This window comes from Molothrus aeneus, chromosome 6, assembly GCF_037042795.1.
Source record: "Molothrus aeneus isolate 106 chromosome 6, BPBGC_Maene_1.0, whole genome shotgun sequence".
NCBI lineage: Eukaryota > Metazoa > Chordata > Aves > Passeriformes > Icteridae > Molothrus > Molothrus aeneus.
Genome location: NC_089651.1, coordinates 45,533,264 through 45,605,352, shown reverse-complemented (window position 1 = coordinate 45,605,352; position 72,089 = coordinate 45,533,264). Strand labels below are relative to the sequence as shown.

At 39.2% G+C, this 72,089-nt stretch overlaps 1 protein-coding gene across 1 annotated transcript; it reads right to left on the bottom strand.

Annotated features, from left to right (window-relative positions):
- Window positions 1–27,585: 27,585 nt before the first annotated feature.
- Window positions 27,586–68,324, bottom strand: TTC8 (tetratricopeptide repeat domain 8). Its single transcript, XM_066552618.1, has 15 exons — window positions 68,134–68,324; window positions 62,219–62,248; window positions 59,187–59,307; window positions 54,914–54,977; window positions 54,611–54,770; window positions 53,136–53,225; window positions 49,381–49,425; window positions 42,968–43,053; window positions 40,836–40,923; window positions 37,208–37,318; window positions 34,486–34,625; window positions 33,114–33,288; window positions 31,709–31,831; window positions 29,813–29,896; window positions 27,586–28,190 (listed from the first exon to the last, which is right to left on the bottom strand). Exons 1-15 carry the CDS (start codon window positions 68,239–68,241, stop codon window positions 28,074–28,076), a joined length of 1,542 nt encoding a protein of 513 aa, XP_066408715.1. The 5' UTR covers window positions 68,242–68,324; the 3' UTR covers window positions 27,586–28,073.
- Window positions 68,325–72,089: the final 3,765 nt, after the last annotated feature.

Genomic DNA, 72,089 nt, shown 5'->3' with positions numbered 1-72,089 from the left:
TGAGTTCTGCTGGCAAGGGATGAATTCTACCAGGTATCAGGCTTCACCCTGAAAACTGAAGAGGCTGAACTCATGTCTTTGATCTTGCTTTGCCTACCATCCTTGCAACACTGAATAAACTGGTATGTCATGGTTATCTGTAGGATGAGACCAACAAGACTGCACGAGTGGCTGGGTTTTTCTAAGCACTGTATTTCTGAAAACCAAGAAGAGAAGCAAATACCTTCTCTCTGTACTGTGCACACTCCTGCCTTTGAGGAAAGGAAGAAAGAAGAGTCAACACAGCACCCACTTGATTAGATAAGCTTATTTTACTATCAAAATTATTCAAGTCATGATAATGTTATACAATCACATTAAGGAAAATATTGTTCCTATTTCAAAGACTGTCTCATGAGGATGATCAGTTGTAAAATCCTCCCTGTGCTTTTTTAAGGGAAGCTACCCATGAAAGAAGGAAGAAGCAAGGAGTTAGCTGCACTAGTGGCTGGCTGCAGCACTGTTGTTCTCCAGGAGGTGAAGAGGTTGGCAGTGGGGACTATTGTTTTCTGTGCTCTAAAGGGACACTGAGCATGATGTGCTAACCTGGAGAAGCTATACCTGCTTTCACATATACTTTATCAGCAGAAAATTTTGAACAATTTTCCTGATGTTTGAAATTATGGAGAAAATGTCTTGCTCATTCTGAATCTGTGGAACGTGCACAGTACTGTGCCTATGTTGGGCAGCTCATGGCTGCTACACAAAAGCTTCCTCTTCCCTTTGCAGCACAGTTGAAGCATGATGCTATGGTGGAAAAAGGCACTGGTGTAGATGGAAGTTCCAGCAATAAATATTGGATATTCTTTTTACCTTGCCCAGAAGAGAAGGTGAGTTTAGGTGTACTTCTTGAGGCATGTGGAAAGCACTTCATTACAGCACCAGTACCCATCATCATGAAGTTGCAGCTTTAGGCAGCACTTTTTTCTTGACGCTCATAATTCAAAGCTACCAAGAGTTTTTTTAGGCTATCTGACAACAGTAGCAAAAGCTTAGCAGGGGCAGGAGCCCTTAGATGCCCTAGAGCTTTCTTTTGAGAAGGAAATAAGAAAGGCGTCATGTCCCGAGCTCCTTGTGTTTGGTGATTTCCCTGACCTTTCAACACAGTCCAAGAGAAGAAATATCAGCTGTGTCCATCTGCAAGATAGCATTAAAAGAAACAACATTTTTTGACATATATAGGATGCAAATTATTTTGATACTTGTCAGTAGTAATGCTGTGTCCCTGTGATTCCACAGTCACTCTTCTTTCCAGGTAAACAGGCACAATCTCTGCACGTGTCTGCAGACAGGAACTGATTTTCAGAATGTGGGATAGGCCTTGTACCTTCTATAAACAGATATGTATTTTGCTAGAGTTGATTTGATGGGATTTGCATCAGGGCTTGTGCTGTTGGGTCAGTACTGAAGCAGCACTGTCCACTTTGATGTCCTCCTACTCTGGCCTCTGGGGTTTCAGAACAAATTAATGCATCTCGTCAGCTGGGAGAGATGTTGGGCCAGAGTTCTGTGGGTGGATTTCCTCCCAGCTGCTCTGGAGCTGATATCTTGTGAAATTTGCTGAGTCTCTGAACTGTGCTTGAATAGCTGTGCTAAGAATGACTAGTAAATTCTAGGCAAAAAGTACAAGTGAGGAATCCCCCCCAGTCCCCAGAGTTACAGGGCTGACAGCAATGAGTTCGTCATGTCAATGCACTTCATCTAAGCAGAATTTATTCTTTTTTTCTCATCTGGTCATGAGACAGGCTCAGGTTTTTTCTGTTTGTGTAAAAACTGTGTCAAAGCCAAAAGAAATGAAGACTGCACTGCACATTAAGTGTGTTGGGCTGCATGTGGTTGCATTTGGAATGTGACCACACGTGCATTCATGCTCTGAATACTGCCCAGCGTGCTCCTTCTTCTGCCAAGAAGCAGCTAGAAACAAATTTTTTCTTGGGTATTGTTTTTTTTAATCATACTGAAGGCATGTGAATGGCTTCTGAAAATATTTATTAAATCCCATTGCAGTGGGACAATGAAGTTTTTCAATGCCAGTGGGACACTGCATGAACAAAGCAGCTGTGGTGGAGCAGAGGATCAACATCTCCAAAAGCTGGAAGCCCAGGCATTCTGTCCTCTCCAGAATTAAACTGTACTCCAGACTGGTAATGTACAATTAGGACATAATTCCACATTTTCATAATTTCCCTTTTCTAGCATGTTACATGTGCTTGTTCTGCAGTCCTTGCTCAAAAGCAACATATGTGCAAAACAGATTCAAAGAGCAAGAGTTTCCATCTCCTAACTGTACTGTAGCAGATGGCTCCTTTGGGATTTTCATGCACAAAATGCAACTGAATACACTGGGGTCCTATCTCATGTCCCCTGCACATCCACAGGCTAGGAACAAAGAAGGAAGATGGAATGTGATTGCTCACTGCAGCACTTGTGATGATTCATGAGGTCTCTCTTGGTGGTGCAGTTCTAATCTAGGGGTTCCAGACAAAACCATAAATACAGGCATTTGGACAGCTGACCCCATAAGGAGAGGTGATAATCTCCAGTGCCATGGCAGAAATTGCCAACTGCTTCTTTTTTTTTTTTTTTTTTGGTGGAGAAACCATGCATATAAACAATGCTTTGTTTGATGACAAAAGCATTTAGAAACATGCCCAACATGACAACAGTGTTCAGCATGTTAAAATAATCTCCTTCTATTCAGTAGCTTGGCACAGATCTCCTTACCTGCTGCATCAGGTCACATCAGAGTGTGCTGCCTGACATGGTGTGGCACAGGGTGAAAGCACCTGACACAGCACTGCCTCTCTCCAGCACAGAGACGTGCACTGGATGCTCAGGCAACAACTGGTGCAGTTATTAAATCCTCTCTGTTACCTGCAGTTAGGCAAATGACCAAATTCTCTGAAGAAACTTCATTTAATAATAAATTGTTATTTTTGTGCTGACTTGAGGACAGGGTTTTCTTACAGGGCGTCTTCCCTGCCATTGCATCAGAAACTCACATTGGGCTGTTGAGGGCTGATGCAGAGCTGAGTGCTGCAGAGACAGCCCAGCAGTGAGTGTGGGAAGCACACACACACTGCAGGGTGTGCAAGGCCATTCCCATTGATTTAGGTATAGTCCCCCACAAAAATATTAACATGGCAGGTATAAAACTTAAAGCTTCATGGCTATCCACAGATATTGAGAGATTTGCACTTACTTCTTAAACCATAATGTTAAACCATTGCAGAAAATAAATTTTCTGAAAAGTGGGCTAAGAGGACACCTTTCAAAAATAAAAAGCTTGGGAAACTCATTGAGATAATGAGCTGTAGGTGATTAACCCAATCACTCTTGAGGTCACCAGAAGTATTAGAGCCATAATCCCATTGATTTAGATTATTGTATAGTTTTGTATTTCAGTAACTTCGAGGTTGTATGTTTTTATGTTATGTCTTACTCTTGCTTAATGGTGTGTAAGCCCTTGCCGGAAATCAAGGGTGAATATTGCTCAAACAAAGAAGATTGTATCTGCCCTTATCACATGAAGTTATTTGCAGACTCTGTAAAATTTCAAAGTCTAGAAACTCTGGGGAAATTGTAGTGAGATTGGAAAATACAAAAAAGGGTGCTCCTGCTGTCCTGAGGCCCCGTGTATTTGCCTCTCCTGGCAGCGTGTGTGAATCGCTGCACAGCTCCTGCTGCCAGCCCTTGTTCTGTGCTCTGGAGGTCATGAAAGGAAGTTGTTATTTTTCTAATCATGACCACCATGTTCAGAGCAGGGGAAGAACAAAGATGAGGAGCCATTGCAGAGCTAATGTTGGGCATAGAGCAATGGCTCTGATGACTATTTTACATTGAAGAATGAATTGAGGCTTCATAGCTGGAAGCTGGAAGAGGGTTGTGGCAGAATTGTTCTGAAAGCCTGAGGAGACCTAGTGACTGAATGCACATGTAAAGCAGAGTAATGATGCAGTCTCCATGGCAGCATCTCAGAACTGTACAGTAATATTTTGAAATGTAATATAGATTCTAATTTTTCAGTCTTAACCCATCAAATCAGTTTTACTATAAATACCCACGCTATCCAGTCTCCCAAAGAACTAAGGCTGACAGTTATTTTAAGCCTGCCCAACCAAAGACAAAAATGCAATTTACATTCCCTGCCAAAATACACTCACTCCTTCAGTTAGGAGAACAGAAGGAATTTGATTTTAGGCAGGCAAAATCAAGGAAATATTGAGATTACAGGAGGAACACGATCTCTACTTCCTCATACATCTGGATTACGGCAACCTTCAATTGCCAATACCTGAAAACACTGAAACTCTGTGGACAGGTAGACAGGAAAGCTTCTTACCATGACTGGCTACACTACCAATCAGCTCAGGGCACAGAAGGGCTGAATCTCTCTGAAGCCACCAGTGTTCACCATGGTGTATAACTCAGAACACATCTGAAAAGAGAGTGGCTGCTATTTGCAGACAAAAACTACAGGCTTAAATAGACACCTAGTGAAATAAGCCCCAAGCACTCTGCTGAACCCACTAGTGTCTCAGTATGTGCCTTTGTGTCTGAGGAAGCAGATGCTGCTCCCAGGTAGCTGGGAGCAAGTGTGAACACCCAAGGGAGCTAGTGAATGTCCTCAGTGATGGTTGTCTGGTCTCCATAATAACAGCTGGATTCCATTCAGCATAACAGCTTGATTGAGAAAAGATGCTCTAATGAATACCAGTTGTGATCTATGTCTCCACCTGACTTCATCCTCTGTTGAGGCAATTCACAATGATTTTATGAGAGCTGCTGAAAAGTTGTCAAAGTTGTTGATTATCAAAGAATGGCAAGGGTGGGGATGGTTAATGAGTTTGTATTGAACATTGTCGGACCTGAGTAGGATGTGAATGGTATGGGGCAGAATAAGGGGTGGAATGTGCAGGTTTTGGCTGGGGTAGAGTTAATGTTCTTCACAGTAGCTAATATGGAGCTATGTTTTGGATTTGGCTGAACAGAGTGCTAATAATACAGAGATGTTTTGGTTATTGTTGAGCAAGGTTTACACAGAGCCAAGGCCTTTTCTGCTTTCCTACTACAACTCTGGCAAGGAAGCTGGGGTTACATGGGATGTTGGGAGGAGACACAGCCAGGACAGGTGACCCAAAACTGACTGAAGGGATATTCCAGAGCATGTGGCAACACTCTCAGAACATAAAGTGAGGGGAAGAAGGAGGGTGGGGAGGACATTTGGAGTGATGGTGTTTTCTTCCCAAGTCACCATTACACTGACAGGGCCCTGCTCTCCTGGAGATGGGTGAGCACCTGCCTGTCCCTGGGAAGCAGTGAATGAATTCCGTGGTGTGCTTTGCTTGTGTGTGTGGCTTCTGCTTTCCCTATTAAACTGTCTTTATCTCAACCCATGAGTTTTCCAGCTTTTCTCCTTCTAATTCTCTCCCCAGTCCTGCTGCTGTGGTAGTGAGTGAGTGTCTCTGTGGGGCTTGGTTGCCAGCTGGGGTAAAACCATGAAAAAAGTTATCATTGCAAAACATGCCTTTATTCATCACTGTGCAAATGTAATTATTATGCAAAGAGCTATAACTCATTTTGAAGTTATTTGAATTTGTGGTATAGCTCTATATGCACATGCTGCTGGGTCTGAAATATTTGCTTGATCATCCCAGACTAGATTTTCTAACCTCACTCCCATTTTTCACCTAGTGTGCAGAGCACTTGGATATCTTAATCCTGGACTGCTCTTACAGACTGGCTGCTTTGAAGACCAGATATGAAAAGGTTTGGACAGACATAAAGTAGTGTCCCCTATAAACATCAGAAACTCAGTCTTATCCTCTGATGGAAAGCAATGGGCTACAATCTGCCAGTCAGGCATGACAGCTCAGACCCATGCTAGAATTACTAATTTAAAAAAATGAAGTTACTCGTGCTCTTGGCAAGTTACATATATTGCCATCTGTAGTAGCAGTTACATAAGTGGTGCCAGGATTTCTTTAGGAATTTAGAGCATTTTATTCTTTCCAATACCCAGAGAAACATTAAGGTGTTGCTAGCAGCTTTGTTGCTAATTACATTTACAACTAAAGAAAAAAAAAGTATATATAAGTATATATGAGATAATTGCAAGGACTGTCAGATAAATAAGAGAACAATCAATAAACAAGTATTTCTAACAGTTGTCTCTGTGGAAGCTGGAAACTCTGATTTTCAAATGGAGATACCAACTCGGGGATGCAGGTGCTCTGCTAGCTTGCAGATAAATGAGAAAGAAGGGTTTGGCAGATACTTATCTGTGTGAGGTGCTGGGATTCAGTCTGCCCAGAACCAAGCTGCAGCCATCTCTGGATAAAACATGGCATCTGGGTAAGAAAGAGCAGGAAATTGCACAGCGGTTTCAAGACAGCGTGGCAATCATTGCCAAAATTCAGGGACCCAGTGTTGGCCATGATGCTTTAGAGGATGTCCCTTGTCTCCAAGTTCTGTCTGCTGGCCCTGTGCAGGTGCTCCAGCCCACTGGCACCCTGTCCCAAGCCCAGGTAAGGAGGCAGGAGGGGTGAAATGCAAGTGCAGGGTGAAAAGTGAAGACAGCCTGATCCTATGGAGGTCACTGACTGGGATGTGGGGGCAGCACAGATAACCAGAAGCACCAGGTGACAGCTTTTACCTGAGGGGAAAGAAGAGAGGAGGAAGAGGAGGAAGAAAGCTCATGGTACTGCATTTAAACGTGAGCCAAATGCTCACCCACGGTCATTTTCAGGCAGAAAATTTAGATGTGGTCTTCAGTCTTTTCTATTTGTACCACAGATGGTGAATATATTACCCAGCTTGTCCTATTTTTCAGCTGTAAAGTAGAAAAATAGTGACTGTAACTTTTCTGCACATATTCCTGCTTTTGCAGAGGCTCCTGGTGCAGGTGTTGATTCTCCCCAAAATCTGAGCTGATTGGGAGCTACAGTCACACCCTTAGGGATGGAAAAAGTGAGGCATATTGGAAAGTGGGAAGGTCACCATTTCAAAAACAACTCCATGTCCCTCCTGCTTCATAATAAGCCTAATTTTTAAAATCTTCTTTCTCTACAGGGGTTGATTCTACCTTGTTATTTGAACAGATTCTGGTATCATCAAGTACAAATGTGGAACCCTTGGCATTACCATTCTATAAATTCTTTTAAAAAGTGTTCTTAAATAAAGACAAAAAAGATTTTTTTCTGTTTATATCTTAAGATCATATCTCTGACATGTTTTGTAATTAAATTATATATAGCAGAAACAATGAATAATTAGAAAAAAATTACAGGTTTATGCCTTTCTGTATAAAATATTAAAAACTCTGCAGTGAGCAAAGATGTTTCATAGTTCCAGAAATATGATTATATATTATTTCTTACTCTTCAGGTCAGTCTAGAGAATTAATATGTTCAGTCAGAAAAGTCAGTCAATCAAAGCAAACCTTAGCTCCCACCTTAACATTAAAACCTAAAAAAGAGTTGAGTTAAAATAAGCAGGCACACCCTAGAGGTAAGTATGAAATGCCACAGTTTCATATGGGATTGAGTTTAATATGATAATATCATATGAAGTACAATGCAGAAAATACCACTAATAATAATTTTTTAAAAAACCCTTTTCCAAAAAGTGCTGCCCATTTTGTGTCTATACATATATTAGGAAGGGATTTATTCATGAAAGAAAAGCAGTAAAAATTTTTTCTGGGTTTTAGTTGTTGAAAGAATTCAAGAGAGACAAATATGTGCTTTTTTGGTTGGCAGGGGCTTTTCTAATGTGTGATATGTGAGCCTCAGAGAACTGTTTATTTTAGGACAAGTCAAGGACTGTTTCACAGGGAGTCACTTTTTATTTTGTTTTATTCACTTCTCTCTGGATAGATGTCAGGCCAGGCAGGACTCCCGTTCTGTGGCTGCTGCTGCCTCACTGCAAACTGGCTCCCAGCCCACAGCACCAGGCACCATGGCTGTGCCATTGACCAGCCTGTGCCATTGGGCCCCCTCATTAATTCATGGAGCTTAAAAGTCTCTTTTCCAGACACCAGCTGTTTCAGGCAACCCCTCTGGGCCCCTTTGGGGATGGTGTTGGGCACTTCCCCGTGCGTGTCCCTCTGCCCTCCCTGCCAAGAGAGGAGGTGATGTTGCAGTGTGTCGCCATTTCCTGTCTCACCTATCCCATCCCCCTCAAGGATGCCAACCTTTCCCCCTCCCCCTTTGCCCTCCTGCCTGGCACCTTCCAGCAAGGCGTTGTGTGATTGGCAGATGCCCCCCAGGCCTGGGCTCATTGGTTTGTCCCAGCGTCCACATCCCCTGACCCTTCCCCTGCTCACACCTGGTTGGCCCTCACCTGTCCATCCCCTCCCCCTGTCCCTGGGGCTTAAAAAGGACACGAGACCATGCGGTCGGGGTCTCTGCTGTGTCTCTGCCGTGGTTCGGTCTCTGCCTGTCTGGCTGGAGCTGTTGCCACATTCAGAGGTCTACCATGCTTCAATAAACTCTGGATCTAAGCTACACGGCAGAACCCGCTCCCTTTCTCTTCACCGTCTGAACCTTTTCCACCAAAGGTAAACTGAGTTCCTGTTTTGCCTGGACTTGTTCTGAGCGCCCAGCTGCAGCACCCAGCCAGCCAAAGGCATCTCTGGGGTGAAAGACACCACAGCTGCCGCCTTTGGTCCAGCAGCGAAGCCAGACAAAGCCAGGCAGAACACACCCCGAAACATTCGGGGCTTAATATTTAATAAGGTGAGGTGCTCCAGCCCTCTCCATCCCTCCTGCAACCACCCTCTGCCCTTCGCACAAACCTCTGACACCCCACGTGGGCCCATCTCTGCTGCCCTGTAGCTACAGCCAAGCACCCTTTGGCCATAGCACTGTGGGCAGCACAAGAAATTCCTCTTGCTTCCAGATGCATACAGGCTTTCCTGGTGAAATCAGTCAGTGCTCATTGTCCACAAGTTTCCTACAGACCCAGGGTGCCTGGCTCAAGTGTGATTTGCATTTATGGTTTGTGTATTCCTGCTTTGGGCTTTGGGAACAGCCCAGGGAGAATTGGCTGTGTTTGGAATTCCATGTCTCTGGTGGAGATGCAGCATTCAGGCATTAATTTGTTCTGCATGAATTTGCACAGGAGGCAAGCACAGAGGTCAGATTCTGCCACGTTGAATCATGAGGGCCTCTTAGTTCTGCCTGCCTGCCTGCCTGCTGATCAAGGTTAATAAGAGCTGGCAAGCTCCAGAGGCCCAGTTACTCTGCTTTAAAATCTTTCAAAGGCAACACAGAATACCAAGAGTAAAATCGTCTGTGTTGGTCTCACTGGAGCTACATTTGCTTGCCTCAGTTGTCAGTTTATCTATTAACAAACAGATAAACCTGTTGCTGAAATAAACCACCTTTTGTATATCAACATTAATTTAGGCTGAAACTGCATTTAAATAGGGATCAAAAGCATTTTACTAACAGACTGCTGGCTTGTGTTGCACTTTCTATATTTCACCTTCAAATCTGCAGTGCAAAGTTTTAGAATTTAATAAAATCTCATTCTGCTGTTGCTGATAGCAGACATCCTTGCGACATGAGGTCTTCAGAGATCAGTCTTCCCTTCACAATAATGCTGCAAAAAAATCTGTAATTAAACAGAATTCTTGCTCCATCAAATAAGTTTACACAGCAACATCTGCGATTTCGTATGGCTCAAAAAGACAACCCTGTGCTTCACACCTGAGCTGAGCTCCTCAGAGCCTGCATTGCTGAGCTGCAGCCCAGTGACCCAGCCCATATTCTCACCATGACAGCAGTATCCAAGTTCAAGAGCCCCATATCCATTCCCTGTGTCCTGCTCAAGCCCCTAAGCTCTTGCTACTGAGGTTTTTGGTGTTCAGCTACTGCCCATGCCTAAAATACCTTCCTTGGTACATGGCTGTACATCTCCATGCTTATCTCACTTCTGCACTTGGATTAGAAATCAGAATCTCTCCAGTTTAATCTCCATGAACTATGCATCCACTGCCTGGCAGAGCTAGTACAGATAACTGCTGCCCTGAGGGCAGGATAAAATTTAGGTTGATTAAATTTCAAATCAGTAGCAGTTTTGTTGAGTGAAGAATAGGGAGGAATCATCCACATTTTCTAGAGACTGTAACAACAATTTTAGTATTGTCTGTGCTTTAAAAGAACAAGTCCATTGCCTGCTCTGAAAAGGATGGCTCAGATGTTAAAGTCCAAAGTGCGTGCTGAGCTTTGAATACTGGGTTTGCATTGAAATGCCTTTCAAGGGTGAAAATTAGATTTCTGTCACCCCTTCTCAACATTTCTGCCTAGGAGAATTCTCCTCCTCAGCCTACTGTCTAGCAGGAATGCTGCTGGGAGGTGTTTCAGAGTCCCAGTGCACTGCAGCAGAGTCCACCCAGTAAAGCCAGCCAGGTCTTGCATCCAGAGGATGGAGAAGATAGCAGCAAAAATACCATGTGGGAATTCCCAACAGAGTACCTAAGGGCCAGCTGCCCTCACCCTGACACCAAGACAGGGCAAGAGGATAATCCTCTGTGCTTCATGAGGCTGCAAGGTGTATTTTCACCTGCTGGGCAGAAATAGCAGCAGCAAGTGATTGCAGCAATGATGCTCTGGGGAGGGGATTCGTGCTGCTGGGTCAGCTGCTCGTCACTGACCAGCTGCTCCGCCAGTGGGCTGCCTGTTGGCTCTCAGATGCTGATCTAAAAGCAGGCATTTGAACCCCAAACTGTTTCATGTTGCAGCATTCCCAGGCACTGCCATCACAGCAGAGGCTCTGCAGCAATGTCAGTCTGTGTGGGAGGGAGCAGGGGGCTGCTTTGCACTCGATGTTAATGCTTTTGCTTAAGCATAATCCAGCTGAAGGTCTTTTCAGTACAGCAGAGTTCAGTGGAGGACTAGCTGAGTGTGCTGGTTCAGAGGGCACTAATGCAATTGTGTGATTAATTCAGGTCTGCTCTCAGTGGAGATGGGCAGCAGGCACAGCCACTCCTGCAGTGCTCCCTGTGTCTCACCAGGATGACTGCTGGCCTCTGAGAGAGCCTTCAGAGCAGGCAGGAGTCACTGCCCAAGGGTAAACAGTGAATGCTATGATGACACTCAGGTTTGAAAGACAGTCACAGTGGAACAAATGAGGTAATTTCTTAATAAATATTTATTTCAAGGAAACATATTTGGCTTAATCCTTTTTCCACTAATGCTAATAAAAGTTATGCATTGACAAAAGGCACTGCAGCATTTGTAACGGATTTTGACATCTGTGGATGAAAGGTTCTAAATAATAGCTAAGGATTATGTATTCCTCAGTGGGAACATGAGTTAGCCTGCTGGATAAATTAATAAACACATTGTTATGTAAGTATGGTAAAATGTTGCTGATGCTTCATGATTAAACTTGACATGCTGACAAAAGGAAGCTGAGGATTTGGTTCATTTTACTTTATTTTATTTTAAATTTTTAAAAAAATATGAATTTTCAAAATTTTGATACTTGTAAGCCTTGCTTGAAAAATCTTCAAGTAAGTTCAGTTAAAAGGCATTAAATTTCCGAATGGACACAACTATATTCAGCTCTATTTCACAGGTAGAGAAATTGAGGCATGCAGGAGATCACTGAGACTTCAATGTCGTGGGATCTGTGAACTATAGGCTGCACCCCTGGTCATTAAAAAGTACAGAAAGATATTTCATTGTTTTAATCATGCAAAAATCTCAAAATTATCTCACAAAAAGAAAGGGGCCTACCTGGTGTAAAAATGTCAGAAAGCAGATATTCTTCAGGTTTTGATGTTTAATAATTGCCAAGATTTACCATGCACTCATCGTGGTGTATCTTATATTTTACCCTAGATATCACCATGAATGCTGCAAGCATGGGAGATCCCAGGGGGCTTTTTTGGCTGTGTGGGTGGGACACAGGTCCCTGGCTCAGGGGGTTTCACCATTGATCCCACCCAGCTGTGTTTGCCCTTGGACACACTGTGCAGCATTGCTGGCAGGTGCTAAAGCCTGTGCTTGCACTCCAGCCCCAGCACTGCAGCTCTGCTTAGTGCTGCTGTGATTAAGCCAAAGACCTTTCTTTCTCTCTTCTTTCATTGAGATCCCTGACCTGATCACAAGTATTTGTACAGTGGTCCTCATACTGGCACTTGAGAATCATTTAAATACCCCTCATGATCCCAACACTGAATTCTCTAGCACCTAAAAGTGATAACTGTTGATAACACATTTACCAGCATTAGATTGTGGTACATAAGAGATTGATGTTTGCTACTAAATGCTGGAGAGTCTAGTATTGAGTATTTATAACAAATCATGTTTTTCTATATTTGTAAATATTATGATATATTTATAAAAAATAAAATTAAAATTTTCATGGAAGTAGTTCTTTTACTGGGTGCAGCCTACACCACTTCAGCAAAGGAAGCCCATAGCAATGACTAAGTGAAATTAGTTATCACCAACTTCCTGTGCTTTTGTCTGAGTCTGTATTGTATTTTCTGCACTTTCAGCAACTCCAATTATTCTCCTGGACTTGGACAAAGTAAAGATTAAAAGATCAGTTTTCAGTGAGTGATAGTTCCCTTCAGAGCTGAAGGGGATTTGGAGTTTGTGTTTTGTCTTTTTTTTCCTTCATTTTTCCTTCAAATTTAATGATCTGTAACTGAAAGAGTTTAGCACTCTACCTTCTGTTCTGTCCTGCTCTGCAAAGACTACCTTTGGTGTCCATGCAGTAAGCTGTCAGCCTTTTCAAAGGGTTTTTTTTGTAATAGCTTTATACAATGTGAATGTACTTTTGTCTACAAGGTCACCTTGCAGAAGGTGACAAAAAACCAGTCACATTAGAAAAGAATGTCCTTGGGAAATAAGGTCTGTCTAGGAGTGGTGCTCAGGGATCTGCTTGTTCCCTGTCTTTCCGAACTGTTTTATCCACTTAGATGACTCATGAGGACAAGGACTGTCTCATACCTAGCACAGGCAGTGCCAGTCTCAGCTGAGTCAAGGGCTCCTCCATACTGGAGGCAATAATGTGCTGTAGGAGCCTGCTAGCTATGAAACAGCTCTGAGATCAATCAGGTTGATAACTAATCTTCCTTTTCCTCTCTTAGATACAGATAATGCAGATTCTGCCTTCCATTGCTGCTCTGGTATTAGTAGGAAGATTTATTTAATACCACAGGAAATTAAGCCAAAGATGAGACTGAAACTCATTTCAACATAGTGAAGACTTTGATACTTCTGCAAGTCTCTTATACTTAAGGCTTAAAGCACAAAGAAAGGGAGATGTCAGTGTCATGGGCTGGCACCTCCAGCTCGCACTGCATTTGCTTGGAGGTAAGGAAGTAAAAAACCGAGGGTGGGATAAAACTGAGCATTTCTGTGCTGTCTCTTTACAGGAGAGAGGGATGCCTTCCAAATGCATTTTGTCTTCATCTCACCGTTGCAATCAGTGGTGTCGAGTGTGGAAAGAGTGTCTGGCACAGCTGGAGATGCCTCCTGGAGGTCAGAGCCTGTGGGTGGCTGCAGACAGCAGCCTGGCTTTGTATTGGCATTTAAACAGGTCCTGCCTTAGGTGTGGGGTGTTCCTCTCTGGACCAAAATTAGCCAAGAACAGTGATTCCCTTCTCATGGTACAGCAGCTACTGTGCAGCTTGCTTCCCTCCGTCATACCCTCTTTATTCCTTTCCAAAATGACTGCAGACAGGAAGCAATTGCTTAAGAAATATTGTCAGTAGGATAATCTCTGTGCTACTGACCTTCTCCCAGTCTTGGGAGGCCTATCGAGCCTCCTGCTCGGCCCTGCCAAGCGCGACATCTGCCTGCGTGAGATCAGTCTCTTCTCCACCCAGCCCGCGATGCTCCTCTGCCATTATCACCACTCTCCATTCCTCCCCTCCGTGTCCTCCCGTCTCCCACCCCCCGTTCCCCTGGAACCCCCATCTGGGCTCGCCCCTGTCCCGCTCCCGCTGCGCCGCTGCCGCGGGCCGGGCTCAGCCAAGCGGTCCGCGGCCTTTGGAGCGCCTGGAGCGCCGGGTGTGCGCTGGGAACATGTTCCCCTGCACGAGGCAGCGCAGCCGCAGCCTCCCGTAAACTTTTGACCCTTGCTTAGTCCTCTGCCATCCCTGGCAGAACCCAGGGCACGGTTATACGCCTGGGTTTAGTTACCGGCGTCTGGAGATGCAGGGAACAGTGTTGCAGCTCTGATTACACTTGCATGGAAGAAAAATACTCTTAAGGCAACAGCTGCTATTTTCTTTTTTCTTTTTCTTTTTTCCTAGGCTGTTTCTTTCTTTATTATTGTTATTATTATTATTTTTTTTTAATTTGTCATTCGGTTGCTACTGAGGAGCCAGGTGTGAAAGGCTATACATACCCCTTGAGTATAATACAGCATGGTGCTTCCTGAGCTGTGTAAGAAGTCCCTGTCAAGGATAAAGGCAAGGAAGAGCACAGAAACAGAGAAAGGTGGTTGCAGTCCTTTTAGGGGAGAGGATAAAAGGCAGAAGCAGCATGTCCACATGTCTAACCTGGAGATTTAATGACAGAAATGATGCCTTCCCTGAGCCCAGCAGAAGAAAAATTCCTCCCCAGCCGAAAGCTACACAGAACACTGTCCATTGCTTTGCTCCTACTAGTAAATAGATAAAAATTACTTTCCAGTGAGTTCCAGTGCAACCTTCAGTGCTTCAGTCAGTGCTTTGCTTTTCCTATTTCCAGCACTGCTGTTGTGCTGTAAACAATTTATAAGCTTCAAAGCCTTGCCTAGTAAATATTTTCTAAGAATTATTCTTTCACACAATATATTTGTAATACAATCATTTTCTTAACATCTCCTGTCACATTATTACATCAACCTCAGTAAGTGACTCCTTTGAAAAGCTTCTCACACCAATTTGAGTAATTTCATGAAGTTTGGTGGTGCTCCTTTATCCTCCTCTCCTTGGTTCTTTCCCCTGTTTAATCAGAGCATTAATGGGGAGGCTGAAGCCCAGGTAAGGAGTCTGTCTGCTTCAATCTTTGACAGAGGATGGTGAAATCCTTCCTGCAAACAGCAGTTTGAATACATGCCCCCCCAGTAACAGAAACCTCTTCTAGCTGCTTCTTTCTTGGACTCCAGTACAGCTTCCCTTAAAAGCTGCAGCTTCTTAGCTATTGTGAGTGCTGACAAGCAAAAGTCATGAAGATGTGAACATCCCTAGTGTGTGGAAACGCAAATACCCCTTCTTGAGGGAGGCTAAACCAAGAAATGGCACCCATGCCTCTCCTCACCTGGATTTAAAGCCTAGGTGGCCATCAGTCTCTCCTGTGCTTGTGTCAGGGACAGCAAGCCACAGTTCCCTCAAACCCAGGGGGATCCTGGTGTTCCCCAGGGGCTGCCACTTGCCATCAATGAGAGAACAAGCTCAGATTTCATCTGAAGCCAAATCTACAGGATGTTTCTTGCTGTTACAGAAGACAGAAATCTCCAGATTCCCCAGAATATCACAGATCCAAACAGCTTTCTATTTACAGTTGCTTGATTTTGGAGGTGAGGCTGACTCAGGACTTTGTGTGCTTGACTTGGCAAAGCCCACCAGCTTGCACCAGCCTCAGCCTCTGAATATTTGCCTGCTTCACTTCAGACATGTATCCCTGCAATGCAGATTATAGAGAGGACACACTGTTACTTATTTCTTCTCTCCTGGAAAAATATTTTCCTTTCGTATAGTTGAATGGCATCTAAGTAAACATTTGTTGTATTTTTGTGTCATTCTGAAACACAGGTTGATTCTGCAGAAAGAGCAGCACATAGCATTCAGTGTTTGAATTGTCTATTTCACTCTATCCAGACTCCATAGCCTTAAAACAAATGTGCCACATGACAGCATAAACTCACTGTGGAGAAATAAGACTAATTCTATTTACTGAGTTGGACAAATGGTGTTTACAAAGTAATTGTTTGATTCTTTTAATTTCTTGTCATATCCTGTTCCATGTAAACTTGATATCCTATTTTTTAAAGGCACAGGTGCCACAACTTTAATGACTGTGACACAGTATCTCACTACCCTGAAAAAAAAATCAACAAAAAAGTTTGAAGCTTATTGTCAGCTTTCATGAGAGAACTTGCAGATAGAGCAGGAAAGTGCAGTCAGGTTCAGGAACCTGATGAGGAATACAGAGAAATGTTAAATAAATTATTACTTATGCATTATTAAAAATAAGTCACACTTCTATAGCTCCTCTCAGATAATGAACTCAAATCCATTTATTATTCATTTTACAACTCCATGTAGGTGAAGGAATTATGCCATGTTGGTTTTATGAGCAAAGAGCTGAGACTTTGAAATGTGATGTGTTTAAAAATGATGTAATACCTGGGAATTTTCCCCAAAGGACATTCCAACAGGTAAGTGAGGTAGACAGGCTGGGTTAGTTTTTCAAGTTTTAGCATCTGTAGCTGGGACCGTGTGTCTGTCTGTCTGTCCTGGAGTTGGTTGGAGTCTGGTCCAGTGGGGTCTTCAGATTTGCTCAGTGGGGTACTGACCCAGCACCTCTAACGCCATAGGACTCCATGGGCTGTCAAACTCATCATCCTGAAACTTGGAGTTGCTAAAAAGACATTTCCCAGTGCAGTGCTGTGACTGAATGCTGAGGATTCCTGTAACTGTTGTTGAAACCTGAAAAATCATAGTGCTGCACAGCAGGGGCAAAAAATGCCATAACAGAAATGCTGATTTAACTCATGGATGGGGGAGCTGCAGCTGCTGAGACTGGAAGCTGTTCTGCCACGTGCTGATGGGAAGCAGAAGGATGGACTTGTCTGATCTGCTAACACGTGTCGAGGAAAGCATTCAGCTGCTGCTGAATCCAATGGAAAATTAAAATCCTACCCCAAATGATTTTCTGACATGGTATATTCCCAGAAAAAGCAATGACATTTACTGGCACATTGACAATAACATGAGCGTTGCACATAACACAACCAAGTGTTCTATCAGAGCTGAAGTCAACTGTGCAGCCCAGATTACTTCCACTTTTGTAGGCTGCACTGCAGAGTGCTGTGGGAAGCAGTATTTTGGGAAGCATAATGAGAAGATAATCTGAGCCCTGTGAATGCAGGAGAACGTGACTTGCCCTCCTTTCCCCTGCGCTGCTTGGGTTTGCAATGGCAGACATTTCCTTTTCCCAGCTTCCAGCCTTGTTTTATTTCTCATGGGCAATTGAATCAAGTTGCACTGTACCTGTGGTATCCTATGACTGTGCTCCTTATCAGGCAGTGGCAATCCTTCTGTGAAAAAACACATATCAACTGTGACTGTGGTCACAAGGGTTTTCAGGATGAAGAAGAGACGAGAATGTTGACTCCATGATCAGAAGGCTTGATTTATTATTTTATGATATATGTTACATTAAGACTATACCAAAAGGCAATAGAAAGGAAAAGGTTTCTTCAGAAGCTAGCTAAGCTAAGAATAGAAAAGAATGAATAACAAAGATCTGTGTCTCAGACAGAGAGCAAGAGCCAGCTCTGCCATGAGTGGTCAAGAAATCCAAACACCCACAGGAGACCAATCATGGGTCTACCTGTTGCATTCCACAGCAGCAGATAACCATTGTTTACTTTGATTACTGAAACTGCAGCTTCTCACAAGTTAAAATCCTAAGAAAGGATTTTTCATGAAAGATGTCTGCGACACTCAGCCTTTGCTTACATCACTGCCCTGGCCCAGATGAAGGTATTCTGTGCTTGGTACCTTCTGCATCTGCTCACTGCATCACACAGGGAGCAGCAGTGAGATCCTGAAGGCAGAGAATGCTATTTTTGGTTCTGCACTTTAACTGGGAGCTTTTCTTCCTTCTCCCAAAATTGTGTTTATTATCAGATCACGTTTCAAAGAGGCAATGAATTTCTGCATTTAAAACACTTCCCCAGAAAGTAGTGGGCTTTCTTGATAAAGAGGCAGGTAGGAAGAACCTGTACTATTTTAAATCCCCCTGTCAAATTATGTTGCTTCCTTCTCATGTTGCTGCTATTTTAGCTGTTCCAGAGCTTGTTCTGCCTGTATTCAGCAGGAGGTGCATGGAAGTTGTCTCCAGCATTGGTCTGTGAGGGGCCCAGGGAGTGTCAGGGAGAAGATGATCATGATGAATGCCCACCTTCTCCTGGGGCCAGCAGGCTTCCCCCAGGAACTGAGATCCAGATGGTGACAACAGGTGATTTGCTATTCATATAGCACTAGAAAAGCTGTCAGGACTCCAGCTGCTGATGGATGAAACTCACACAAGGGGTTTTCTGACCATAAGTTATAGCTACACTAAATAAACAGTTCCCTTTCTCAAACCACTATCCTTTTCACAGGAAATTTTTTGTTAGCTCTTGTTCTGCAGCCTTCTATTGACTTGAGGGTTATATATGCTGCAAAACCTGCCCATAAAATGGATTCTATGAATCACAAAACCATCAAGGTTGGAAGATACCTTCAAGGTATAACCTCACAATAACCTTGTAGTCCCTCTCAGGTAACCTGCCTCTCCTTCCAGAGGTGATACACTCTCTTTATCTCTCTGAGCTGCGGCCGAAGTTCTCTGAAGATTTAATGAATATTCTGATATTCTTCATAATCTGGTCAACAGCCAACTCTTTTCTCTGTGTGTACATGGAAGAGCATGAAGAGAAGTCTGTGCCAAGTAATGGCCATATGAATAATTTCTTTGACACAAAACTATTTTGTTTCTTTGGAAAGTCTTGTATCCCTATGAAAGCAGAAGCTACCCAGGGAGCACGTTTTCCCTCTGGGGCAGTATGCTCTTTTCCTATATTTGTTTCACAACCTTATTTACTTTATCAGGCATTTATAATCACTTCTTAGAAGTTTTCTGACTCCACTGTAGCTATTTTGCCATCCCGCACTACATATTTTCAGAGTGAACAGTTGCCTATATTTTCTGTATTTTGTAATAAAGATATGGCAAGGAAACATTTATGCTTTTTGAATAAATAGAATGGATGTAAGATCTGAACAACAGAATGAGGCATGGGTTCAGGATTTGATTGTAGTTTGAGCAAGTGAAACATGACATTAAGATTAGAAGGGAAATGTTTGCTGAAAATAAGAAAAGGTTACCTCAACTTTTTGGAATTACAAGATGGTATTCAAAAGAGGTATTTTTATACCCACCAGGGAGCCATACAGGGTTTATGCAGATTTGACATTTTCTTCTTTCTTCTCTATTTGTATCTGGAGCCCAGGGTGAACAACCTCCTTTGTGTTTGCTCTTGTTAAATATCTTTGTCTGGGCAGCTGTTTATTCAGGCCCTGTGAATAAATAAAATGAAGAGGACCTCCTGCACGATTCAAAAATAAATGCTATTTTCTGAACCCCGACTTGCTATTTGCGCTGTTAGCATTATCTTATTAGACAAATAAATGGCCTCATTTCCCTCCTCAAGAGCACATTACTTTTGCACTTCCAGAAGCTGCAGCAAGTGAACTTTGCTGACATTAATGGGAGGTGACGGCAGGCGAGGGAAGATGTTGCCTTTGTCCAAGAGGAGGAGAAGCTCTGAGAGCTCAGTGCGCCTGCAGCACTCCAGCTCCATGCACAGATTTTATTCTCAGTGCTTGTGAGTGTTACTGAGGGAAATCAAGACAAAATCCTTTAGGAATTCTGTCCTGTCACCCCCTGCACATTGCCTCTCACCATTGCTTAGGGAGGATTATTCATGGGAAAACATCAGTGGTCACTGGGTGGAAGCATTGAAAAATGGGGTCAGATGACAGAAAATGCATTCATTTATAATAATTATCATAGCAGCAACAATTCCATTAGCCTTATTTTACAAGTATGGAAATGGAGACATAGAAAAGCACAATGTGCTGAAGCTGGGAGCCCTAGCTGGGCCTCAGATGTCCATCCTCCCCTTTCTAGGTCTCTATGTTAATGACTAGACCAAATTCTGTGATCCCAACATTTGATTGTTCCCTGATATTCTTTATCAAATATGACTAAAATTTGTTAGGGGAGCCTCACACAGCTCTGCAAGGTTCAGGAATCCCCACTGAGCCTCAGCTGTATTTGTGCCACCTCTGGAGAAGCATCAGGCAGTTTGGATGAGTCTTCCTCCCCTGGCAGCTCAGTGGCTGTGATTGCATCACTCAGCTCACAGGAGCCCTGTTTCACATCCCATTAGCATGTTCAAAGGCTACTGCACTGAACTCCACCCTGTACCTGTGTTTTATCTCCTGTTCCTTTTGGACAGTCCAGCACTAGGGAGGAGGGTGACAAAAAGGACACAATCACAGAGACAATATGCCACAGTGTAAGGAGACATGAGAGCTGCCAACCAGAAAGTGGAATGGCATGGAAGAAGCCCTGTGTAAGTCATACACACCAATCATATGGAATTTACTGCCCCATGGCTGTAACTCTGAACCACAGGTTGAAGCCCCAGTGCCTGTTGCTCACGCAGGTTGTAGGGGTTCCTGGCTGGGCAGCTGCTCTGCTGCAGAGAACCTGCACTGTGGAGGAGATGGGGCTGGAGAGGTGCCCAGATGGCAGGTCTCATGCTTAGCAGGGGAGATTTGACAGGGCTGCTGAGAACTCAGGGAAGATTACTCTAGGCAATCTCTATCCTCATTATACATTTTAGAAACTGCAGACATTTTCAGTGTTCTGGAGTTTTCAGTGTGTTAGAACAGGAGGCAGTTGGGACAGATAGAAGTTAATGCTCCTCATGTTTACAGCTGTGGTCTTCTCAACCTCCAGAACACAGGAAAAGGACATCAGATTAAATACAGGTTATCAGGCTGAAAAATGACAATTTTCCTGTTAATCAGCATGATCAATTAAATGAAATTTAATTTGCTTTTCAAATGTATCTACAGGACAAACCCAAAGCCTCCAGATGTCAAGCCCAGACAAAATGGACTGTTCTCATTTCTCTTCAAGTAAATGGCAAATCTGAACAACTTCCAGAGTTGTTGGTAGTTGTGTTGCAAAGCTGGCCTTGGCATGGTGACAGCTCGAGCGGATGGAGATGAAGCCTGTCTGAGGAGTGCATGTCTTTGGGAAAAGCCAGGCTTTCAGTAGCTGGAAGAGGAAGAGAATATTTTGGGGTCATATTGACCAAATTGCCTGAAAACAGAACATGAAGTCACAGAGAGTGCAAGTGCAGCAAGGCAGGATGAACACATCCCGAGAGAAAAAATGAAACTAGGTCATAAAATCTGAGAAAAGAGGAGAAACCACACTTATCATTCATTAGCAATTCCCAGGTTACTTGGCATCTCAGATCAAGTGTCTGGTTCAAGGATGGATTTCACAGAGATCAGAATGGTTCCCATTTTCAGCTCAGTTTTAAAGAAAACTAAAATTAGTATTAAATTAGTTTTAAAGAAAACTCAAATGCAAGTATTACTGCAGAAACTGAAGGAATTTCTTACACTAGCTGCCACACAGCTGGGCTGTAACTCCCAGGAGAGGGGGACAGCTCTCTCCTTTCCTCAGTGGCAGCAGTGTGCCAGCCAAGGGAAGTGGCAGCCTCCAAGCCTTTGGGAGATTTGCCAAGCGTTGGGGCACCCACATCTCTTAACAACTTTATTTCAAGAGTAAGAAAAGCCTTAAAACAAGGTCCTGGGCTGTCTGTTGAGGTTTATATCATGTGTACCTTTCGCTGCTTAAGGCTTAATAAAAATCTGCCTTGAAGCTTATCCATGTAGGAGAGCAGATCTGACTGCAGCTGGGAGCACCACAGGGTGGTTGACTTCTTGCCTGGTGAGATGCACTCAGCCTGAGAGTGCTTGTGTTTCTCAGCAGCTATGAGGGGCTATTATATCTATAGTTTCTCTGCTGGAAGCAGTTTTGTCATCTAAGTAGAGATGAAAACATTAGTACAAACTCCTGAAATCAAGATTGATGAAAGAAAATTGTTCTACTATACAGGTATAATCAAGTGATGGGAAGCACATCACTGGCACCTGCTATGGATATACATGGAGAAAAGAGCATGAAAGAAGCCCTCATCTTTCTTGTATTTAGCTCCTTTGCTACCGTTAAAACAGATTTGTTATGTTTACCACATCTGATTATATGAACTCCTGAAGGGACAGAAAAATGTTATGACCATGTCTAGAACTGACATTCAAATATCCATGGTCACGAAGACAAGGACGGCACAGCTCCCAGGAGCATGGTTCTCTGAGAATCCATTAAAGACAAATAGATTTGTGGTACACCACAAACTATTTGAAGCCTGTCAAACTACCTGCTGTGCTGCTCTGAACCTGAACTAAAGTGGGACTTCCAGAGGAGAAAGGAGAATTTATTTATAGTATGTACATCTCAGAATCCCACATAACAAGAGTGTTTGTTTTTCCTCAGGGTGCTTGAACAGACCTGCATGGGTAAGTTTGTCTGTTTGCACATTGTTATAAATGATATTGAGTTGGAACAGAACCTAATCTTGACAAAGTTGGCTATGTTGCTATGGGATAAACTCCAAGAGGCCCAAAGGTTCCTTTTAGTATTACATAAAGATATTGTTTTCAATCTAAGTAACACTTTTCCAGCTTCCTCTAACTCTTTCTCATTCGAGAGATTTGTGCCTGAATTACCATGTTTTCCCAGAAATGACAGATATTTAGCCTGGAGGGATTTTGCTTACAACTTCTGTTACTTTACAATGTGTCATTGGCTTAAGTTGCAGCACAGTAGCGCTCACCAAGATAAGATGATATGAAGTTACAGGTGATGATGTGACAGAGCCATAGGCTACCCCAAGAAACAACTCTCTTTTCCCTTCAGAATCACCTGCCATTACTTAGACTTTTTTCAAGAATTTTAAGTTTTGATCTAACAGGAAAGGTGTCTATTCTGGTAGTGATTTTTTTTTTCATTTTAAAGGCATTGGAGCATCTGAAGCATCAGCTTAATTAGAGTCACTTTCTAGATGGCTGAGTATGTCTAATTTTTTCCCTTAAGATGATGTTGTATTCTGGTAGACTGTAGGAGACTTGTCACATACATAACGCCAGTGGTTTGAAAATTTGTGAACTCCACTTGTAATTGCTTAAAAGTTCATGTTTGATAAATGCATACACATTGGCTAATAAAGATTATAAAGACTGTCAGGAGTGTGGCTGGTAAGTGTAAAGAAGATCAGTAATTTATAAGTAGCCACATTTTATTTGCTATTATATTAATTATTTTTGCTGATAGACATATACCCCTGCAAAACAGGATCTCCCATTCCACCCACACTTTCAAGTGCCATGTTTAGACTGGGGTCTAAGGTACTCTTGGAGAATTACTTCCTTCACTGTCTACAGTAACTCCCTTACTTAAAGACCCAGGCTATTTGAGGATGTCTTCCACATATGCAATAATGACAGCCAGGTCTGTACTACTGAGATTTTTGATAAATGTGGTTGTCTACTTATTAGCCTACCTTCCCAGGACTTATACTGAATTTCAAATCTCACATTCATTCAGGTAGCTACCATTGAATACCTTAATAAATCAATGCTTAATAGACAGCACGTTAAGCCTATCCATGAGACATTGCAGGACTGCAGGCAGAAGTCAGGGGCTATTAAAGTTTTTCTACTGGGCCTCCCCCATCAGTATCTCTGAAAGAACTAACAATTACATCCTTGAAAACTAGGAAAGGTATGTGCATCTGTTTGTTCTACCAATTAAAAAGACAGTCAGTGACCATATAATTTACAACACTGTAGTTTTATCTGAACCCTGAACTGTTGGTTTATGGCAATTCACAGGAATAAAAACAGTCCAGGGCTGCTTTTAAATTGGCTTTTGGGTGGTTTCTCATGCACCATTATTCCAGTCTCTTGATGGATGACCCTTGGTTACCATGACCTAAATTTATTGCTGGAAAGGATAATTAGTTAATATGTGTAATACCTTTAAAGGTGTTTGGTATTTTTAAAGTATATAGACTTAGAAAAATATGGAAATAATAGTAGTATAAAATTATACCAAAGCTCAAATGTAGAATCTTGGCAATTACTTTATAGTTATGTAAACTGAATAAGCTGAAAATGAGATGAAACTGTTGGGGTGGTCTGCTTGCTGCAACCAAGCTTCCTGGCTCTTAATGACTTTGCCCTTTCCATAGTGCTGAGCAAGGTTTGCATCCTGCTGTTTCTTCTTGTGTCTCATTTCTAATGGCTTCAAGACTAATCTTTGTCCCACTATAATTGGTTTCACTGGAAATACCTGTCAAAAAGCAATGGGCGAAACTCCCACATTTGTATGGGTTTATATATTCTTATACACAAGTAACAAAATGCACTATGTGTTGGGAAGAGTTTTTTACAATGAACTCATTGACTTGAGTTCCTTTTATTTAAACATATTTTAGTCAGATATAGTATCTAAATAGGAAATCTTATTCAACTAAATCTTTATGACCTTTTAGTAAACTGAACACAAGGAGAAGGCTGTGCACTAAGCAATTGCTGTAAGTAATCAACAGAATGAAAGTACATATAGTACCTGTACAGCTCCTTCAGTTACTCAACGTAATTCAGGGTATATGTACTTGATAATTTTGCAACAAAAATTGCTTTCATGGCACATCTTCCAGATTTAACCTGTTTACAGATGCTTCTGAGCATATGCAGTTTCTGAGCACTCATTAACTCTAAAAACTCTGCTCTTCAGGGAAGCTAGTAACACCACCTTAACAGCACAGGAATTCAAATGCTACTGGAGAGTGACTGGAGATACAAGTCTGTAAATGACTTGAATATCAAATTTTCTTAGCTTTTGCTTTATTCATCTTCTAAGGCACAAAGAGAAACTTAATTTTGTTCTCATTTGCAGGGAAAGGGGCATTTTGCATTCTACACTCACTACATGCTCTCTTGTCCCCCGTGGTGGTGGGATAGCAGTTCAGTACTAATCTGTGACCCACTCTGAGCACCCACTGATTGAGGGTGTGTTAAGCCTGGAAAGAAATGAATGAGCTTGAAAGTATCCATCAGAAAGAAGACAAACATGTGGTAGGTAGTTAGAGATACTAAATACAAAATCTTTCACAAAACCTGATGCTGCTCCAGCAGGTAATGGCTACTTGAGTACAAAATAAGTTTATTAGAAGCTCCTGGCTGAAAAAGCTTGACTTACGTCATACCAGAGATAAGACTGAATGAACCAAAAATCTCTCCCTCTAGCCTACAAAGAAGGGAAGCAATCAAAGCAAAAAATCCACCAGCAGTAGCAATAACAAAATTGGATAATTATCCAGACATACACTGACTGAACTGGCACCTAATGGCAAACTGTCTCTGTCCTGTACAACTTTTGAAGCTGCTTTTTGCAGCCAAAATCATCCACAATCCTTAACTGTGAATTGTGATTCATTTCAGCCACAGTTTTGTGGCTGTAACAGCTGTGACTATAACATCTAGCAGAAGAATGAAATTCCTTTAATAACCTGTGACTGTGGTCACAAGGGTTTTCAGGATGAAGAAGAGACGAGAATGTTGGCTCCATGATCAGAAGGCTTGATTTATTATTTTATGATATATATTACATTAAACTATACTAAAAAGCAATAGAAAGGAAAAGGTTTCTTGAGATGCTAGCTAAGCTAAGAATAGAAAAGAATGAATAACAAAGATCTGTGTCTCAGACAGAGCAAGAGCCAGCTCTGCCATGAGTGGTCAAGAAATCCAAACACCCACAGGAGACCAATCACTTGTTGCATTCTACAGCAGCAGATAACTATTGTTTACTTTGGTTGCTGAACTGCAGCTTGTCACAAGGAAAAATCCTAAGAAAGGATTTTTCATGAAAGATGTCTGCGACAATAACCTAACCCTACATTATCACTTTTTAATTGGATTCATCCATTAGAAAGAGCCCAGAAAGAAGGATGGTCATGAAGGATAAAACTGATGGCAACAGCCATAAACTGTATAGACCTTTCCTGCAGGAACACAGAAACTTCAAGACCCCTTACACACCTGCTTCAAGCTTCCTTCCAGGCAGCTTTGCTGTGGAACTGTCAGCACTGTAGATTAAACATTTGTGGGTTTTTTAAACTGTACTCTATTCAGAAGTGCTGTTTGCAATGCTGGGGTCAGGGCCCCGGGCCGCCGGTCCGGCTGCTTGCTGCGGCTCACAGCCAATCAACAACAACCAAACAGAAAGATTCTCCGAGCACCAACGGCCTGCTGACTCATCTGTTGCTGCACTGTGCTGCTGTACCCATTACCACGTTTGATTTCATTTGCACCGTGCTAATTGTGAGAAATACACTGTCAGACCCTTGCTTTGGGGCACGAAAGATCAACAAAGCAAATTGCTGCTGCCTTTTAGGGCAATCAAAATACAACACCTAAGATAAATTTGGAATGGCTTGCAGAAGCTGCAGAGTAGGGAGCTAAAAAGGTTTTAATCCTTGTTTAGACCTTTGTAATTTTTTTTTGGGGGGGGGGGAGGGGAGAAGGTGAAGTTTTTTAACATCTGACCTTCATAAAGCATATTGTGTGAAGGATTCCTTAACATACATAATCCTTTTCCCTTTTTAATCCTTTTTTGACATTCAAAAATTCCCAACAGTTGTGTTTAAACCGCTAAGACAATTTTCTTTTCTGGTACCTCTCTAAGTTTAGTAATGACAGCTGGAAAGACATAAATAAGTAGATTAAAGGATGGAACTTTCCTCTAAATTCTTGCATTTTGGCAGCAAGTAAAATCTTAACTAATGAGAATTACTGGTAACTAAGATTTCCTTTTAAATAGATTGCGATGAAGTTCCCATAATATAAAATGAAAATGGACAAAATAAAATTCCATAAAAGATGCTGCATCTATTCAGCCAATAATGCTTTTGCACTTCACACCATGTGACAGCAATTAATGAGTGTTTCTGTCACCTACAGAATGCTCCGTGGGGGAACCTGTGGGCACACTTCTCTAAGCTCCCCAGCATCCACCCTCACCAGCTGCAACCGATGAAGATGAGGATGGAGGAATAACAAATACTAAAAAATAAAAAGACTCATAAGATTTATAAGCATGTTGAGGGTTGCCCCTTAAGCTAAAATATTCCCCTGAGATATCAGAGAAACATGAAAAGATTTCAAAGTTCTGTTTCAGGATGTGCCATTTCAGATTGCTTTAACATCTCACATTTTTTAAAGGTCTTCTAAAAAGGTCAGGTTTTGAATTCTTGCAAATTTATTCCTTTTAGCTAAAACACAAAGTATGACAGAAAGTCTTCATTTGTTGTTAGTAGTAGTAGTCCTGTAGTTAGATTGATCCAAATATTTACTTAGCAATAGTGCTTATGTGGTAGCACATGTAATCACCCCATCAATGCCTTGTTCTCAACTATTAGCTCTTAATTCTGCAAGCTTCTAAATGCCCTTCTCCCTCACTGAGATCCAGAATAAACTCCCTCCTGGGTAGGGAGGAACACATGCATTTCTGTGATTTTGTACCAGTTCTGTGGAGTCTCTCAAAATGTTAAGACTATCAACCCAGATTTTCATGGCAATAAGAATGTAATTTAACTTACACACACAAATGAGACAAACCATACAAACTGCATTTATTTAACTCATACAGTACAAGGAATATAAGAAATTTTGCTTTACATATGTATTTAAAATTCTTTTTAAGTATTTTAATTTTAAAACCTAACATTCATTTAGAAAGTATACGATCAAAAGCCAACTTGAAAACCAGTTAGGAAGTATTTTTATTCTGTTTCTTCACAGATTGTCACACGGGAATGTTTAAAATCAATTTTTTTCTGCATAAAAGCCAGAAAAAAACCCCTTTTCTGTAATCTCTTGTGTACATAGCTGCAAAGTTTTCTAGCTGCATTTGAATAAGTGTTATCTTTTAAGATGATAAGAAATTGAAACTCAATCTTTTCTTGCTACTCAAAGTAACACAAGCTTTGCCACAGGAATGCATAAAGTATAGTTCATCTACTTTGAGCTGGTGCTCTCAAAATGTGCATGGGACATTTGCTCTGGCTAGCTTCTTACATAATAAAAAATTAGCTTATCAGAGCATAGCAAAGTGCTCCTTTAACTGTTTCATGAGCTGCTGTGTATCAACATGGCCTGGAAATGCTTCTTCAGACTTCTGAGCTGCTGTGTAACTTCTCTGAAGATCTCCAACCTGTAAAAAACACACAAACTGATTTAGAAAATCCAAGCAATGCAGTGTTTGTACTCTTTGCATTCTGTGCAGTACATTTCTGGTGCTCACAAATTTTAAGCACAGCTGGCCCAAAGAGCGAACAGTCAGAGTAAGGACATTTGGAGGCAGGATTGTGTCACACTTACATCAAGGGACGAGAAAGACAGAAATGTCATTTTAATGGCTGCTTCAAGACATCAACTTAATGTCTTGAAGCATCCATATTCCATTTCACCCAAATTCTTGGATACCATACCCAGTGCTTGAAGTATGGAGGAATAAAAAAATAGAAGTTTTGCTTTTAAACTCCATAGAAGTGCTATTGTACAAACAAACAAAACACAACCCATCAGGCCTCTGTAAAAAAACCACTGTGATTTCCTGCTTCCTCACAGAGATGCACAACAATGTTGGAGAGCTAAAGGTGCTCCTCTGTTGCTTTTAGAAGAAATTGTTCCCTACTCAGAGAACTTCATTTTTTTCCTAAATAGGCATCATTTTTTGGAAGGTTTAAAAGGAAAGCATCTCAGAAAGTGGGTTCAGCAAAAAAGAACCCAAAGATTTGGGAACACTTCTAGTAAAACTGATTACTCCTGAGTGGGAAAGGAGGAGCTATGGACAGCCAGGAGGCCTTTTTTGCTTGTGCATCACTCAACACAGATCTTCAGTGTGCCAAGAATTCTCTGAAGGAGAAAAAACCAAAGTCCTGCCCAGAGCAGTCATGTTCTGTAAACCATGGCCATACACTGAATTTAAGGATTGCATTACCCCACTGCACCAACACCTGGCTGATGTGGCTGGCTGTTTTCTTCTATAACCTGTGAAGAGTCCTTTGTGTAACAAGACATTTGCAGACTAGGATTTACTCCCCAAACAGTAAGTAAGAAATGCAATTATTCAACATCCTCTTGTGTTTCACAATGAAGGGGATACACTTACAAATTAATGGGTTATTCCCTTCTTAATGTGTGCACTTCAGCATCTGTAGGAGTGGAGCTGCCCACACAACACAGATTCATAACAGAATCATGAAGGTGTAGGCACAAGCAAAGAAGCAATTTTTTTCTTGTGAAGAAACAAGAAAAAAATTTATACAAGTTTCTCTTATTAACAGGAATGCTGGACACTGTTAACACAGTCTCTTAGACACTCTGCATGAAATAGATTATTAACACAAAAAAATCAGAGGTTGTAAAGCTGAATAACAGATTTTCCTTTTGAGATCAGTAAGATACTATCAGTAAAGGATATTCTTTCTATCATTACTAGTAAATCATATGATATTATTACACTTCACATTCTGAAAAAGCTCCTGACTGCAAAGACTGTAGATGGAATTGATCATCTTTCAGGCATTTGGACAATTATAAAGTTACTTCATAGCCAGTTGGCCTCATTTTTTCTCAAAAGCAAATATTGGAATGGCTACTTTGACACACTTCTAGGTATTAAAATGAAAATGTAATTTAGCATTTTCCTTCAGTTTATGTACTCTGTATTCTTTTGTCTTATCTATCTGGAAGTCTTAGTAATAACAATAAAAAACCAGCTGCCTCACCAAGGCTCAATTTTTAGATTACAAGAACAGGATAATGCATTACCTTCTCTGAGAGTATGGCAACATTGAAATGGGGCTCATACATGTGAGGTGCTAAAGATGAAGCAGTCTGCAGCAAAGCTCTTGCCTATACAGAGAAATGAAAAAAATAATATAGTGACATCTGGGAGGGAGAGTAACAAGAATCTAATGTAATATTCATAATCCTTAAAAGAAATCATCCTATGTTTACTAAGTCATTACTAAGAAAGCCATTTTCAAAAAGGTTACATCAATAGTGTAGGCATAACAGAATCAAATAACATTGAAATGAATAAAGACTTTTAGTTGAGTCAGAAAAAAAATTATTGGGACATACTAAATTAAGCAATTCAATTTTAAACCCCGAGGACAATACATAACATAAATTAAATAAAACTCAAAGTATTTAAAGAACACCCCACTGTATTTATCTGTTGTCTCTGACAGCTCTGTCTTAACCATCCCTGAAACCATAAATTTCATCATATAAATGACAGCTTTCACACTCAAACATTTAAATAAAATTAGGGGTTTTTTTCTCACTAGCAAAATAGAGGCATAAAAAGGTAAAACAAACTAAGTATCAGAGTGTATAGCTTCATGCTGTAAATCCAATGCAGAATTAAGGTCCACTTGTGAAAGATTTTACTAAAAAAACATGCAGAACTTAATGGGGAAAATTCCAAAATGTTTCAAAACAAAAGTAATTATAAACTGTGGCAAGACTGAGCTAGAAACTTATTAAAACTTCCTACATTTGAAAAATCTGAGTACATATAACAGTATTTATGAAAGATCATTGTGAAATAAAATCCAAGATAAGCAAAATGTAATCCCCTTTTTATTCTTCTGTGATTATTTTTATTGCCAAATTTATCCCAGTTTTTAATTATACACGTGATACAAGACGAAAACTGAAAATTTTAAGCTAAAAACTAAAGTAGACAGAAAGCTATTCTAATGGAAAGGCTTTGCAGTGCTAGTTATGAGCAACCAGAACTTCCACAATTGAGGGTATCCTCCACTAGGGAATCAAATGTCTAAAAATTTACTGATTATGAAACTGAAAATAAACCCAAAGTTTATCTATCACTGGAAACATCCAGTTCTAGGTTCATTTCAGTGTTTCCATGGTAATTGCTAGGTTATCTGAATAAAGTTAACTTCTGTCTAAGACAATCTGCTCTTAAAAAGGTATTTATAATTTATTTTAGCTCTATGATGTACACATGAATCCATCAAATTAGCTCGTTCTCATGAGGTCTAAAACAAGCCCACAGTAGTTCTGTCCAAAACTGCCCAAACAACAAGTATTCATTTTCCCTGCATGTGCATAAATATGGTTGCATTTATTCCACCATGCATGTCAATTATATATCTAAGCACAATATACTCAATATACTCACACTAGGTAAGATGAACCACCAAGCTCATTGATGCAAAGGTGTTTATCAAGAACCTGTTGCTTTCTGACAAAATTCTAATGTGATCTCCTTGCTAAAAAAGCCCCAACTTTCAAGATATAATCTGGTTGCTTTTTTCTGCCACCCAACAAAAGTATGTTATCTACATTTATTAACTGAATATACAGTCAGTTGTCTTTTAAGTGAAGATTTCAAAGCACAGGGGTTTGCTTTGGGTATCAATTTAAAAAAACAAGCAAACATCTCAACAACTGCAAAGTTATTGGAAACCTTGCTTGTCTTTGATGATTCATTTGGATATGCCAAAGAATAAGCAGTTTAATGGGAGATGGCATGACAATACACTGAAACATGTAAAATAGTCATCCACGGTTTCTGCCTCTAACAGTAAGTTAGACACTCATATGATGCCTCCACCCCAGAGAAATGACATGTTTGTTAAATACAAAATGCTTAAATGAAGCATTCTCCTTAGGCTGGGATTCAGCACTGACCTGTTCAGTGTGACCTTTTCTCATCTCCAGCACAGCCAAGTTGTTGTAAGCTTCTGCGTAGTCGTTATTGTTGACTAAGGTCAGCTTGAAACACTGGTAAGCCAGATTCAGGTCTCCTATGCCCTAAAAGAAAGACTGTGTTTTCATTTGTGAAAAGATTGGAAACTACATGCATCTGTTTTGGGTTTTGGAGTATCTTTTCACCATAGTGGAATGCAAATTACAATAAAAACATGCTGATCAGAAATCTATGTGCTTTCTTCCCAGATCCTCTCATTTTTTCTTTATTCTTTCTCTAGACAGAATCATTTCTCTCCAGAAGAAACTTCCATGCTTCAAGTGATATTCACTTCATCTAATTTAACTTTTGGATTATTAAAGTGGCATCTAAAGACTATGCTATCTGCTACTGTCTATAGCAGGGTAAGAAAAACTGAGATGTCTCCAGAGGGGAAGTCATCTTGCTTCTCTGTCTCTACACATATTTAAGTTAAGGAAGATTCACTCCTCAGATGGAGCAGCTGACTAATGCTACTGTAGTGTTAAGACTGACACTGACACAGCATTAGGTTAAACATCAAAAGTGACATGCTGAAAAATACAGGCACATCAGCTCAAATTTCAATCTTTAAGGCAGTAAAAATTACTGTGTTTATCCTAGCTGCAGTACTTGTGCAGTACAAGACACAGTTGTGTGTCTGACTCAAATGATTATCAGCAATCTTCAATCAACTGAAGACAACTCATGTTAGAAAACTCATGTCAAAAACCTCATTCAGCAAACTTATTCTGGGCATGTAGCTAAAGAGAAATCCAACACAACTTCTTGCAGAACATCTGGAAAAATGGGCAAGACTGTAAGAAAATTTGTGTAGAAATTTAACAGAGTTTATCACACAACTACACAATATTTCTATAGCTGCCTTTAAGACAGAGGAAAATACCTTCTCAACTATGACCTACTTAGTGCTTTAGTATTGGCTACTTGGTGCTGAATGTGTATCTTTATGACAAGAGAATCAGTCTAATTCTCCATGTAAAACAAATAACAGTTCCTAGAAAAATATCTTTAATTCCTTTTTTTTTTTTTGTCAGATTAGCTTGTTTTGCAGCCAAGGCCTTCAAGGGCTGGTATATGTTGTAATTTTTTTAGAATGATGGGAAGGTTAAACATAGTGGGGAGTGAGCATCTTTTAGCAGGAGAAAGCCACATTCTGTAAAGTACAGAGCTTTTTCTTTTGCTGCTTCTTTCCCACTGAAGTGCAAATAAACACTCCATTTGTACTAGACTTTATCGTGTACACTATCAGGTTTCATATTTCCAAGAAGGGAAATGACTCCTTCCTAGTTTTTACATTTTTTATAAATTTTACTTATTCAGAAAGATGGTTAATATTTTTCATACCACAGCCACATGTCCCAAGTTGTACCACACATCTGCTGTCTCCTCCTCATTTTCAGCCAAAAACAGTGCCCTTTCAAATGAAGATAGTGTCATATCATATTGCTGGGCATAGAAGCAACAGAGGCCCAGATTGTTAAAGAGCTGGCAGTTATAAACACCCATCTGCAGGAGCCGTCTAGATTGAAAGAAAACATTTGTTTTATTTTTTTTTTTTATTAATTTCAAGTAGGAGTTCTATTCTAAAAGAAAAAATTCTCTCCTCCTTTCTCCCTATTCTGAGAGGGTATAAAAACCAAGTGTTACAGTCTTACACTTGCTAGTTTCTAGAAGGACAGTGCAAGGTACTTTTTATTAGAATAACAACTGTGCAAAAGTCTGTGTAAATTAGTAATTTCTGTCTTCTTGGCTGGGTCTCATGATCTGACTTTACTGTAAGATAGAGATGTAGCAGACTTTCTCTTTCTGCTTTCCAATCCCTTGACATCAATCAAGCTGTAGTTTATTGCAGTTACTTTATATAATTCTTAAGACTTCAATTTTTTGCTTGATTCCCATCCTTCAGTACTGCTCTAATTAGTAACAGTATATTTAGAGGTGAATGTGTATTAATCTTACACATAAAGCATAAATCAGATTTTGATTCACGTTGATATTGTTTAATGTGTCTTTTAAAATGGAGATGTATTATAAAAATTCTATTTATTCATATTTATAGGAATAAACAGAAATGCTATGAGGGCCAGGGAAAAAGAGGGCTGCTGCCTGCAGCATGGCTGTGATTTTCTGAACCTAAAGCACAAAAGAGCTCAAGTCCAACAGAAATGCGATGATAGTGCTCTTGCTGACTTAATCTTCTCTTAGGGAGGGAATGGCAGGCTCCTTTGCACTCTGACTGTATTGGAATAAAAATCAAGCAGCAGTGTTAACACTATCTTTTCACTGCTTTCAGAAAAACACACAGGAAGCCCAGCCTGAATTCAAGTCAGGAATTTTGTGGTCACAAGACCTGGTCACTTCAGGTGGAGTAAAGGGCTCCTTGTGCCTTCTGTATGCAATTGAAGTTGAGGGTAAGATCCACTGTTCTCAAACTGCGAAAGAACTTTCCTTGTTTATTGGTTGAATGATAATCTATGTTGATACTTCTACATACTCCTCATATAATGATTACAAGTTTGTAGTGATGTACTTATCACTGTATAAAAAGATACAGAAATTGGAAACTGATTTTATGGTAATATTTGTCCAAATGCTCATTCATACTCTTGTGCCAATCTGCTGATTAATTTTTTCCCTACATTAAAAAGATCAACACTTTATATTACCTTCTCACATATTCTGTTCCCCCTCCCTCCCTCTCCCTAAGTACAGATACCTGTAAAACCGCAGAGCTATCTCAGGCTGGTCTGAATAAAAATGGTTACTGCCAATGCATGCGATGGCTTCCACATGAGTATTGTCTTGTTTCAACACGTCCTTATAGTACTCTGCAGCTGAGGAGATATTGTTCATTTCCTATACAATTGGACAAAAATTCCCATTACTTCTACTGTTTATCACCTATTTTTAATGTGGAACTCATTAAAATGTTAATCTACAGGGTGCTTTATCTATGCCCTGTAGAGTACCCAACTGAGATTAATTATATATACTCTTAAAGTTCTCTGATTGTACCATTCAACACCACTGTCTGGCATCTTCACAAGCAACACATATATCCATGAGAGGAATGTATAATGATTTATTAGTAATATCTTTACCTGAAATTACCTCTATGCCACAGCTACAACAAGAAATTTATTTGGTTTTTATTTTTTAGAAAAAGAGACAGCCTGTTGTATTGAGTTTGGAAGTTGAAGGGGGACTACAGAGGTGGCTTCTGTGAGAAGCTTCCAGAGCTTCCTCCACATCCAACAGAGCCAATGTCAGCTGGTTCTGGAATGAACCCAGTGCTGGCCTCAAGGCTGAGCTCATCAGAGAAGGTAGTTACATCTCTGTGATAACATATAACATATTTAAAAAGGAAAACCAAGTTTTTGTACAGATATAACTGTGGCCAGGAAGAGAGGAGAAAACATGAGAGCAACAACTCTGCAGACACCAAGGTCAGTGCAGAAGGAGGGGCAGGAGGTGCTCCAGGCACCGGAGCTGAGATTCCCCTGCAGCCCGTGGTGAGGCAGCTGTGCCCCTGAATCCTGTGGAGGTCAACAGGGGAGCAGAGATGCACCTGCAGCCTGCAGAGAAGTTCCATGCAGGAGCAGATGACCCTGCTGTGGGCTGTGACCCTGTGGCAGCTCTGTGCTGGAACAGGCTCCTGGCAGGACCTGTGGCCCCAAGAGGAGAGGAGCCCACAGTGGATCAGGTTCACTGACAGGACTTGTGACCCTTGTGACCTGGGGGACCCTGCTGGAGCAGCACCACGTGCAATAGACATTTGCCCCTCCTTGCACAATGTCTTGTGGCACCCAGAACTGTGCAGTTTCCAGCATAGCAACACAGAGCAGACTGACTTCCCCACACAAGGTCTCAACTATTTTCAGTGTTTTTTAAATCAAGTCATTAATTGCTCTGAACACAAACGAGAATATAATTACATATGAAAATCTATTATGTGCCTTTGAAAACAGGAATTGTGAATTCACCAAAACTTGTACTACCTAGGATATGACAGTTAAGAAAACTGTATTGTATATAAATACATGCTTGGATGTGTGCTACTTGGAAGATGATTTAGGGTAAACTCACTGCTACAAATGACAGTGTACTGAGGGGTGCAAGGCCCTGAGAATCTATCCCCTACAAGAAAAAAAAATTAGAATATCAAACTTGCTTCTGTGTTTATATAGGAAAAATTTCTACCTGTGTGATGTAGATACAATGTGATCCCAACAAAACTAAAGAAAAAGCCTTTATATAACCTCAGCAGTGTATTTAGCTAAAAAAAAAAAAAAAGAAAAAAAAAAGAATTTCTTGTGATTCAAGGAAATGGTGATAAAGAAGTCCCTTTAAAATTACGTAGTTTTTTTTAAACCAAAAACTTTCTATAACTCTTTGTACTCTCAAAAGTTAGTGACTGAGAAGAAAAGCTCTGATTAAGATGTCTGATACATATATTCCACTTGTGAGGCTATACAATGAAAGCCACCCTATGCTGCAGTGCAAATCTTTGCTAATGAAGCTATAATCCTTCATTCAAGTGTCAGTGCAAAACTAGATCCTGTCAAATATATTCTGCTCTTTAATAATTCCTTAAAGGGTTATGCAATGTTATGTATGGTTCTGCAAAATAACATCTATATTAAAAACTATTCAACAATTCAGAAAGAAAAGCCTCCAAAAATTATGCAGCTGTTTTTTTCTTGCTGAAGGGCAAAAAGGATTTAATATGAAAATGGATTAAGGCTTAGGGGTTAGATGAGAATGATGAGAACAGGACAGAATGCCAAGCATGAATATAGACACAAAAAAAAATTCATTACTTTGTTTTTAACATTTGTTCTAGAATAGCACTTGACCAATTTTAATGCAAAAACAATACAAAATCGACCGTTTGACGTGAAAATACAGAATTTTAAAACACAAAATACATGGTTACCATGCTAAAGTGAAACTACTTTATAACTAATCCTACTTAATATTACATTTACTTCCTAACTAAGAAACATTCACATTCTAACTGCTCTCAGAGCGTTAAGAGACCAATGACAACACATAGTGCTAATAAAAACAACACAGACAAATAAATTATTTTGCTGTTTAATTTTGCTGGTTGGTGACTTGAGCAGTTTTAGTATGATGAAATACATATGAACTAGCAAGGACAACATCTGGACAATTTGACTTAATATGGACTTGCTTCTGCATGCCAAGGGCAAATGGGATCTCACTGGTATGATTAATTGCTGAAACAAATAAGCCTGCAGGGCTCCCCTGACATTACCTTGTTACCTTTGTGGAAAGTTACCTGTTTTGCATTAGTGACACTGAAAATCAGCACAGTGGGTTTTTGATAACCTTAGTCATATTCAACTATTGCCTCTTTTCTTACTCAAGCAGCTACATTTGGCCCCTATAAGGATTGCATAGTGGGTGCATACCTCATAGATTCTGGCAATTCCACAAATAAGAGTCACTTCTCCAGGAAATCGCTCTAACCCTTGCTTGAAAAGGTTCAAAGCTGTTACAGGCTGATCCAAGCGCAAATACACCTAGGCAAATAAAAAGTGTATATAGATGTCAACTGTCTGACTTTTATACAGGTTCTGCTGTTTAACAAGGGAGATAAATAAAAGGGATGACACCTCCATTTATACAGGAAACCATTAGTTGAGATGATGAATAATACCGGGAAAATAATGGAGTGAATACTGAATAAATCTGTGTAATGAAGATAAAATACGCTACTTATGATAATTAAATTTACCTAGGATTGCATGATTAATTTGAATATTACTAATTTAAAATATCTTCTTATTTATTATCATATATAATATAGTTTGACACTGAGGTGAATTCATCACCTTGAATTAAAAAAAAATCACCCTGCTTAATGTATTTTCAAAAACTTGGGTTTAGGCTTGAAAGAACTGGATCTTCAGGTTGATAATGCTGGCATATCAAAATGTTTTTCTTAGTTGAATAAGACTGCACTCCACAGAGCAGTGACACTTTCAAGTTTCCTTACTGCTCAACCAACCTCCCTTGTCACAAACAATAAAGTCCTATGGAAAGAGGGCAGTTTTCCCTCTGTGAGTTTGGCTTCTGTGTTGATTATGAAAATGTGCAGTGTGGATAATAATTGTGTGAGAACTGGCCATTCAATATGTCCAGTGTTGATAGGGACCCCCTCAGCAGCTGTCTGAGAGTACAGCTGTAAAGCCCTCCTGCTGTGGGGTATGGTAAACACAGCTACAGCAAAGGGAAAAACCCTGCACTCATGCTTTGGGAAACTAGATGGCTACAGTGATTTCCCTATCTCCCACTGAGTGGAAAATTATTTTGTTGAAGAAATAGTATATTAATCAGTGCTAATATTTCATACTAGTAAAGAAGAGAAAGAATCTGTAACTGCTGTCCTGATACAACCTTTTTGTGATGAAACATAAAACAAATGTCAGTGTTAGCTGAACACCTGAGAAACCTCCAATTTCTGCTTTTGCCCTTAAACTTCATGGACTTCTGACTGCCAACAATTACAACTGAACATTGTTTTTTGCAATCCCATAGATATATACTGCTGTAGACACTTTCAAAGAATTCTTTTCTATGACCACTCAATGACATTCTTAATTATCAGAGAGCTGACACCTGTGAGTGTCTTCCAGAAAAGGGACTGCCATTCCAAGTTGGTCATTGGCAAAACGTTAAAACACAGGCATTTTTTACACTCATTCTGCTAATGTCACTCACATTTCCTGTATTAAGCTAGAAAATGAATGCCTTCTTGTGAAAATCTATAAAAGAGCAATGGTTTTGGAGGGCATGGTACTTAGTAGATTAGAACTGCATTAATTACATCATTAACCATGAATTATGCATCCAATTAAAAAAATGGACAGTCTGAAACTCTGCCCCTTTTTTATATTTTTATCTTTGTTTATGAAGTATGTTTTCTGAGCATTAATGACTTAAATCTGCTCTATTGCTTTATCTAGAGGCTGACTCCAAAATGCACTCACTTCAGATGCTAAAACCACACAGCCACAGTACTGTACTATGTAATTCCTATATCCAGTGTGATATCACACTATCCAACATCTCTGTAGACAGTAGAGCTGCTCTCTAGATAAATGGAAAAAAAAATTAAAAAATAGGTGGGGCAATTTCCATCTACTCACAGTTGCTTTGGGGAGACCTGCTCTTTAAAAGTACTACAGCTAATTATGGTTTATATGCTAAAAGGAGAATTGCCCCATTCTCTTTTTGGTCTCTCTCTTATCTCTTGTAAAAATATCCCATTTTTAGCTCTTCTAGGTCATGAAATACTTTGTAACTTCACAGCATGTCATGACTGCTTTAAAGATTCTTACTTTTTTTTCCCTTCTTTTGGTCTTTTATATTTTTGCAAACTACATTTCAAGGGAGAGATAATTTTCAAGAAAATATTATTAAAAACCCAGATAGATGTTGCAATAATGAATATATACAAAAATAACTAGTATCATAGTATCAGTATATTTCCATAGAACTTTATGCAATCTTATTATTTTTTAATGGCTGCTTAACTCAAGCCTGATTTTTTTAGTTCTGTTAAATTGAGCCATATCTCTGTGCCTTACTGTATTGCCTGTCCACTGACACTGAATTATGCTGTGCAATGTTTTATACTTGAGCAAGCTGGTCTATAGAGTGGGAGGTGGAAGTACAAATGCAGCTCCTGCCTGAGCTGGTACTGATGTAGAGGGATGCAAATCTCCTGTAATGAATCACTGTTTGTTAATCCAATTACTCTGCCATTTGAATAATTCTGTGCAGTTCATGGAGCGAGTCCAGAGAAGGGCCAGCAAGATGATTAGAGGGATGGAACACCTCTCCTAGGAGGAAAGGCTGAGAGAGTTCAGTCAGCCTGGAGAACAGAAGGATGTGGGGTCACCTAAGTGCAGCCTTCCAGCACTTGACAGGACCCTACAAGAAAGCTGAAGAGGGACTTTTTACAGGGACATGTAGTGACAGGACAAGGGGAATGGCTTTGACCTGAAAGATGGCATGGTTATATTAGATAGTAAGAAGACATTCTTCACTATGAGGACAATGAGGCATTGGAACAGGTTGCCCAGAGAAGCTGTGGATGCCCCATCCCTGACAGTGTTCAAGGCTGGGCTGGATGGGGCTCTGAGCAACATGGTCTAGTGGAAGGCACCCCTGTCCATGGGGGAGGGAGGGGGGGATTGGAACTGGATGATCACTGGCATTCCTTCCAACCCAAACTATTTTGTGATCCTATGTAGTTTGTAGAATAACTTGTGATAGAGACAGGAAAATTAATAAGCTTCAATGAACTTCAAACACAGTACTGAAGACATGTCTCTAGATAGCAATGATGATTATTTAAATACAAAACATAAATTGCTCAGGAAATGTAAAGCACATATGAATATTTGAATCATCCACTAGCAGTGATGACTTTTGGACAGGCCTGTGACAATGAGCTTATGGGGAACTGATAAAGAGCAACTGGTTTCATCTCCTTCTAGGACACATGGAAGAAAAATGCAGTTTTAGTTTCTCACAGGTCACCTTTTCTTGAATGTCTTAGAAAACATTTAGAATCAAATGTGTATCCTGGTAAAGAAGTAGTTCTGAGACTCAGCTGTACCACTTGTTCTTTTAAAGCTTTTAATGCCTTTATTTTGACAGAACATTCCCTGTTTCAAGGACTCTGACTGCTTTCTTTAAGCTCACTTTGTTTTGATTTTGCTTGTGAAACTAGGATTTTGAGCTTTGCTCTTTATTTACAGATTTATTGCATTTGTTTCCTAGGAGACCATATATAGCCACATTGTTCTTCATACTGAAACTCAAATAATTTTTTTAGCCACATAATCCTCATTGGAATTTAGAACAAAGAATCCAGTAACATAGAACATTTTTTAAATCTTGTTTGTGAAATCTGGGAGCTCTAAAATAATTTTGTAAACTATCGACTTCCACTGCAACGGTTAGCATGTATTGCCTCAGGCATGGAGACCACACACTTTTAAACACAATGATGTATCTGTGACTTACTTTTGCCAAGTACAAGATGGTATCAACCATGTCCTGCTGTTTAAGGGCTGACTTAAATTGCTTTTCAGCTTCACGATATAATCCCAACCTAAAGAGACAACAGATACATATAGAAGGTACTTGTTTACTGTTTTTTTTTTAAGATTTCTCATAAGCTTATTAAATAATGAAGCAGTTCAAACTAAACCAAACATAAACTACCTGAAAGCACACTTTATGACCACATATTTGTGTGCACGTTAACAAAAAACATGTCATTATTTAAAGATAACAAAACAACCATCCAAAACTATATAAAAGACAAATCCATGAATTTTGGCCCCCTCTTACTCATGCAGCCTTCTAGAATGGTGAATAATGACGTACTCATATTCACAGGAATTCCTCCTGCTCTTAAAACAGACAGTAGAAAATGAGCATTTAATGTCTCAACTCTACCCAAACTGCTTCAGACCAGAATTTTCTCGCCCATGGCAAAGATCACACAGATAATCTCCACTGTGAATGAACATCACAGGAGTCTATTTCATCTCAAAGGCATTTGTTTTGTATAATTACAGTCAAATGTTTTTTACTAATCTATAAAAGCTATGTAACTACAAATTAAGAGGACCGTGCAATTTTAACAACAGAAAATGTTCTACTTTCTCATATATAAATTGCTTTTTGTTTCTGTCAGCCAAAGAGCACATGCTTGCAGAAGAAACACAAAACACAAACAGAACAAGCCAGCTAAAATGAAGAGGCACAGCCAATGGGGACATAAGGTAGTTTGGAATCCTGGAAGCCCATGTACCTGCTTGGGTGCATTAGTCTCTATAACACGATTCATAAAAATTCTGAAAGTAATCAATGACCTCTAAGCTTATGTATTGGGTTTGCATGAGAAGGTTTTGGTAGCTGGGGGATTCAGGAACAGCTTCTATGAGAAGCTGACATGTCTCTGATGTGCAACAGAGCCAATGCCAGAGGGCTCCAAGATGGAATCACGGCTGGTCAAGGCTGAGCCCATTCATGAGAGTAGTGGTGCCTCCATAATCAGCATTAGGAATAATGTAACATGCAGGGAGAATACATTTAAGAAGGAGGAAAAAACAGTACAAGGGCAGGCAGAGAGTGGAGTAAGAATTTGTGGGAAGATCTCTACATACACCAAGGTCAGTGCAGAAGGAGCAGGAAGAGGTGCTCCAGAAGTTCCTCTGCAGCCCTTGGTGAAGACCATGGTGAGGCAGCTGTGCCCCTGCCCTGCAGCCCATGGAGGACTAAGAGGATGCAGAGATCCACCTGCAGCCTGTGAAGGAACCCATGCTGGAGCAGGTTGATGCCCAAAGAGGGCTGTGACCCCATGGGATGCCCATGCTGGAACATACTCCTGGCAAGACCTGTGGCCCCATGGAGAGATGAGTCCACACTGGAGAAGGGGCAGCAGGACTTGTGACCCTGGGGAGGACTCATGCTGGAGAAGGGAAGAGTGTGAGGAGTCCTTCCCCTGAGGGAAGCAGCAGAGACAAACTGACTGCAACCTCCATTTCCTGTCCCTCTGTGTTGCTGGGAAGGGAGGAGGTAGAGAAAACAGGGAATGGAGTTGAGCCCAGGAAGAAGGAAAGGGTGGGTAGTTGCTTTAAGAACTGCTAATATTTCTCATTATCCTATTCTGATTTGATGCTTGTGTATGGGGTGCCAGCCTTAAGCCTCATCATATTTTTAACTGGTACTTCTTGGGGAATACAATTCTGGCAGAAAGTGTCTAACATGAATGTTTTATTCTGTATTATTTCACCAATCTGAAGCCCTCATTGACAGATTATTTCTCAAATGAATACTGCAACATTTATTTTATGTGATCTGTTTTAACAATAGTTCTTTGCATTTATTGACTGACTTTTCAAATAATTATTTTAAAATCCATTAACAAAGGCAAAACTGCAACTAATTCAGTTACTCACTATGGATGCCTTTATCTCAAGCAGTGGTCTCCTTGTGCATTAAAGGAGATTCAACTGTAAGCACAGCACTCTCCAACAAAACCCTTTCTGAGCTATTTCTCACTGTTCAGCATTGCCCAACACACTCAGCAGTACAGGTTCTGCACTCACAATCACTCACCACAGAAGAAATGAACAATGGCTTACCTATAGTAGCACTTTCCAATTTGGACCTTCCACCACCAGTCCTTGAACTGTGCGTACTCAGTGGCAAGGGCTGCCAAATCTAGAGCCTTCCAAAATAAACCCATCATCTTAAAATTAATATTTACACAAAGAAAACACAGTAAAGATGTTTGTAAAGAGAAAATGTTGAGCAAAAGTCCAGTTAACTTGAGGAGGAAGCACTGCTTTTTGTTTATTACTTTTACAGTTCAGTGCCTAAAATAGCTGAAAGTATTATTTGTCCCTATAAAAATAAGCAATCCAAACAGTTTCTTCTAAATCAGAGAAAACAGAAAATTAATTTGATCAGACTCCTGCAGTGCCACTTCAGAATACACTATTTGCTTAAGCACAAACACTTTTTCCAAGCTTCCCATCCTTTTTCAGTAAAAGTTGTTAAAACCAAGTAAAGAAAAGAAATAAAAGAAGAGATAAATGAGTTTGAAATACTGCATAAATTTTCATGTCATTGCTAATATCAGGTTGCCATCACTTCTGGAAACTCTCAAACATGCACAATAAGAAATATTTCTTCCTTTAAAAAGTCTATAATGTAAACAATTATTTTATTACAGGAAAAACAGAGAAATATTCTAAGAAACAGATATCTGTTGAAGATGGTCGAGGTCTAAAATCTCTTTTGTCTGGTATACTGGAAAAGCAGGTAAGCTAATCAATGTTCTCTGATCAGCCACCACAGCCAGAATCTATGGCCTTTCCTTTTTTAGCTATAATTTCAACACCTCTGGTAAAACAAATATATGTCTTTTCTGTACCACAACCTACCATAGAAACACTTGTGTTTCTTTTTTTTTTTTTTAATTTCATTTTATCTCAGAACATATCAAAGCCATGTTATGTTTTTTATATTTTCAGGATATCATCAGAAGTAGGGTAAAAAGTTTTAGCACAGAGTTTTTATAACAAAGAACCAACTTTTCTTGCCTGCTTTTTTAGGTAAACATTTTGCAGACCACAGAAATCAGGAAAAAGTTATCTATTAGGAACAATATGTAAAAGTTATGTGCACCAGTCACCCAGTAGCAGATAAACTAGTAATTCCAGGAAAAATTAATCTGAATATTGAAATGCTGTAAGAGCCCAATTTAGTGACATCTATGCCTATGCTGGGTTTCTGTTCTTTCTGCTAGCAAAATGAGTCTGCAAGCAGTCAATGAGAATGAAAAAGTAATTTGTTTTCTGTAGCAATTCAAGATAAGTAGTTGCATCAGTGCTGTCCCTAAGATAAAGAGATAGCTGTCATCATTCCCTGCCTCTGTGACAGGAGAGAGAAAACTCAGGTAAAACTACAACTCTGAATTCATTGTTTCTTCAAGTTGGGTGGAATCCTTGAAGGCCTTAGATGGCAGCTCTTTTCTTGGTTGCCCTTTGTTTCTCAATATCTTTGCAAATTGCCCAGCAGGGCCTTTGGATGCTACAACTATAACGGGGAATAAGCTTGTATCAAGACAGAAATGGTCTGGGTACCCTTCTGGATAGATTCTTCCTTTCATGGGAAGGTACATAAGCAATTTTGTCCCAGTACTGGAAAATCTGCAAAAGTAATTGATGTTAAAACATTGGTTACTTCTGTTGCATTTACAGATGTTCAAACAATGTGGGTGACTGTCAAATACCGCACCTGCTTCTAATGCAGCACGAGCAGCCACTTCAGAGGGGTAAGGATCAGACTGCCAATACCATGCTGCAAAGAGCTTTCCTCAGAGCTCTCTGATGGCAAGGGCTCAAGAAGGAGGACTGAGTTTCAGAAAATGATCCCTTCTGCAGCTACACATTCAGGTTTCTTTCTGGTACCCTAATTGCTTCTGATAACTATTTTATGCAAGGCTAACAATTTTGGCTGTGATTGGAAAATGGGAACTAAGACTGCTTTAGGCTTAATAGACAGTAACATCAGCAGTTTATTTGTCAGTGCAGATCCTGAACTCTTCCTGGGGTCTTCTACTAGCATCAAGAAACACAGCATGACTTCATTTTGAAGTTAGCTTTTGAAATTTAATCCTGTTTTTATATTTTCCAATTAATGAAAAAGGAAAGGAATAAGATCTTGTTTCTGATACTTTACAAGTGATTACGACAACTTCAGTCAAAAAATCCAACCAAAGTTACAAATACTTCTTAGAAGTGTTTCCCTGAGAAGGCTTTGTGCATGCTAAGTTAAAAACTTTTGCTGGTACTACAAAAAAAAATATCTTTTGACAATGTGGCCCTTGAAATATTAGTAAATAGACTAAAATAGTCTTTTAAAAGTAAAACCTTTCAACTTGCCATGTCAATACGAACTGCTAGCATATTTAAATTTCAGTTTGCTGCAAAATTTGAGTTTTTAATTGTACAGTTTGACTACAAATCAATATTCAATCTGCACAATATGTTAATTTAAAATCAGTCTGTAAGAGCAGTAGTGATATGCCTGTCCTGCACTCCTGTGTGTTGCTGGACATTGGTGTAGTCATATTAATATCTGAAAGGGAAAAACAGGATGGATTTGGAATTGGCAGACACTGATATGCCCTTTTAAGGATTTTTGATTGCAATATGTGTATCAGTTCAAAAGGTACACTGCTTGTCCTGAAAGTTTTAATAAACTTTAGGATATAACTCATCATCTGGACATACTGATGAGCTGAAGTTGTTACTGTCTAGAGCACTCAGCATACTCAAGAATGCAGAGCCCATTTCAACAACAGTCTTAACCCTGAGAAGCTTTTCAGAACAAATTTTTTTACTTCCAGTTCTTATGTTTGTGAAAATAAAAATGTCTAAAAACCCTGATACTTGGTGGATTTTTTGTTTCTTTTTTTAAATTTTTTTTAAGAATTAAAATTAATGTAGATTCTTTAATTGTATTTAGCATGATTCTGAGTTTCTTTTTTTTGCCATTATTTCCCTTAGCTAAACTGTGTTATAACTAAGACTTCCAAATTATCTACCAGCTGTAACACAGTATAAAACAGCCTGTAGGCTTGTGGCAATTTACTATTATATTACAAAATTAAATTGGTAAATGTACAGTTGTTTGACACAGTAATTTCATACAGAGTATTGTGTGCACCTAGAAATTAGATAGATGGAAACAATAGTGAGCATCTGCTGCTTCTTTCATGTGCTGTTGAATGGCTGTAATTTTCCCAGCAACAATTACTGACTTAAGTCTTATTTGTAGACAAATCAACACCAGATAGTCTATAAAATAGCTGAGGAAATGACATAAGCCATAGTCAATTTAACACAATTTATTTTGGTGAGTCTAGTCTGGATTTCTATATTTTGTAGATCTAACATAATTCCATTTCAAATAGATTTCTATCAGAGAGTATAAATACAAAGTATTGAGAAGGACTAAGGAGAAATGAGAGCTTGTGACTTCTGGCCACAAGTATATAGTGTACAATCTTTGTGCTTCCTCAGGACAAAGTGTTTTGCCATCATTACCCACCTGTGAAAAATGGCAAAATACAATGTCATGGTCTACTGAAAAAAGTAGCAGCTGAACTATTTCTGGACAAGTCTTTGAAACTGCCCTGCTCTTAGAGCATTTAGCCCTTAAAATGGCTTTTAGAAATAGCTCAAGGAGTACAGAAAGTCAGTTATTAAGTACATGTGTTCAAAAGGAAACAAGTCAAGAACAGTAATGGATACAGAAATAGTATTTTCTTCAGACAAGTGTTTAATTTTTCATTACATAAGACAAAAGACTTTTGAATATATTTTCAAGTGCTGAAAAGCTCACTGCTTCTCTGTTCTTGCATCCCCACGATTCTGATAATTGATAGATTACAGATATATTTAGTTTTAATTTGAACCAATTTCCTCACACTATTTATCCAGTTGAATGCACACTGATTAATGGCATTTCTCAACTGAAATTGCTGAGTCTTTTTTTTTTTCCTTTCTATATACTGGTTGAATATGAAACAGAAGATAAATAATAAAACTGCCTTTGTTTCTCAAATAATAATGCAAATGAGAACAGTACAGACTGTTCCAGTTCAGCACAGTGACAAGGAAAGGATATTGTCACTACTGCTTTGTGTTTTATTTTCAAAACTGCAGGAAGTAGTATTCTATCCATGCAGAAAGCCTAAAGTAAAGACTTTTCAAACTTAAGTCAATTTCCCAGGGTTCCATGCCTTTCAAGTGCTTTCATCTCATCTCAGGCAGAAAAGTGTTGGGTTTTAAGAAAGTCCATTATCACACAGCAGCAGGAAATACAAAGATGTGAGAGATGTCAGTGATTGTTTTAACAAGTGATCAAGCAAGAGCCAGATAAACTTTAAAAAGTTAACATATGTGCTGTTTCTCTGATGAACCCTAAGTGACTAAATTATTTTCAGGGAGATGTAAGATATTGAATTTGTGAAATGCCATTGCTAGGAGAGGTGAATAAACAGTGATGCAGCCACACTTCAGCAGACATTAAAGCAGACATTAAAGTGTTTCTTTTTTTTTAAGAAAAATTAATGCAGATGAGGTTCAACAGGAAGAGAGAACAGTTTGGAGAATGGAGTTAGATTGCAAATGGTGTAGAAAGCACATAAGAAAAGAGTCAGTGAAAACAAATGAGAGAAAGCAAACTGAACAGCTAAAAAATCACTTTAGAGATATGCATTACATTATAAAGACATCTCATTCTGTGATGAGGGAATTCAATTCCCAGCAATAGTTTCTTCCAATAAGATGCAATCATTAACCAAATACTGATCTCTCTCTCATTACACAGTAATGGTGGTGATTAAGCTGACACCTCTTTGCTTGCAAGTATTTATTCAAACAGCTCAGGTGGGTAAAAAAATACACAGAACTCTTCCTGCAAGACAGTGATTTGGGATTCTCAGCAAGGATTTCAAAATACACACAGTACAGTGCAGAAACATCTTCCAATTTTTTCTGGAGTTCTTGAAAAAATGACTCACATTATATGAATGTATGTGTAGCCTACAGACGCTGCATGTCGTTCAAGTGTAGACACATCTAGCATCGTATCAAGTGTCCCTTTTATTCTTAGTGAACTGGATTTTCAGCAACAAACATAAATTCTTAGTTACTAGTGGGCTAAAACCCAGGTACCTCCTTGATATTCAGCATTGGATTATGTAAATGTTCATTTCCATTTCTCTCTGACATTTCTGACACTTGCACTTACTGTTTCAATGATATTTTGGATTAATATTGCATTACAATTCAATCCTCTTGGAAGAATGCTATGCTATAAATTGACAGTGTACAACTTTAATCATTTGATACTAGATTAAAAAGCTTCATATAGCAGTACATTTGCAAATTATTAGGAGCTATGTCAACAACAGCAAAATATTTTTGGTGTGTGTTATTGATTAACTGGGGAGTTTAACTCCAGATCTAATTGCTCACCAGCTAGTAGTGTTGCAGAAAGTTCAATAACTGTTTAGTCAACTATGCATTTATTGACATAAACTTCTTTCAGAAAAACTTGAACATTTTGATTCCATTTCAACTTGGTGCACATATCTGAGATAGCAATGAAATATACCGACACTTCATTAATTCCATACAGAGATCCTTTCCCTGGGTGAACTGCCAAAAAACCTCTGCAACAGTTATCTCTTTCTGAAAGCTTAAACAATATGTACCCAAACTTGATCTTTCCATTCAGAGCAGTAACATATGAACCACAGAAGAAAAATTTTGGATAGGTTAAGAGGGAAACTATAATTAGGAAAATATTTGATGAATAAATGTTACAGACAATCGTATGGACAATATAATCTTTGTCTTAGTATCACCAAACACCTCAGCATTACAGATTTACATTTCTAGAAAAAGCATCCAAAACCCTATTGATATTTTATTTTTATGTAGTTTCACCAAATACATTTTCTTTTTATTCACCCAAATACATAAGCAATCATCTCAGGGGTAAAAAATGTCAAGGGATGTTCAACAATACCTGTCTTGTCAGGTATTTTCACCTTCCTCTGTTAATGGACAGTCTTTTGTAACTTATACTCAAGCCTCAGGACTCTGAACTTTCTAGGCTACCACTTCAGCTCCAATTCAGCTACCAGTTCAGATACCACTCAGGCTCCAATAAATTCCTTTAACATGAATTCAGAGACCTTGTCATATTGATCACTGAGGGACCCAGTTTTAAGAATTAGAACATTTCGCTTCTCAAAAAAGATACCAATCCAATACCAGTATCTTGGTATTTGCCAATTTTCATTCCTGACTATCACCCCTGTAAGAAAGGATTTCTCCCTCTTAAACAATTATTAATGCTTCCCTTCCATACTTCTGATGTTCCACCTGGATCCTTAGTTTAGCAGAATACAGACATAAATAACTCAATCATACATAATAAAATCTGGAAAAGGAACATATGAGTTACTTACATTTTTTATGTCATTTTCATGGTGAAAGATATACTCAAACAATGCCTGCCAGAAGAATATTTAAAACAGTGTCATATTTGAAGAGAAAAATTGATAATATTCTTTCAGAGGAATATGGAAACTTGATTATGTTAAGCAGAAATTAATTCTTTAGGAAAACAATCACATTCACACATAACAAATGCTGACATTTACATTTAAGACTCCAATAGACAAAAACTATAGATGTGCTATATTGTTGTCACAGGAAAGCATCCTAATTCCTAATCTGTTGCAAAAGATTAGCAGAATTCTGCTTATCTTTGGTGCTTAACTTCACTTTAAAACATAAAAGGCAACTGTAACTTGAAAGTGAATATATATTTGAGAATCTGGTACAATTTTAATGACTTCTTAACTCTAAAACCAACCAGTGATCTAAAAAAAAACTTTTTGCAATGGACACTCAGGAGCTTATACAGCGGCAAACCTACTTAAATTAATCACAGGTTTATGAAGAATGGAAGCTGAACAAACTTTGCCTTTGGAGAAAAAAAACTTTAAGCTCTGAAATACTTTGGGATCTGTAAAGGAAGAAAATATTTTAAAAACTGTTTGTAAATTATAAATAAATGCTAATAATACTGTGCTTCTGAAACAAACCATCATAATAACAAAGCTTAAAGAAGTCACATTCATCAGCTGTGCTGTGGTTAACTGCTTATAAGGCCACAACAATTACACAGCAAAATAACTGCAGCTTTTTTTCCTCCTGTATAAAGCTAATTAAGTCATACTACCTTGTAGTTGATCTGCACTAGAATATTAGATGAGTCTATATCAGGCAATGGGGGTGGCATTTTCAGTGAATAAAATGGCATTGAAAGATACTGGATAACTAAATGGAGACTGGAAGCCTCTGTTCCCAAAAATATATTATGGGTGCTAGCAACTCAAGGTTCAATTGAGTTGAACCTTGACCTTCTGCATCCAAATCCCAGGTCTTAATTGCTTCAAAAGAACAGAATATTTTTCTAAATTTGTTTAATTCATTCTAAAACACCAGGAGAAAGTATTGCCCCATGAGGAAAGAAATACAGAACAAGACCTCCTAAGGGTTTCCATGACCCTTCTGCCAGATTTTCTTAGACAAAATTCTTAAAATATTTACCTTCAGGAAACGAGAGAATTACTAATGAATTGCCATATCTTGTGAGAAAAATAAACCACAACCTACTTTTCTTCTAGTTTCAGTCAGAAAAGACTCCAAACAGATGATTAAAAGACATTAAAGGATTATAAATAGTAACACATTTATAAGGAGCTTAGAATAGGTAGATAAGAAAAGAATAGACAATAAAGAAGTAGTGGAACATTTTCTCCTCTAGTTCAATAACAGAGAAGCATTTGGTAAAAGTGTGTAAATCTGAAGTGACATGAAAGATGTTTTCTTGCACGGCCGGCATGAGGAATTAACTGCTGTTATGCACAGACTCTGACCTTCAAAAGGATTTAAGTGGCTGAACATTCACTTGGATAAAAATATCTAGAGTTATCTTAGTAAGTCTATTAAAAATCCCCAAGCTGAAAAAGAGAAAACTTTCTGTTTCATACCAGAGAACAGTTGCTAACTGGGATTCACCAGAGGCTTTTTCTGGTGATAAGTGATACCTTATACATCTACTATGGTGTTTCCTGGGATAGCCTTTAACATGGTTAATGATAGTCAAAGAGAAGCCACATTTCCATATACTTCAAAATACTGGAAAACCTCAGACAGATAATCTAACTTTAAAAAAGATACAGTCAGGCTACTCTTCAAACACATAAGGAGAAAGTATGTAGGAGGTATTCATATACAAACATGAATAGACTGGCTAATTATGTGAATTCAATAGCTGCAAGGGTTATCACCTTTATGCACTGGGAGAGGTGACAGCAGAAAAGTTTTGAAACTTTAATCAGTTATTCTTAATGGAGAGGGCAGTCTGCATTCTCACCTCCTGCTTTGGCTTTAGCCTTACTGCTCTTTCTTTAAAAAAATGTTATAAATCCATGTAGCTCCAAATTTAAACTTAGATCTTACATTCTGTGTGAAATATTAATGTCATAATGTATTAGCTTCATAATACTGACAAGTACACTTGCTGCCTATGGATGTTTTTATGACTGTTGATTTACATTTTTTGGCTTAAGCTTCTTTTCATATGAAATTGAAGGAAGACAAATCTGCCACAAAATGCTAATTAAAACCCAAAATTGTTAAAAATATGTATGTTTCTCATTCCTGAGAGCCGTTGTTGAGAATATTTCCTCTGAAAACTAACCTACCTACTTAAATAGCATGTAGTTAGCAAGCACAATTAAAAGCTAGCTGTCTTCAAGCAGAACTAAGCCTAGTTTTTATGGATATGTCTTGTGCTTCTTAATCCTTCCCAGGTTTCTTTACATTCCCTCTGTTTTCCAGACTGTAATGGATTTATAAAAATGTGTCTGCTGGCTGATTGCCGGCAAGGACATAATTGGACAAAAAGCATGCAGCATTTTTTCAGCACTGATAATGAAATGATTTGTAACTGCCCTCAGATGTTAGTCTGGAAGTCTTTGATTACCTCACCAGACTAGAACTTACTATATTTGATACCTATTCTTCTACCTAGCTTGGCTAAGGGGCCAAGGGACAATGATGCAAGCAGTGGGGGAAGGACACAGTGCAATTACAGAGGATTTATTTCCTTTGAAAACCACACTGAAATGCAATGCCCTACATCAGTCTAGATCAGGCTTTAATAAGCAATGAAATTTCCTGGTTGCTTATGAAAAACTGTTAACCAAAGTTTTGAACTGGAAGAGCAATTTCCACCAGCATATTATCAGATACTGCCAGTTTTCTTAACAGTGTTCACCATTATGTTTCTCAAAATAGACTAAATTCATAGTGGTTTGTTCACCTTTAGGCTGAGAGCCAAATATAACTCCCTAGAGTGTGTTTGATACCTTGTGCTCCCTAGAAATAATTCCTTGATACGTTGTGCAAAATGAGCTGTTGGCCTCAGCCCAACAGTTGTTTTTTATGAACACACTATGCAAAGAAAACATGTTCAACCATACAGCTAACTGGTTGTGTTGGGGAAAGATTCAACTGAAAGGCAAGATAAATCTCACAGCTTTCAACTCCCTGCCACTCGGAGCTGAAACCTCTAAATTGGGTGGATAACCTGCAAAAACCTCTTCTATTGTCAGATAGTTTCATTGGCTGTCAATCAGATGATCTTAACTGAAAATGAAGAAGTATTCTGAACAAAAAATGGTACCTTTTACATAAAAAGTTTTAACTCATTCCACAAAAGCAAAGAAAAAATCCAAACATTGTGAACATTTTTAGGCTGGGATTGCCATCTATTTGTACACAGAACCACATTTCCAGATATTAAGGAAGGTTCTGCTGGCTTTTTGCTCCTGGCTTCTTTTTTATTCTTTTAGTTGCCCTTCATCACTCCTAGATGCACAGCTCAAAATTACTTACCAGTGGAACATTTTTTCCCATATGGATGTTTTTCCTAGATTATACTTTCACCATAACCTTTTTAGACATAGCTTCAATTTCAAGTCTGGTAAACACCGTCAAAAGGTGAGTAACACACTATTTTTCTGGAGTTAGTATCTAAACCACTGTTCATCATTGTTTTTATCCCAAATCCCATGTACAGTTACATCAGAATGACACCAGAAAACAAGAAAAAGATATCACAACACTAACTAAAATTGTTACATACCTTTGCCAGTTTGGGTTTCTGAGCATATTTCGTTAAATTCAGTCGAGACAGATTTATGAAAGGGCCATCTGGATTTGTTATCATTGAAGCCTGAGGGGAAAAAAGAAGCTTTTTAAGTGGGAAGATCCCCTACACTTTTCCTGAAGATTTTCAAAATACTATTAGTATACAAAAAACCACCAAAATTCCAAACAAAACATTTGTAGATTCACTGCTCTACTGTGCAGTACCAACTCTTCCTTTTTATTCTCTGTCAATCCCCACTATTTCCATACACTGCCTAAGCATGTAGCTTGGAAGTTGGGATCCATAACCAAAAAAATCTTCCAAGAAATACTTAGGAAGATTAGTTCTTACCTACAGTAGTGAGAGGATGACACATTTTGCAATTAATGTGATTTTAATATGTATTACATACTCATGCTGGTTGCAGTTTATTAATTTTGCCAATAGAATGGGATAAATTAGTATAAACTATTCTCCTTATCTTTTGAAGTGACAGACACTGAATGCTTATCAATTGTTTTGTAGTAGACACTTATGGTGAAATCATATCACAGTCTTTACATGGTCTTCCATGAATATAAACTTGTCTCAAGGAGCCTGTGAATTTGGAATTTGTTGGAACCCAGGAAATTCCTCTGGCTGCCCTGGAGGACTCGAGACCCTGACAGGGGGGCTTGGAGATCTTGACACAGAGTCAAAAACACCTGTGCCTTTGATTTTAGCCCAGAGGAAAAAAAAATACTAACTTTGTATGAAGATGTACAAGCTACAAGAGTTTGAATAGAATGATAGTGAATTTATCACCGGGTGAAAATGTAGAATTTGGGGGTTTTTAGAATGGGGGTTCAGGAGGCAAGATAGAGGAATCTGGGCGTGTCCAGTCTTTCTCCTTCTTCTTAGCCTCCATCTTCTGCTGTGATGGTGGCACTTTTGGATTGGTTTAGAGTAGAGGCAAACTGTCTAACATAGGTGACAGGTACTGGAAAATTATTGTAAATAAAGTACACGTAGTGTAAAAAGGTAGCGCCGCCCCAAGGCAGTCAGTGTGCCTCAACCTGACCTGCCAGACAGACCTCGGCAGGTCAGAGAAAGAATGTTATAGATAAGAAAAAATAAACAACCTTGAGAATGAAAGCCAAGGAATTCTGTCTTCTTCTTTGGTCTCGTGGCTGGGAAAAAGTGACTTTCTAACAGCTCGGGGTGATCTCAACACCAGAGACCCCGTAAGGAAGTTATATGAATCCTGGTGAACATGTGAATTTATGTACATTTTTTTTACATAACCAGACTATCAAATGCACAAGAAGTAATATTTTCAAACTCTATTTTGAAAAAATTAAAAAAATTAAAAACACTCGCTTCCTTCAAACTTGAGTTTAGAGGCATCTTTTAACTAAACTACAGTATCAGTGTGCCAGATACTGTGACCAAGAAATGCTCCACTCTGGGAAGAGAGGCAAGCAACTCACCGTGCCCGGCCTGACATAGCCCCCGGAGGCGCTGGTGATGGGCCGAGCTGTGAGAGCTGTTCGGGGCGTTCGTATCGCCTGCTCCATGGTGCTGGGCCGTCCGCTCTGCGTGCTGGGCCTCACAAACCCTGTGATGGGCCTTCCTGACTGAGTTACAGGCCTGGAGATGTCAAGTACATTATCCTTATGTTAGGTGGTATTCATTGATAGAGAATTTGAACAGTTATACCCAAAGCATTTCATTTTCAGAATGATTTGTTCATTTTGAACTCGTTACATTTTAAAAAAAAAACTATCACATACCTGACAGCTGGGCTGGGGCCTCCACCTTGGCCAGTTCCAGGAAGTTTCAAAGATGTTCCTGGTCCTACAAAATAAGAGCATTTCTCACTTCACTTTGAGATATTACACCCTTGTCCAGAGGACTTCAAACATGATTGTGTTTTATGATAAACAGTAAGCCTCAAATTTCTTTATTCAAACTGAGGGGTCAAAGAAGACAAACCCCAAATATTGCATTCTACTAATGATAATTTGAAAGACTTGCAAGAAACCTGCCAAACAATGACAGGTTTTCTTTCTTTCACCCTCTCCATTCTCTTCTCCATCCCACCTGGGGGGAGCGAATAAGTGCCTGTGTGGATGCCTACTGAGATTGACCCAAACAATTGTCAAGAACATCTTAGAAACACCACACAGTGCTAAAGGTAGAAGGTAACAGAAATGATGAGACCAGACCAACTTGAAATGGTATATTTTCTATCTGGTACCCAGACTTGAGTAAGTAAATCTAAACCTTCACCTACAGATGGAGAATGTTATCTCATTACATTAGACCTACAATTAGACCACCTACAATTTAGAGCACTGTAGAGTGTGAACTCGTCCTTACCCAAAGGTCATCAATGAAAACACTGAACCAACTTGAGCTCAGGTGAACTGATGAAGGGTTTCCCTTTTCACATATTTCTGTTTTAACAGTGGGTCATTAAGAATTACTAGTTCCTGCAGGTAGATTTTCATTCACTGGCATTTGATTGGGCAGTTCTTCTAATCTGCTAAGCGAATGTCTATGAGATGGTTTTAAACACTCAGTTAAAAGCAATATATGAAATCTATACCTTGCAGTCTCTTTACTGCTTGTTACTATGTATAGTAATAAATGAGATTTAAGTTGACACAGATAATTACTGACAAATCACTGTTACTCATCTATGTATTTTCTATATACTTATGAACTGCTTTTATTGCAAATATTTCCAAGAACTGAAGATAAACTGATCGGTAGACAGTTTCCTTTCTTCTTTTTTTCCCAAAACAAACCATAAGCAGCCACCTGACTACAGCTGTATTTAAAGGTAAATAATACAAAAGAAAGTATTAACCATGATCTCCTTGGTAAAACCAACTAAATATGCAATTGTGCTAAAATAAATAAAAAACCCTAGGATTCTCTCTCTTTTCGCTGAACACCCTCAGGATTTCTATTGCTTACTTGCCTTCTACGGTCCTGTAAATCTTGAAGTTTCTACTCCATAACAGAAAGGGTGGACAGTTCACTCAGCAGAGTTTCTAACATGGTAACTAGGCACTCTTCAGTGAAATGAGGAAAGTTGCTTTCAACTTTTTAGACTAGCAGACAAAGAGTTCACTTTCTGAACTATTTTTAAAACTATTGCTGTAATATAAAAAAGGCAAGACATTAAAATTCCTTTTTTCAGACATGTTTTTTAATAACTACAATTGTTTTGAGTTTTTGGTGCACTGGGAGAATGCTTACCGTTCCTTTGACCTCACCCCAGGCAACTCAGTCCTTACTTGGAGAATTCCCAAGCCAATTAGCTATGAATAGATGCAAAAGGCCACAGCAGTGCATGTTGCCATTAGAAGTGTCAGAATTTAAGAGTGAAATTTCAGTAGTTAGTGATGACTGCAGATGACTGCTTTAATTCCCCAGTTAATGAAACAGCTGTGATTAGTACAATGCCAATTAGTACAACTTTCTGAAAAATATGCTGTCAAGGTAACACTTTTAAACAAGATTAGAATATTACCTGAGAAAATTAATGGTGTTAATAGTCCAAAAGGAACATAGTGCATTTTTCTGTAAAACGGTGCTCTAGGACATTTTCATTAATAAACAAGATTGATGGAACATTAACACAGCAAAATTATAAGAAGAAAGATATCATTACATATGTATAAAGAGGAACCACAGAAAAGTAGTTTTTTCCCATGGATCCTATACACTTTAGTAATTATTTAATAACTGACGACTGACAGCAAAGTCATAATTAAGAGAGTTTAATCTGGAAACTAAGATAAGGGCAGATGTAAAACTGAAATGGATATGTAACTGATGCAGAAGGATTTAAACTGCTTAATAGGTGAAGTATAGACAATACCAATTGTAATATGAGAGGTGTGGCTACACAGTTTTATGTTTGGGAACTATGACTTTAGTGGAGGAGGATATCCTGAAACATCTGCCACAATGAAGACCTGAGTCAAGACCAACTATGGCTAACACACTTTAACAGCAAAAGGAAAAGCCCACAGTCAGTCAGCACCCATATTTATTAAGTCAAATGTAGAAGTGGAGTAATCACAGAACCAAAGAATGGTGGAGGTTTGAAGGGACCTCTGGAAGTCATACGGTCCCATGATGCTCAAGCAGGGACACCTGAGGACAGTTGCCCAGGACCCTATTTAGATACTTTCTGGATAGCTCTAAGGAGGTAGATTTCACATTCTCCGTGGGGAGCCTGTGCCAATTCTCAGTCACCCTCATAGTTAAAAAGAATTGTTTCTTGATGCTCAGAAGAAACCTCCTGAGCTTAAGTTTGTGCCCACTGCCTCTGATCCTGTCCCTAGACACCACTGACTCTGTCATCTTCACTCTGTTCAGTGATTTCTGTGCTTACTTTTTATGCAAACGTGTAACATTAGAACGCCCCAGAGGTATAAAGAAAGTAAAATCAAGGTATGGGAAGAAAAACATGTTTTCTGCATGTGAGTGGATCATTGTCTGGTTTGGTGACTACAAAAGACAAGTGGATAAATAGAAAGGTTTAAGAAATTACTTTCAAGACTCAACTCAAAAATTAAAATATATAGCTCAGAATGAGAAGATTGTTTAGCTTATCAAAGAAAAGATCACTGAATGATTTAATGACAGATTTAACTACTTACTTGGGAAATATACCTTTGAAAATAACTTTGTATCAGGCATAAAATGTTCACAAAGAAGCAGCAGGTGGAGTTATAGTTAATAATTCCCACTAAAGATATGGCACACTGATAAAATCTATTAAATTTAATAATTTACAAAAGACTGCAGGGAGTTCTCTATCTTTGGAAAGTTCTTATACTTTCTGAAAAATTATATACTAGCTCAGGCACATCTAGCAGATTTGAAGCACAAATAGCAAAGTCTTATCTCAATGATACGTAAGTGGAGGCTACACTATTGTAATAATTTTCTTTGGTTTTGAAATCTGTGACACACTATCCAGAAGGTCACCTTTTTTCAGCTTCAACATAACATGAATATATTTTTCCAGAATGCCTTATTTCTAAATAATATTCATCAAATTATTTTTCTTGGAATATAATCTCTACCACAGGGGGCACAAAATCAAATTAAACTCCAAATTTTATTACTATGGTATTTTAAGACAGATATCCATAATTAGTTGATCACAATGTATAAACACATCTCCAGTACTGCTTGACTGTGACCGAGCATGTAATGAAAATTTTAAAAACTGGAAGAAGATAGATATGCAATTACCTACATCCAGACAGACAAGAAAAGCTTTTAACACTTCAAGTGTCAGTTTGGTCTATGTTCAGTTCTTCCCTTGAATTCCTTGACATGTTACATGGTTGAGAGCTATGCTTAATAAGTTACATAAAAACTTCCATGTGAACTGTACTAAAGAAACAGAGAAAAATATAAATACTGCCAAAAAAGTAGTGGAAGACAACTAATTATTGTCCACTTGAAAGGGAATTGATGAAGCTGAAAAATAATTGCATAGAAGAAACAATGTCAGAGCTGAAGAACTGCTTTGTGAAGGAAGAGAAAAATGAAGTAGAGAAAAGCAGAAGAAAGAAAATCAGTTCAGATAATGTTTGCAGGACATGATGCCAAAAGGTGGTATCTGACTGTTGACTGCACTACAGGCATGTGGATAAAATTCACAGTACACTGAGGGCAGATTTTTTCTCTAGTTTCCCACAATGCCTAAAGAAGCCAGAAAGGAGTAAAAGACATCAACATATTGGTGGAAAAATCAAGTGACCACTTGCATCCTCATGACATTTCCTCAAATGTAGAGGAAAAGCTGACTAAACACAATTGAGCATGGTCTGAACTCTAGTCCGACAGGCCTAAGTACTACATCAAGAACACATGGTGGATCTCAACATTGCTATAAAACAATCTAAAATGCTTTTTTTACCAATACTAAATGCTGTATCAGGTCACCTCAGTTTGTTCAATTCTAGATGACAAGAGATGGCCAAAAGAGCTCTTGTTGAATCAATGTATTTAAGTGAAAGTCAATCTTACGTGCAACTTGAGCAATGGCATTTTCATCCAGGATGATCTCTGCGATTCCTTCTTGATCCATATCAATTTCATCCACATACACCATTTCTGTCAAAGCCCGTGTTTTCAGGTTCCAGGCAGCCTGAATAAGGATAAGTAAAAAGTAAAATGTCTTCAAGACACTAAGTAAATAATCTAATCAGCAATTTTTTCATTTATTATTCACTTCACAGCTTTATTAGGCCTGAATAAGGTATTGACTTAAAACAGCTGAGTATATCCATCCATCTGATGGAGGTATAAAAGGAGACTAAGTCCTTTATTCAAAGCATCAGCTGTAAAACACTGTATAAATATACATCCCAGGCATTGCAGATTATGAGAGCATTGAAATCCATTTTAGTGACCTGAACTGACAAATTACTACACTGTATGTCTTGGAGGATAATCTGAGCAGCGTGGAAAAGCAAGCATAACTCTAGCCTATGTGACAAGCTTTGTGTAGACTGTGAAGACACCAAATCAGTGGGGAGAAAAAAGAAAACAAGAAAAATCAATAGCAGCCATATAGAAATACCAACAAAGTAAGTGCAGGTCCAACCACTTTGATAATTTGATATGCTTGTAATGTACTCATAGAACTGGCATGATATAGGAAGTCACAAGACCAATCCCTGATCTTCCATAAGATATTGAAAAGATATTTTTTTCCAGAGTAAAAATCACTGCCAAAATAATTAGATTTGCTTCCTTTCTCACACAGAGTACAGCAATCTGGTGGAAAAGCATATTAAATATTGGCTAAGGAGACCTTTCAAACTAGAAACAGACCATCTTAATAGAAATAAAGGTCAAACACATGGAAATGTTTGTTCTTTAAGTAAGAGGTATGAGAAGATCTGAAACTCAAGTTTATTTAATAATTTAAGTAATCATTTAATGAGACACTTCTCATTCACCCTGTCATTTCCTCTAGACTTTCCTTATACTTTTATGCAAAGTTGTGTCAATCAAAAAGAAAGTGTATCTAAAGATGCTGAAATATTTAACTATTCTTTTAAAAAGTGCTTTCTTCCAAGCAGAAGGAGGACGTCAGCCAGCTGATTCAACCACAATTGGAAATTTTTGTTCAAGAATGAAGAAAAGGGAATTCAGCAGGATGATCTGAATCTAGGCCAGTCATAATCCAGATCTCCTTTATTTTCTCTTAGTTTATTCTTATGTAGCAGGATGACAGCCTTTAATTAATGTTGAGATTTCTGTTAGATGTTCAACACCTTTAACAGTTTTTCATTATTCTATGAAGTATTTAGTTTGTTGAATTTTTAATACCTTGATGCTACTCTGTTCTTTTCAAAGACATGTATATCTACAGTCAACATGACCATGTCTACAAGAGGAATATTCTCCAATTAGAGCTCTTGCATAGCCAAGCACAGGCTAATTTCCTACTAGAAATAAGAAAATCTGCCTATAGTAATGATCTTTTCCTGGAAATTAGAAGTAGTAACTCCTCTACACTAATTGCTAAAACTGAGGTCAGCTCTTTACATAGGCATAAGTGTATTATCGTAATTTTTCCACTAACTACCATGTGAAAATGTGTTTTTAAAATCAACATGTCTCTTTGTCATTACTGGGAAAATATCTGTCATAAAAAATAGATTCCTTAGGCATCTCTTCCAGTGTAAAGCTCCTAGTCCAAGGCTTCACAGCCAACAAAAAATTCAAATATCATACAGTATTCCTTAATTAAACATCTGTTTGTAGATTACAGATTATCTGCTTTCTCTTTGTGGGCCTGATAATTTTGTTTTGTGATAAGCACCATGTCTGGAGCTTATGAAGATAAACTGCATTTATATGAAAAGGCATTTATAGGAAAAGAAAAGGAAAGGGGAGCTCATTTCTGATGACCCACATATCCACAACATAACAAATTTAGCTTGCTTAACTCATAATCAGAAAATTTATAATACCTAATAGCAATTAAAGAGGTACAGAAATGTGATGCAGTATATAAGTATACAGTATACAGCATGTAAGTCTAAACTCCAGAAAGAGAAGTGACATAGTGTTTTTCACTCAGTTTTTGAGAAGTTTGTAACTGAATCAAGTATTTTCTTCTTGTTCCTGAAAAGTCCAAAAACCAAATTAAAAATATAGACTTTGTTTTCTCTGAACATGGTAACATATTTTTTCAAGAGCTTGTATTCCCCAATAATCCTTTCTATTATAATAAATTTTATTCCATACACAATGAAAACCCCAGAACACATCTACATTGTGAAGGGTAATAATTACACTCAAAAAGATATCCAGCAGTGTTTCAGTGAAACCATTCTCCATGTAAACAACTTGCATGAATTCATGGAGTAAAGACCTGTAAAATATGTTATGGAGCTGTATTTAAAAATGCCATTTCACATTGCATTTAGTATCTTCTGACTGTAGGCTGGAACCAAAAGATGCCATCACCTGCCCAATACTATCCTTGCCATTGCAATAATCTAGAGCTAATGTGGGCAGAGGGAAAATTAATTAATTACTCTCAGTCTTCCATCACTTATGCAAATCATCATCATGCACCTACAAGGCTTCTAGACTCTGCACAAGGTAAGCAGTGAGCCTGAGCTGCAAGAGCAGGAAGAGCATGGGCAGGGGCCCACCATTCCATGCATTAAATAAAACATGAAAGTGAGTCCTAAGAGCACAAACATTGTTCTGTCTGTGAATACATGTTGTTTTCTTCCTAATCTCATCTGCAGATGAAGGTCATTCAGCTCAAGGTAGATTCAATTTAGCTTTCAGAAAGCACTGAACTGCTGAAAAAAGATATAGGAAAAATATGAGAGAAATAAAATTCTATCAAATATAAAAGCTGCCTGTTCAAAATATCAAATATCTTCCCCTCATCAAAAGTAATGCCTTACCAATACCAAAAAAAAATTCATGCTATTGAGGACATAACTACAAAGCAAGTATTATTCAGTGTATCAGAAAAGCTTCCCAATGATTGCATCTCATGATTGAATTTATGGAAAGAACTTTACCTGAAACACAGTATATTCAGAATCAAGCTCCTGAAAAGAGAGAAAATAGAAACTAAGGAATGGAAATGCCAAACAATAAAAACAACAACACGAATGTGCTTATACTCTGTGATGACCTCATTTTGCACTAAAATTTTCTCTCTGACACATATATCCAAATTTTCATTTTATTACATTATCTCAACTTACACACATTATGAAGGTAATCAATGTTTTGCACAATGAAAGTAAATTTGCAGTAAGTGTATCTTTCTAATACCTTTGCTTTCTTGCTTCTCCTGAATCTAGCCAAATCTTAGATTAACATGCAAGCATTACGAAGCTGAAAAATGACAGATTAAAAGAAAATGAACTTGGAAGACATATGCACATCTCCTAAAAATTAACTGGATTATCACACCATGGTCTTTAGAATGTCTACTTAATAAAATCCATTTTTGCACACTTTTTTAGCTGCTGCTGGTGATCACAATGATACCACTCAAGAAGACAAAAGAAAATTCCATGGCTTTTTCATGGTACTTTTATGATGAAAATGATGTATTCATTGCACTTGGACAGTAATATTGCAAGTGGAATAAATATCAAATTACAGCCTATTGCACTACCCAAAAAAAAACCAAAAGAAAAGCTACCAGATGAAGTTTGCTGTAAGTGAAAAAGCTGGAACTTGCATCTACTTGAAAACTTCTAGTAAAATTGAGTAAATACTGATAGGAAATAATGTAGGTTTATTACAAATTAATGTGTAATTATCATATTTACGTAATATTTAAACTACCCTTCATTTCCAGGGACTGTGGATGAGTTTTTCCTGATGTATTACTTTAGCTTTGGACAAGGAAGGTAGGAAATGAATGTTACTTTCTCTAAATCACTATTAGTCTTTTGTAGTGCCAGATCATTTCTGCTCCTAGAGGTAGTGAAAAATTTCTTGCATATCTGGCATTGTGTAAATCTATCACAGTTAAACCAACTGTATCGGACTGAATACACAATCTTCAAGTAATTCTGACTATAAAGGGACTTCTGAAGGTCTCTAGTCCAAAGCCCTCAAAGCCAGGTCAGCTATGAGGTCAGCTAAGGTTGTTCAGTATCTTGTCCAATTGGATCTTGAAAACTTGCAAGGATGGAGGCTGCACAGTGCCACTGGGCAACCTGTTCACTGCTGACTATCCTTATAGAGAAATGCTTTTCTCCATACCAAGCCAAAGCCTCCTTCACTTCCCTGCACCATTGCAAGTGGTCCCTGGCTCCATTTTCTTGAGAACCTCCTTGTATGTATCAGTATCAGAAGGCTGCTATTAGAGCACACCAATGTCTTCTCCCAGCTCTAGCACTGCCCTGCTGCTGTTTGCTTTGCAGCCAAGACACAGAGCTGAGTTCTGTCCCACCAGGAGAATGGCAATGTCACGATCACCCCTCTGCAGTATGAGGCATGGTCTACTTCTTTCAATTTGAACCTTTTTACTCAGTAAATTATATGACAGCAGGGACCCAGAATACTGGTGAAGGACATCTTCCTTCTCTAGTGTACTGGAATTTGTGGCCTTTAAAGGATTGTATTTGGAGCCAAAAAGTTGTTCACTAGTGTTAGAATGCCTAACACATCTTACACATTGAGTATTCTATGGAACTGAACATTAATTCAGGGATTAATCTCAGTTTACTGTGATGTACCTGGGCCTGACTAAGGCACTGAAACTGGCTTTGCATTTCAGTTGAATGATTAAATGAACTACTACAATTCTTTTATGTATAGCAGTTTTTTTCCTAAAAAACCAAACTATTCAGCTTTCTAAGTAATAAAGGACATTGAGATATTTCAGCCTACATTTTGTTCATCCCATTGTGTCTGAGTATTACAGCACATATGAAGATGGATTTAAGAACAGTAGGACGTCTTCCATACCATATGTGCTACAGTAACTAATGAGGAGAAGTTTGGAATATTATGTCAACACTGATACAAAAATGCCTTGATGTTACAGATGTGTATCTTACTTTAGGCATTGTTCAATACTTTAAAAAATAATTTAAAAATCAAACGAATTTGCTTATGTAGGAGCACTTATATTACTATAAAATTCAGAAATTTCATCCCTCATGATTTTGGCAAAAAAGTAGAGTTGATCAATAATACTAAAACCATTGCACTCTCATAATTGTAGGTGAGAGTATGCATTGTTCATACATACTAATACATTGTTTCAGTTTTTGATAATAAATACCTTTAGATTTTAAATAACTCTCAAGCAGGTAACGGGATCCTCAGATTAAACAAAAGTATGGAATAACAAAAATTACATTAGAATATAACATATTTTAACATGGGTGGATCCAGCAGTTGCTACACATGCAAGTAATCCACAGGAACTAGATTTTGAGAGGATTAACAAATAGCATTGCCCTGAAAGCTTGTCTCTCAAAACAAAAGCTCAAATTTATTATTCATTTACACATATAAAGCTCCCTTGAAAGTCAAAAGATTGTAAAACTAATGAAGGAACTATTTAATCCAGATCCCTAAATCCACTGAGGGCACTTTAATATTAAAATGCAAAGTCAGTTTATGTGAATATCAAGAATACTTAGAATAATTAAGTTTTTTGACGCTTATAGCCTGGAAGAGGGAATATATCACATACCTTATATTATAATAAGGCTTCACTCTACAATTAGTTTTAGGTGAATACAATTTAATACATGCAAAATATTAAAATCATTATATTCTGAAAATGCTCTTCAAATGATTAAGAGCAGAAACACAGAAAAAACCCCAAACCTTTATCCAGGAACAATGACGTCACTCGAATTGTTACTATTTTCATGCATAAACTCACAGTCTCTTGCACCATTAAGTGATTTCAGTTGAAGATGCTTTTTTAAATCATGTTCAATGCCCATAAACATATCCATGATAACTTTATTATGACCTTAAAAAAACAAGTATGCAAATTATAGCAGCTGAAAATTCAACGTGGGAGAAGAAAGGATGAATGAACAAAAGCAAATCCTCATAGAAGACCATTAATTAAGTTAAATGTAGAACATCTACTATATGTCAATTATATCAGGCAATTTTTTTCTATTGTCAAACTAGAGCAGGCCTGATACATGGGTTCTGTTTATTGCCTTGAATCCTACATATGGAACACAAAGAGTAATCAGATTAGGTGACTAATCAGGATGATCAACAGAGACAGTCCTGGATTGTATTTCCTCTAGGTCATGCTATTACTATAAACACAGAAGACAAGGTCTGTTTGCTTACAATAGGAAATAATTAAACTGAACACCAGTATTTTACATGTTTCTATGACCAAATGCCAGTCACACAAAATACAATTTTTATTTATCCTAAGATAACATAGAAGTGAATTCCACCAACACCATTTATATTTCTAATTATTAAATGAAGAAATGCACAGGACATTTTATAGAAAAAAAAATTCAATCTTCCATAAGATGTAACCCAGTAGCAGCTAATTATTTTTCTATCACAATGTTATTTTCTAAGACATCTTCAGGAAAACTTCATTGATTTTAAAACATTTCAATTTTGCTGTTGTGCCCTTTAAGAATTCAAGATTTATAATGGCACAGTATTTGATACTGCTATGTAAGAAAATTTCTGATTCATGCCTAGTTAGCTAAAAGGTCAACAAAGAAGTTTAAAAACCTCCTAGGGCTTACTGCATCTGGTTACAGGGTTCAAAGAGAGTTCTGCACCAATTAAGACAGCCTCTAAATGTATGAACATGTGACTATTGACTAGATCATCACTAAACTTATTTTTAAGATCTTTATATCATCATTTGCCATGTTCTTAAAGGAGAACTTCTCGTCATTATACTTGTGATCCAAACATATCCCAAATACTAAGCCATATGTACAGGAAGTGGTAAATCAAGACATAGGTCAAGATATACTGGTCAAGAAAATTCCTTACTACATTTTCAAGTGTGGTGGCAAAAATGCACCTACTTCTAAGGCTATTGTAAAAAGCTGGTTTCAGCAGCCCATAGCTCTAGGACACTGCTGCAGATGCAATGGAGCAGGAGTGGGGCTGTCACTTAGCAGATGAGCTGGGAAAAAAGTGCAGGCTTTCACACAGGAAAGGCCATCTCTTTCAGGCATGAAAACACTCTCCAGCTGGGCAATGTTGGTCTTTTCCTTTACTCGCCTGCTGTTACATTACATGTCTTAAAAGGGAGAAGGCCAGTTGCCTGAGCATGAAAAAGCCCTGAGCTGTAAGAGTCACTGTTTAACTCAACCTGGGCATGTCTTTAAAGGACAGCAGCTCCTGTAGCTGAAATTATATCCTAATGCACTCTGTTCAAAGAAGTGAGTCCCTGAACAGTGACAGAGGCGACTGTTCCTACAAGATCCCTCTTTCCCTGGCTGCAGAGGTTGGGAAGCACATGCTTAGCAGAATATGGGACAAGGGGATAAGAACAGATGGCACGGTGATTAAAGCTGTTGAGTATTCCTCATGCTGCACAGCAGCTCACTTAATCCAAACTTTCTGCAAGTGTTGTCATTTGTCTGTCTGCTTTCCTGGTTCCCAACATGCCATACAATACCATTTTATACTTGAGCTTAAGCACAGAGTAGAAATGCAGTTGTCTTTACATTCCCATGTTGAGATCATAGCTTGAAAAATGTTTTGCTCATTAAAAACTTCATAAATTAAGAGCAATGGAAGCATCATGATCTTTACAACTTTTATTTACTGTTATCTGTGCTATTTCAAGAGTTTCTTTCACAAATCAAGTGTTGTCCTTCCATATGCAAAGATCACATATATAAAGACCCAATAATGTATATACATATAAAAAATACAGCACTAGCATGGAACAATGCTAGTCCCATACTAGCAATACTGAGTCCCATTTAGGGGTCAGGAATAATGTTCTTGGAATACTTTCTCCACTAAAAATGTCTCTGCTGATGGCTCCTTGTGCCTTGCAGTATAAAACATAAAAAAAGAATCTTTTCAATATCTATCCTAAATCAGTTCAAACAATTACTGTACTTTATATTTACATTATTGTGTGACCATGCAGCTTTCTTTAAAAACTTGTCCTTTGTGATAAAAAGAACTGCATTCAAGATTCTTAAAACATCTGTCTATAGGATGCTTTGAGACTTACGAATTTACTGTAAAGTGTTTAAGATGAAGACTGTTCATTTACTGTTTTTAAAATATGGCAAAGAAAATGTTTACATGCTTGTAAATATTAATCCAGAAGCAACTTTCCCAAATCCTTTACTCTTAGAGAAGGGTGGGATAATATGTAGGTATTGAAAAACATGTCCTACATTTCCAGAGACTCTGCAGCTGGAAAAAGAGCAGAGAGAAGTAAGCAAATGCCTCCTGTCCCAAGATAGGGCTCGTAGGTGAGCTGAGCTAAAAATGGTATCTCTTAATCTTATGTGATTTTGTCAATACAGCAGCCATGATATCTAAACATCAGTATAAAATCAACAGGAACATCCCTAGCAGACCTGATTTTTAATCTCAGCTGTTCTCCCTTTAACTCCCCAAAATCTTGAGTGCGGTAAAGTTCTCGTTTGGAAGAGCCTGGCCCGGCAGCAGTCACGGCAGCTCTCCGGCACTACCGGCAGCACCGCTGCTCCCTCCCAGCGCTGGGGCCGGGCCGGGGGGGCTCCCCCGGGGCGTGTCTGAGGAGGAGCCGCAGCGCCGGCTCCGGGAGAGGGGGCGCGGAGAGGCGGCGCTGCCCGGCCTCCTGCTCGGGGAGCTCGGCGCGGCCCAGCGCTCGCTGCCGGGCTGCACCCGGCCCCTCCGGCGGCTGCAGCAGGCACAGCGGGCTCCCGGGGTGCCGAGGCAGCCGGGACGCGGCCGCTGCCGCCCCTCACCGCCGCCTCCCGCCGCGGCCCGGCCCCGCTACCTGCTCGCCGAGCGGCCTCTCCAGCAGCTGCGAGCAGACATCCGCGCACTCCCGGAACTTCCTCCGCCTGAAGTAGCTCCAGGCCTGGAACAGCGGCTCCAGCCCCATCTCGCCGGCAGGAGCACCGCGGGAGCTCCGGCCGGGCCCCGGCGCCGAGCGGGGCCGCGTTGCCGCCGAGCGGGGCCGCGCTGGTGCCGCCGCGGAGCCGCCGGGCCCCGCCTCGGCCGGCTGGGGCGGAGCGCCGGGGCCGCGGGGGAGGTGGCTCTGGGCGGCCAACGGGGCCCTGCCGGTCCCGGCCGGCTGCCCTGCGAGCCCGGGCACGGAGCTGCGCCCCGCTCTTGGCGGCCAACGGGGCCCTGCCGATCCCGGCCGGCTGCCCTGCGAGCCCGGGCACGGAGCTGCGCCCCGCTCTTGGCGGCCAACGGGGCCCTGCCGAGCCCGGCCGGCTGCCCTGCGAGCCCGGGCACGGAGCTCTTGGCCGAGCCCCTCCCTGGCAGCGCCTCTCGTGCGCTTATTACATTGGTGACTGAAAGTAGAGTTTGATCTGTGATAGTGGCATCAGTAGACTTCCGATAACCAACTATTCTTGGCTGGTTGAGAAACGTACAGATTGCTGTGAACAAGTTTTCAGTCTTGCAGACTATCAGTTCCTTTAGTTCATTAGTTTTTGCAAGGATATTATCAGACTGAGATATTTAGAGGTTTAAAAGTTAGAATACAATTGCTCCTAGGTTATATGTACTATAAAATGGTGATTGCAACTGAAGTAAAATTAAAAATGCCTAGGGATGCTTGGACCAGTAATGGCATTTGTGGTGTGAAAATCTTTGAGGGATGAACACTAACAATATTGCTAAAATCATATTGTTGCCATTTAAAGAGATCATTCTGGTTTTATTGCTTTTGCCTCACCTAAACTACCAATTTGTCCAAGATGCATGAAATTAATACCTAGGCTAGCAAGATCAATGTCAGGTATAAAGAGAAGTGGCAGTCCCAGGACTATCACTTATTCAAATATGGGACTAAGTGGCTTGAACTGAAGTAGTAGTTACAGAGAGCTTTGCTTTGGTTGTCCTGTGAACAGTGCACAGGTCTGTTGGGTCTGCCTGGCAAGGCTTTGGGTGAGAGCCCATGTGAGTGGCTTCTGTGACAAGCTGCTGGGAGCTTCCCCTATGTCCAGTTGGCCAAGGCCAATGATGGTAGCACCTCTGGGATAACAATTCAAAAAGGGGAGAAAAAGCCTGCACAACTGCAGCTCAAGACAGGACTGAGAATATGTGAAACAGCTATGAAGTCATCAAGGTCAGTGAAGAAGAAGGGGAACCAGTGCTGCAGACACCAGAGCAGGGATCCTGCAGCCTGTGTGTGGTGAAGACCCTGGTGAGGCACCTGTGCCCCTGCAGCCCTTGGGGGACGACGGGGGAGCAGAGGATGCTTGAAGGAAGCAGGTGCTGCTCAAAGGAAGCTGTGAGCCTGTGGAAACATCACAGTCTTCCAATGTCAGATGGGTAGATACTGCTGTGTAGCTTCTCAGCAAAAGGATGGTTCTGCAGCAATTTTTGTTGGTTATGCTGCTGGGAAGGGTATTCATTGCACTTAGTGATCAAGCTGAACTAACGTTGTCCTGTGGTAGTAATTAGATCAAGATGCATCTTCAGCTTTGTACAATGAGATTTTGCAGTGTTGCAAATGACAGGAAAATCAATTTTCCTTCTTTCCAACCACCCCCTGCAAGGGGTTTTTGTTCTCTATTTGGTTGCAGATAAGGCGTTTTTTTTTTTTCAGTTTCTACATGATATATGAAGCCAGAAAAGGTATTGGCACACAGGTCATCCTATGCATATAATCTCTGAAGTCTTTTTCACTGGTAATACTGCTTTTCACTTCTTATGTGGTGGAATATTCTGAGCTTTCTAATATGGGGATTCTCATTTATATTGATCATTGAAATCCCCAAATTTGAACTTCTAACTAGTATTTTCTCCAAATAATAATCTCTGTTGGTGGCCACAATCCACTTCTCTAACTTACTAAAATCCTGGAATACAACACAGAGAGTCCCTGTGGCTGTCTTTGTGTTCTTTGTAGATCCCTGTATGTCAGTCCCCCTCCAGTGTAACTGCATGGAAGCTAAAGAGCCAGGAATTATATCCAGGTCCTTCTGGAACAAGCTGCTCCAGTGTGGGCCCCCCATGGGGTCACAAGTCCTAACATGAACCCATTCCAGCTTCTCTCTCCATGAGGCCACAGGTACTGCAAGGAGCCTGTTCCATCACAGGTTTGCCACGTGGCTGGAAGTGTTATCTATCACAACATAGCTTTTCAGTGGCTAATTTTGTGGGATGTTCAACAAAATTAATTTGGGGAATTACACTTGAGATGCACCTGATTAGTAGGAGAAGAACAAATTGTAATTTTTCTGTCTAACATTGACAGAAAAGAAAATCAGAATTTGGTAATAGCAGCATCTGGGAGAGATTGTCTAGGTGGAAAAATGCTTTGCCATGCAAAATGTTACAAGTAGTGTCTGATTGTGTGATAGTATGAAAGATGGAATTTGCCTGGCTTTAGTGCAATATAGGCTCCTCTGCATTTTTTTACCAAAAGTTTTGTAGTCTAGTGGTTAGTCCTTTCCATTACCTTAGATAAAAATGCTTAATTGATCATAACAGTCAAATGTTCTCCAACTGTAATGAATTCCTCCATGTTTACTGAGTCAGTGCTATATTGGGACAATGATGGGTATGTGACATAAGTACACAAATCACCAGGGTTTATTAAAGAAAAGTCATGTGCTTGTCTTGTATAACTATGCACATTCATTGTATTAGAGGTGACCTGACCTTGGCTGGGATGTTTGGAGTGACTGTTGTCATCCTCTGTGAATGGACAGGAAATTTAGTGGTGCTGCTTTATTTGCAGCTTGAGTATTGTGATGGTATCACTGTCACATACATAATTTGAACCTCGGCTTCATTTATTTGAACCAAGAACAAAAAATTCAGGAATCAGAAGTAAGGGTCAGTTCCTCCTCTGTTATTTATTCTTAATTTGAAAACTAGTTGTCTCTGAGATAGGCTGCAATAAAAACTCTCACTATAGTTATTTATAGATGAAAATATCAGGGAGCTCTACTGAACAGAATGAGTTATTATTTATCTTTATTCAGAAAACACATGGGTTTGTATAATTGCTTTTTTAAAAACATAGGTTTTGTGACAACTATAACTGTGTACGGGATTTTAGTGATGTCTCAGTTAACTGTTCAATACTTTGTCACGATTAAATGTTGCTTAGAGATTTAAATCTGCTTCACATTTTCACCTTTTATTTGAATAGTTTTTTCCTTTTTTCCAAGAAGGACACTATAAACTGATACTGAATACTGGCTCTGAATGGATAGATGTCTTTAATGTTTTTCATCTTTATACACTCCTCTAGAATAAATGATTGCGATGCCTAAAATGCTTTGCATTTTCCAGATGTTTTATAACTTTTCTTTACCAGTCTCTTAATATTTAAACTCTGAGTTTAAATGTATCTCATGTATCATGAGATACATGAATTAGCTTCTTACAAAGTATGTACAGAAGAGAGTAGGACAGGGCCCATCAACACTTAATATACCTTTCATTTTAAAAACATAGCTGCTATGGGTTGACTTTTGTCTCCCATGACTGTAAGTCTCCCATGGGAGTCCTCTGTGCACCAATCAATCATACTTATTTCTTGAATAAGTAATTATAGCACTCAGCCTTATCTCTCCTCATGAATGCACATTCTTACAATAAAACCAGAAACAGAACCTAAAAATAGATCCTAAAATTCAGTTGGTATCTTGAAATTTCTTAGGCAGCTCTGAGGAGAAATGTCTTGTATCCCTTAGTAGCTAACTCATTTAGATGCAGGCTACTGCTTCTGTGAGTTACTCATCTCTCTTGAGATATAAGATT

Coding starts and splice junctions, on each gene's coding strand:
- TTC8 (XM_066552618.1), bottom strand. CDS start 68,241: ATGGGGCTGGAGCCGCTGTTCCAGGCCTGGAGCTACTTCAGGCGGAGG. Junction 34,626..37,207: donor GAATTGCCAGAATCTATGAG/GTATGCACCCAC, acceptor CCAATTGTATAG/GAAATGAACAATATCTCCTC. Junction 28,191..29,812: donor TTGCCATACTCTCAGAGAAG/GTAATGCATTAT, acceptor TGTTTTTTACAG/GTTGGAGATCTTCAGAGAAG.